Source organism: Miscanthus floridulus, chromosome 19 (assembly GCF_019320115.1).
Source record: "Miscanthus floridulus cultivar M001 chromosome 19, ASM1932011v1, whole genome shotgun sequence".
Taxonomy (NCBI): Eukaryota; Viridiplantae; Streptophyta; class Magnoliopsida; order Poales; family Poaceae; genus Miscanthus; species Miscanthus floridulus.
The window spans coordinates 86521105-86593193 of NC_089598.1; the positions used below are offsets into that span (position 1 = coordinate 86521105).

Below are 72089 nucleotides of genomic sequence, written 5' to 3' on the forward strand. Positions count from 1 at the left end.
AGAAAGAGATGCAAAATAAACAAAACGTAATTACAAAATAAAATAGTATTACATGTATTAGAAATAATCTTTATGATCGGGATTAGTTGCATCATAAGTCTCATCATCACTATCAATCATGTAGAAATAATCAACATTGTTCGAATGAGCAATGTTGCCATTGTCATTATCTAAATGTAATCGCTCAAGCATTTGTAAGTCCTTCACATTTTGCACCTCATCTCCAGCGTCCTCTTCAATAACCATTTCATTGTCTACTTCCATTCTTATCGCTTCAGTTAAGTCTATCTCAAACCTCCCTTCTAGTCCCTCTTCTTGAAAGAACTCTCCGTCATATGTGTTTGGGTCTAAGTTGTAATCTTCATCTTTTGGGACAGACACTTTACCGTGTGGTGATACCCTATGCACAATATCCCAACCCTTAAGATGCCTTTTGGTTTGACACACATATGGGAGATAATAAACTTGTGTGGCCTATTGGGCCACAATATAGATATCGTCTCCTGGTAAGACGAAATCCTGTCGAATTTTGACTAGACCAAGATTACAATATGTCCGTCTCGTTACTTCAGGATCAAACCAATGGCATTTGAATATGACGGGATTAAAGGGTTTGGAACCATGAAACTTGAGTTCGTATATTTCTTCAATTCTTCCATAATACTCAACCTCATCAACGTCGAGCGTAAAAACTCTGGAACTTATGGTTCTTCGATTGGGCCGACTCTGCTCGTAGCTTGTTGTGCGAAAGTGATATCCATTCACGTCATAACCGAAAAATGACCTAACCCTATAGGCAAAGCCATCAGCAACATGTCTCGACTCAGCATGCATAGACGCATCCCTCTGGTCCTACAAGCTCAAGCAGGATACATCGTTATATTATTCGCACGTACGAGTAACTTAGAATGTCAAACTAAGTACGAGCTAAATTGTACGGTACCTTCCATTTGAACCAAGAAATGAAATTGGGCATTCCATTTCCCGCACCCTGTCTAAGAAGGGTATCTAGCTGCTGCACAGTAGGATCCCTTGATTGACGCCAGAATTCATGAAGAAATTCCCTGTACCAACGAGAAACAAGGGGTTGGATGCAGAATAGTGACGGTGTATTTAACAAGTTCGTTGAGAACTTACTGCATGTACGGCGCCACTTCATCAAGGTTGGTCAACACGTATACCATGATATGGCGCCACTCTTCATGATTCAAGGTCTTAGGGGTCGATGCACTTGCGCTTCTGAGTTGCCCTCGAAAAAGGCTGAGGTTCGATTCATTTTTACCAACATTGTAACGAGGGGGTGGATTATGCACGCTAGGGAGGTTGTTACCATAGTATGTTGTTGTGAAATTTGCCACCTCCTCTAGAATGTATGCCTCTGCAATGGAAGCCTTGATTTTGCATTTATTTCTATATTTCTTTCGAAGAACCTTTAGACATCTCTCGATTGGATAGCACCAACAGGCCTGCACAGGCCCCCCCATTCGTGCCTCATACGGGAGGTGCAAAATCAAGTGCTGCATCGGATTGAAGAAGCCAGGTGGAAAGATCTTTTCCAACTTACAGAGCAACACATGTGCCATTCTTTCCAAGTCAGCAATCATGGTCTGAGATAACTCCTTGGCACAAAGCTGGCGAAAGAAATAGCTCAACTCTGCTAGCACTAGCCAGACATGCTCAGGGACATAGCCTCGAACCATCGCTGGAAGAAGCCGCTCAATCCATATGTGGTAGTCATGACTCTTCATCCCTAAGACTCGCATAGTACCTATGGCTGCTTCAACTCTAACAAGTCCAAAAGGTACTCCTGGATCAAAAAGGATCTCTAACAATTGCAAGAAGATTTTGACTTCTTCTGCGAGTGATCTGACTAGATCAACTTTGGGAACTAGGGTTGTAGTTGGCGTTCCAATGTCAGCCACTTCACCTATATCAGATAAAAAAATGGAATGCTCCTTGGCCAGCACAACAGAAATGGTACATACTGTTACTGCACATTCAAAGAATAGCATGCAAAGCAACTCAGAGTGGGGAAGAAAAACCATGGAGATCCCTACATCGTTGCAGGACAAAGCTGGGGCTGTCAACAATTCTCAGCTGCCCTTAGACGTGGTTGAGTCACAAACCACCATGCCTCTCATGGGTTCATCATGCCAGAAAGCTTCGTTATCTGCAACAACAACCTTAGACCGCAAAGCTGCTAGTACACATACACCATTGAGCAAATGCCAAGGTACATATCTTGAGTCATCTTCCGGATCAATTTTTCTGGGAGGTAAACGCCGCAGTGTACGATCTAATATCGTATCTTCGGATGGTGTTGTAGCAGCTGATGAGGACACATTAACAAAGGCGATGAAAAGAGCAGCATCAAGGAACATGGATGGCACAAAAAAGGACAAGCCAATGGGAGAGACTACTACTCTATCACCACTTTCGGCTATGTCTTTAGCCGACATGAACCTAGGTACGCCCAAGTCACGACCATCTTCTATTTCTGTTGTGTCTATACCTAAAAAAAGATGCATTTCAAATCTGAGCAATGTAGGCCTGGTTCTAGGTAGCAATAGTAATACAATTAGTTTGTCCATCAATGCTCTTAAGAGGGTCGAGGTCGATAGGACATCTGTAATGCCAAATCAAAAAGTGGCTAAAAGGTTAGGAGTAGGTGAAAATCCTTTTGCATTAAGCGATGATGAGGATACTGATAATGATGGTACCCTTCTCGATCACTTAGTGAAGGAAATAACTGATGTAGGCTTGGATGATCTGAACCTGGACACAAAAATTTGTGACCTTATGGTTACTGGTCAAAAATCTAAGGCATCATCAAAAAAGTGTAAAAACCACCAAAAAGTTTCTCATCAAAAAGTTTCCCCATGAAAGGCTTCTATTGGAATAGCAGAGGTCTATCAGACTTGGCTAAATACCGCTACATAGCTGAAGCAGTCCGAGATCATAACCTTGATTTCATGGCTGTCATGGAAACTGGGAAGTAGGACATGTCAAAAACAAATCTCTTCCAACTATCTGGAGGGGCAGATTTCACTTGGCACTGTCTACCACCTCGGGGGAGGTCTGGAGGAATCCTCCTTGGCATTAATGCTTCATTTCTTGATCTATCATTAATTGTAGAAGGGGAATTTTACATCAAATTTCATCTCTGCAATAAATCAGATAATTTTAAGTGGATACCCATGGCAGTCTATGGTCCAGCTCAAGAGGAGTTTAAAACGCCTTTCTTGACTGAACTCGTACGCGCTTGCCAACAAAACCCGCTTCCTACTCTAATCGGTGGGGATTTTAATATTATGAGAAATAGCAGTGAGAAGAATAACAATAGATTTAGTGGTCGTTGGCCTTTCCTGTTCAATGCTGTCATTGACAGCTTTGATCTTAGGGAAATTGATTTGATAGGTAGACAATTTACTTGGGCTAATTCTCTACCTCACCCCACTTATGAAAAGCTTGATAGGGTCTTAATGACGACTGAATGGGAGTTTAAATATCCTATGGTGATTGTACATGCTCTTGATAGAGGTGTTTCAGACCATACACCTTTACTACTTGACACCGGCACACCAGCCTTCACGGGAATAGCAAAACCATTTAAAATGGAACTCAGTTGGTTCTATCGTGAGGATTTCTATGATCGAGTTGTAGAAATATGGAATAAGCCGGTGAGGGGCCAAAATTCTGTCCAGAGATGGATTAAAAAAATAGGAGCGCTACGCAAATATCTCCGAGGTTGGGCCTCACATACAAATGGTGTATATAAATAACAGAAAACAACCCTTCAGTCTACCATCCATAACCTTGATATTGCCGCTGAAAATCGGGACTTAACTAAGGATGAGAGAAGCCAGCTTGATCAAGCTAGAAGCAATCTAGCCAAACTCTTGAGAGAGGAAGAATTAAAATTCTATCAGCGAGCAAAGGCCACTGATGTTCTACTTGGGGATAATAACACCCGTTACTTCCAAATGGTTGCCAATGGTAAACATAGGAAGAAAAGAATTTTCTCTCTGGACCATGAAGATGGAAAAATAGAAGGTCAGACTAACCTTAAGAACTATATCACACGTTTCTACAAGGACTTATTTGGACCATCACAAGATAATACCATGACCTTAGATGAGGCACAGACATTTGATATTCCGCAAGTCACCCAAGCTGAAAATGAATTCCTAACGGCTTCTTTTACGGAAAAGGAGATTCGGGATGCAATTTTTGCGATGGAACACAATAAAGCACCAGGGCCAGATGGCTTCCCAGCCGAGTTTTATCAAAAGTTTTGGGATGTCATCAAAGGTGACCTGATGCAAATGTTCCATGATCTCCACTCGGGAACTTTGCCGCTCTTTAGCCTCAACTTTGGTGTTATAACTCTAATTCCAAAAGTCCAAGATGCTAATAGAATTCAATAGTATCGACCAATTTGCTTACTAAATGTCAGCTTCAAAATTTTCACTAAAGTGGCAACCATTAGAATTAACTCAATAGCAGATCATATAGTTGGTCCAACTCAAACAACCTTTATGCAAGGACGTAACATCCTTGAGGGAGTCATCATTCTGCATGAGACAATTCATGAGTTGCATCGTAAAAAGCAAAGTGGAGTTATTTTTAAAATAGACTTCGAAAAGGCTTACGACAAAGTGAGGTGGCCTTTCTTGCTGCAAACAATGCGGATGAAAGGATTCTCTCCTAGATGGATCTCTTGGGTGCAAGATTTTATATCAAGTGGGAGTGTGGCAATCAATATTAATGATGAGGTCGGACCTTACTTTCAAACGAAAAAAGGCCTTCGACAGGGGGGCCCACTATCACCCATTTTGTTTAACATTATAGCTGATATGCTAGCTATAATAACTAAAAGAGCCAAAGCAGATAATCAGATTAGTGGAATAGTGCCACATCTAGTTGATGAAAGTTTATCTATCCTACAATATGCTGATGACACGATACTCTTTATGGATCATGACCTCGAAAAAGCTCGCAACATGAAGTTATTACTTTGTGCATTCGAGCAACTTTCAGGGCTTAAAATAAACTTCCACAAGAGCGAAATATTCTGCTTTGGAGCAGCATAAGAATATTTGCCCCACTATACAGAGCTTTTTGGTTGTAATCAAGAAGCTTTTCCAATGAGGTATTTAGGCATACCTATACACTATAGGAGGCTCTCAAATGTAGATTGGAAAAGAGTAGAAGAACGTTTTGAAAAAAGACTAAGCAGTTGGAAAGGGAAACATTTATCAACTGGTGGGTGCTTGACACCGATTAACTCAGTACTTAACAGCTTACCAATGTACATGATGTCCTTTTTTGTGATCCCAAAAGGAGTTCTCAAGAAATTAGATTACTTCAAATCAAGATTTTTTTGGCAAAGTGATGAACATAAACGTAAATACCGATTAGCCAAATGGGACATATTATGCCAACCCAAAAACCAAGGTGGACTTGGAATACACAATTTGGACATCAAGAACACAGCCCTTCTGAGTAAGTGGCTTTTCAAATTGCTCACAACTGAGGGTACATGGCAACAAATGCTACACAAAAAATATTTAGGATCTAAGCCCCTTTCGCAAGTTCAGTGGAAAAATGGGGACTCACATTTCTGGGCTAGCTTGATGAAGGTTAAATGGGATTTTCTCTGTTTTGGGACCTTCATAATTTAGGATGGATCACAAGTAAGATTCTAGGAAGATAGGTGGCTAGGACAGTCAACTCTGCGGGAACAATATCCTTGTCTTTACAACATAGCACGGCATAAATAGGTTTCTATAGCTGAAGTGCTAAGCATGTCTCCACCTACTATATCCTAGAGAAGAGATCTAATTGGACACAAATTAGTGGCTTGGAACAAATTACTTCCACGCATCACGCATATTGTGTTAAGCCAGCATGAAGACGAATTTCGTTGGAACTTGCATCCTAATGGATAGTTCTCAGTCAAATCTCATTACCTGGCAATGATCTATAATGATGTCCCCAATATTAATAAAGGCTTATGGAAATTAAAAGCTCCTTTGAAGATCAAGGTTTTTCTGTGGTACCTACGTAGAGGCGTAGTGTTAACCAAAGATAACTTAGCTAAATGTAATTGGCATGGCAGTAAACAGTGTTGCTTTTGTCACAAAGATGAAACAATTAAGCGCCTGTTTTTTAGTGTCGTTTCGCTCATGCTGTTTGGTCTGTTATTCATGCGGCTTTAGGCTTGTCTCAACCACATAGTGTTTCAAACATGTTTGGGTCTTGGCTCTGTGGTCTTAGTAAAGATCTGAAGTCGTTAGCTTTGTTAGGAGCAGCAGCTACGTGTTGGTTGCTTTGGTTATGTAGAAATGACCTAGTTTTTGAGAAGAAATGCACTTCTTTTCCTTTACAGGTTATATACTCGATTATTCACTGGCTTCGTACATGGACTGTCCTACAGAAGCCAACTTCACAAGGTTTGGTTGTAGCGTCATCTCAACATTTGGCGCAGGTGGCCAAGGAATTTTTTACCCGGGCACATGGGTGGTAGTCTAGTCTTCGGATTGAGCGTTATTAGTGTGCCTTTTTGTTTTAAGATCTTTTGTAAGGCTGTGTGTATCCTTGTTATACAGAGGCCAAAAGTGTTTCAAGGTCTTTGTATCATCTTGATGTAACGATCTTGAAATTAATAAAGCTTTCCTTATCAAAAAAAAAGATAAGTTCACTCCCCTCCTCAGATTAGCTGCATACCCATCAAGGAACATTAACGTCTGGATCCATTCTAGTACTTCCCTCCTTTGGGGCTTGCTCAAGACAAAATCGGCCTTAGGCCTTCTCCATGTCTTGCCGTGACTAGGAGGCTTCATATGTTGGTTTGGTCTATCGCATAACGTTGCTAGATCCACTCTAGCCTTAACGTTGTCCTTTGACTTGTTAGGAATGTCCATGATTGTTGCCCAAAGTGCCTTGGCGACATTCTTTTCAGTGTGCATTACATCAATGTTGTGTGGAAGGAGAAGGTCATCAAAATAGGGGAGCCGAGTCAAGCCCGACTTATGAGTTCACATATGTTGCTCTTCATATCCCACAAAACCACCTTTTGGATTGACCATGAGACCATCTATCTGTTCACGAACCATGGCACCAGTCATTATCGGTGGTGCAGGGTCTGTCACTATGACACCTTTCATAAAGTTCTTGATGTCTCGTCTGAATGCATGGTCAAGAGGGAGGAATTGCCGATGTTTGTCGAACGATGAATACTTGCCACCCTTCTGCAACCAAATGAACCTCAGACCTTCCTTGCATACTGGGCATGGGAACTTTCCGTGAACACACCAGGCGCAGAATATCCCATATGCCAGGAAGTCATGCAGGGAGTAGTGGTACCAAACATGCATTTTGAAGTTTTTCTTTGTAGCTCGGTCATATGTCCATACCTCTTCCTCCCAAGCACGGACCAATTCATCAATCATAGGCTCCATGAACACACCCATATTATTCCCTGGGTGTCTAGGAATTATCAACGACAAAAATACGTTCTGTCGTTGAAAGCATACGCCGGGGGGGATATTGAGGGGGATAACGAACACGGGCCAACATATGTATGGGGCAGCCATCATTCCATAAGGATTGAACCCATCTGTTGCCAGCGCAACACGTACATTACGAGCCTCTTTAGCTTTCTCATGATAAATGCCATCAAAGTGGGTCCATGCTTCACCATCGGATACATGTACCATCCTATCAGGATTGTATCATTTGCCATTTTTGTGCCATGTCATCTGTTTCATGGATTCCTCGGTCATGTATAGCCGTTGGATCCTCGGTATGAACGGAAGGTGTCGTAGGATTATCACGGGAATATCAAGCTGCCTCTTCTGGCCATCACCAGAATCTACTTACAGGAACCTAGAGGATTTACACTTTGGACAGTACTTTGCTTCCACGTATTCTTTCCTAAATAGGACGCACCCCTTCGGGCAAGCATGTATCTGCTCATACGGCATCTTAAGTGCACGAAAGAGTTTTTGTGACTCGTGCATGCTCTTTGGTAGAAGGTGACCCTCCGGAAGCAGGCTGCCAATAACTGTCAACATACCATCGAAGGCGTCTCGACTCAGGCTATACTGGGACTTTAACGCCATTATGCGTTCAATGGCATCCAGTTGAGAAACCTTTGTCTGGCCATGAATAGGTTTCTATGCCGTGGCAAACATGTCGTAGAACACCTTTGCAGTTGCCTCTGGCTCCTCCGTACGTCCTTCAGCGAACTATGCCTCGTGATAGTCATTTAACATGTCTGCTACCCTGACATCAGCATCATAATCCTTGACGTGTGGTCTCACCACCTCCTCTCTCATACGATCGGCTTCACCATGGTAGACCCACCGGGTATAGTCTGCCATAAATCCATTCTTCCAAAGATGTTCCCCCATGACCTTCTTCGTTTGTCTTTTCCTGTTTGCACATTTGCTGCAGGGACAACAAATTTTACTCGCTCCTTTAGCAGCCACGCCAAATGCCCGTTCCAAGAAAGTATCAGTCTTGTCGATCCATTCATTGGTGACTTGACCCTGACTTGCGCGGCCCGTGTACATCCACTCATGGTCCTCCATCCTCTAACATATATAGCGACGAGTAATATAAACATCAATTGCATCTACACGATGTTTCTACTATCTAATAGGTGAGGATAGGTCCTAATCCCATGCAAGGATCCTTAGATGAGGTTAGTTTCCATGCTCTACTCCTATCCAAGACAGCTTTTCGGCAGCACCTCCCCGCTATTCTCCAAATACATGTCCTGCTAGGGAGAGTGTGTATCCGGAGAACAAAAGGGAGATGATGCCGAAACTCTGTCTCAGATCGGAGCAGACCATGGAAACTAACCCCACCTACGCATCCGTGGGCTGTCCAAAAAACGTGGACAATTCGAAACAGATACGGTTTTAGATATAGAAATATCTGCATATTTCCAACCGTATCTCTTTCGAATGAGAGACGCCTAACTAGGTTACGTGATCTACGACCATGATATGGAAAGAGGGGTTATACCTAGGGTGGCGGTGGAGTCAGGCTAGCGGGGCTGTGGCGGGTCGGTGCAGTGGCGAGGCGACGCGGTGTAGGCAGACCCACAGCGGCGAGGAAGGCGATCGGGGTCGTCGAGGTACTCCGGCTCCGCTCCGACGGGCTCTTCTCTGCAAAAAAAAAGAACATAAAACTATCAATATAAAATTTTGGCAGCACCTCCCCTGCACGGTGAGGTTTCCAAAACCTGTAAGAAAACCAATGGCACGATGGCCGACATGCACATATATATGAACGACACGATGGCCGACATGAACAAGATTATGTAAGGAACACCTAGCAAACATAATCAGGATAAGCAAGGATCAGGGATTACAAATTCAGGATCTGTATCCCATTACTAATATATTCCATAAGCTATATTAATTTATGACAAACATCAATCCATGCATCCACAATCCATCCATGCTAAACCTCAGATTTGCAACTATGCACCATAACCAGCGTCCACGAAAGCACCCTAACCAGGACATCTTAATCTATTCATGCATCCACATCCATCAGGCGGAGACGGCATAGGGGCTCACCACTGCACAATGGCAACCGAGATGGCCGAATGCGGGTCGCCGCTGCTACGGGGCCGCGCCACACCCCGGCGGTGTTGCTGCGGCACCGCTGCAGGAGCACACGAGGGCGAAGGCGCCGTTGCTTCGGCGGCCTCCTTCTCTTCCTTCTTCTTCCTCCTCCTCTCTTTCTCCTCATCCTCCGGCGGCGCGGGCGTGCGGGCGAGCAGGCAGCGGCGGCGCGGGCGTGTGTGCGGGCTGGCCCAGCCGACAAGGTTAAATCCCCCTTTGTCGAGTGCCCCCGACCTGACACTCGGCAAAGGTTTTTTTAATTTTTTTTTACTTCTTTGCCGAGTGCCACCTGGCCTGGCACTCGGCAAAAAGTTTTTTTTAAATCTTTACCGAGTGGCCCCGGTCTGGCACTCGGCAAAGTATTTTTTAATTCTTTAAAAAATTTTGCCGAGTACCAACCGGGCTGGCACTCTGCAAAGAGGGGTTTTTTTTTAAAAAAAAATTAAAAATCTTTGCCTAGTGCCGGTCGTCCTGACACTCGGCAAAGAGTCTCCTTTGCCGAGTGTCATTTTTTGACACTCGGCAAACCATATTTTTTTTTACTTTTGACCTTCAAACTTTTTCTACAGTAGTCCTCATACAATACCTGGTACTCTATGTTCCAATGTGACACATTTTCTCGGACTTTTTCTATATTTCTTTAATTTATTTCATTTAATTGAATTTTCTTGGATAATTCAAATTATAACTGCTAGTCATTCGAATAATGAAAAAAATGAAAGGAAAAATTATATTCATGTTATTTAGTATAATGTGAGGCCGTATTCAGGAACAGACCACCAATTTCGAACATCTTGTTCACGAAACATGACCACGAACTTGCGGTCGAGTTGTTTTTAAATTCTATAAAAAGTGAACGAAGTCCGAAAATCATGAAACTTGTCAAGATGTCAAGATATCATATGTGGAGGCTGTGATAAAAAATTGAGGAGGTTTTGCGCAAGTTTGCCACGTACGATGCTTACCACCTCGTCGGCCTCCTCACGAAATCATAAAACTTCTTGGGAGATTCTTCGGTTTGCAAGTATCGTACGTCACAACTTGCGCGAAACCTTCTTAATTTTTTATCACAGCCTCCACATATGATATCATGACATCTTGACAAGTTTCATGATTTTCGAACTTCGTTTGCTTTTTATAGAATTTAAAAACAACTCGACCGCAAGTTCGTGGTCATGTTTCATGAACAAGATGTTCGAAATTGGTGGTCTGTTCCTGGATATGGCCTCACATTATACTAAATAACATTAATATCATTTTTCCATTCATTTTTTTTATTATTCGAATGACTAGCAGTTATAATTTGAATTATCTAAGAAAATTCAATTAAATGAAATAAATTAAAGAAATATAGAAAAAGTCCGAGAAATGTACCACATTGGAACATGGAGTACCAGGTATTGTATGAGGACTGCAAAAAAAGTTTGAAGGTCAAAAGTGAAGAAAAAAAATATGGTTTGCCGAGTGTCGAAAAATGACACTCGGTAAAGTAGTCTCTTTGCCGAGTGTCAGGATAAGACACTCGGCAAAGGATTAACGGCGCCTGCCGGCCGTTAACGGAGGCGGTCCTTTGCCGAGTGCCGAGCCATCCTGACAATTGGCAAGTGTTATTGTTTGCCGAGTGCTCGGCACTCAGCAAACCATCTCTTTACGCAGTGCCAGTTGTTTGCCAAGTGTTTTCTCTCTGGCACTCGACAAACACCCTCTTTACCGAGTACCCGATAAAAAATACTCGGCAAAGTTTGGAACACTCAACAAAAAAAACCGTCTCCGGTAGTGCTCGTAGAATCTAGAGTTGCTTGTGTTTTCTCCCATACATGCTGCGAGCGAATGGATATCATTTTTTTTTTCCGTGCCGTAAAGTTTAGCTGCGTTCAGAAGCGATGGGGTTCCGTGGACGTCCAGTAGGTAACAAATTCATTGCTAGGTTTTACAGTAGCATCGATGAATTCCAAAAAAACCACACTGCAGCAATATATTGCTGTCCTCCTCTGCACATAGCTAGCGTTGCTAGTTTATTCCTCCTAGACTCCGCCGGGAAAAACAAAGAACCAAGGCTCCTCCTGTCACTATATACAGCTCGTCCTGCCTGCCGTGGCCCGACGGACCAAAAGAAGCGGCCGATATGGAGTCGTCGGCGGAAACAGAAATGGCACACGCTGCGGCGGCGGCACCACACAGCGCCACCATCACTAGGCCCCGTGCTGGCTGCTGCGGCGGTGACGAGGACGAGGAGGAGGTGCGGCTCTGGGCGGCGCTGGAGCGGCTGCCCACGGCCCAACGCGCCCGCAGCGCGATCGTCGACGATGGCGCCTGCGGGAAGGCGGTGGTGGACGTCGGGGACCTCGGCCTGGCGCAGCGCCGCGCGCTGCTGGACCGCCTCGTGGGCTCCGTCGACCGGGACAACGAGGGGTTCCTGCTCAGGCTCAGGGAACGCATCGACCGGTACGTATACACGCGTGCGTGCTCATTGTTCTCGCTTGATCGTGTGCTCGAGCTGGCGCTCACATTTCTTAGTGGAGAGAGATCTAGAGAGAGTTCCTGTTCATCCACTTGTATTCGACTGATGACACTTCCGTCATGGATGTCGTTGGAGCTGTGTTCTTGATTCCCATTCTACATCGCACTCGCGCGCTCGGACGATTACAGTGCCATTATTGGCAGGGCCACGAATAGAGGTGGGACTTAGGCCGGCACGGTTCTCTCGTCCTTCGTTCCATTCCAGATCGTGACCTCTAGGCTCTAGGCACACGAGGCATGTTGAGCCATACCAATATGGCATGACAGTCTTTGCTTTGGCTTAAGCACAACCCATGGCACGTCGCATCTTTGTATAGGGTTTAGGGTTTGGTTTTTGGAATGAGAATCGAGAGAGAGAGAGAGAGAGAGAGAGGAGGTGAAGCGTCGAGCTATAAGGAATTGAAGAAAATTGGTCTACTAGGCCTGAGATGACGAGTCTGAAAGAGAGTACGAAGAGGCTATTGTTTTGGCTCAATTATTCATGAATACCCTATTGATTATTTTAGCTCTATTTTCGTTTTTCCTATTACACATGTATGTATACACTGTACACTATATGTATTTACCAGAAAACTATAGGTATTTAGCTGAATACTCTTGAATAAAGTTAGGTCTACCCCATTGCTCGCGTACGTAACTGTCAAAAAATGTTTTGCGATTGCGAACGATTTGTTTTAATGAAAAAAAAATTACCCAAAGATGTTGGCACGAGGCTGGGAGGGACGTCTAGTAGTTGGACCGACCTCGGTGGGCAAGGATCTTGTTCCAACCGTACCTGGATGAGGTTTGTTGGATCCATCGGAATTTTGTCATGACGAGGAGAAATCTAAGATACATATAGGCCATGTTTGGATTTCATTATGTGCTAATAATTAGCTGGCTAATAGCTCATATCTAATACTAGCTAGCTAACTATTAGCTACCTATTAACTAGAGGGTGTTTGGAGGCACAGCTAATAAAAAATGTTACTACGATAACTATTAGCTACTATTATCTGATTTGATCCATCTAGTGAGCTAGTCTGTCTAGAGATCCAGCTAATCATTAGTTATTTTATTAACTGCACTTGTTTAGATCTAAAAGAGATAACTATTAGCAGACAGTAGCTATTATCTATAGTAGGACTGTCACATCATTTATTACATCTTGTTAGAAGTTGACATTGGTCCTTAGGATCCATGATCGTGCCGGAAGTCCGAGCTAGAAGGCATCACTTTGTCCTGATCGGGATCGGAATGTCTTTATAAAGACATCAGCTATGACGAGATAGACATAGTGAAGAATAAAAAAATAAATACATAATATAACTGAGAGGCGGGGGCAGCAGCATGGATGGGAATGGGATTGAGCTGTGAGGGATGGAAAAGCAAGGGACGACAACGAGAGTGGTGGCATTGGCAAGGCCCTTTGGATTTATTTTTTGGTTTGACTGCTATGGAGGCCAATCTTTCTTTCTTTATTTTCCATGTCTCCACTTTGTGCTCTCCGCTAAGGTTTCATAGTGTGTGCGCAAGGATTACTTTTGTAAGCATCCAACTATGTTGGATTTTTTTTTACGAGACTTTGTGCAAATGCGCAAGGATTACCATGAATGTACGTAAGCACATCTTACCTCTATGATGAGCACCTCCGAATGACTGAGCTGGATCGGCAAATGTCGAGATTGACAATAGTAGAAAGTTTTGTTTCATAAAAAATAGACAATTGTACAGAAATTAGTGGTACGAGTTAATCCGTATATATTAAAGCATAAATCCTTAATGGCCCCGTTTGGATCTTTGAAATTGAATTCATTTCAATAAATTATAATTTAGGCACATATTAATTAAGCTAATATGATTATTTTTTTACCATAACCTAATATGATTGTATATGGAATATATTTGTATACTATTGTTAGCCATGCAAGGGAGATGTTTATATGTTGGATTTCTACTATAGAGAAGCTAGTTAAAGAGCGTGTTATAAATTGAAGAGTAGAAATATAGCATGGTGATCTATATAATTCATTTTCATCTTCCACCCTATGAATTTGGGATGGGCTTATATTGAACTTTGGAAAGTTGTGCAATCTCAAATTCCAAGCCAAATAGCATATCCATTAAGTAGATTCTATTTCCTCCAAAATAAAAGGATCCAAACGACCCCTATTTGATTTATTTGAAGATAAATTGAATTTGTTAAGAAAAGCTAACTAGAGGGCTCTCAATTTACTAAAGCAAGAGACCTCCTGATTTGGAAAACTATCTCATTTTGGAAGCAATTTATTTGAAGGAAGCAAGGGGAGTAAGTAAAAATTGTGGTGAACTGACGCCCTTAAGGTTCATGATTGAGTTTACGTATGGACTATGGTACCAATGCAAGACGAAGTTCTAGCGAGGCTGCACTGCTAACAACTGTGGTAGGAGATTGCTGGAAGGTGCTAGAGGAGGTAGGGTGTGTTGGTGCCAAGTAGTTCGTGTCGACGGTCATGAAGTAGGGCAGAAGAAGAGGCACAAAAGGAGACATAGTTGGCCCATGTATGTGTAAGTATATCTTATCTTATTGATCTGAAGGTGTAGTTGAAATATTGTTTTAAAAATGGCTATTGATGATAAGTTTTTCATTTTAGTGTAAACAGACAGCTCTCAAAAAAAACATTTACACGAGCGTGTCTAGAGCACTGTTCGTCTAAACGGTCGTTTAGCCCGTTTAAACACCGTGTAAACTCTACACGGTGGTGCGCTGTTTCCATTTAATCACCCGTTTACCCCGTTTAATTGGCCGTTTAGCCCGTTTAATGGGACGTTTTGCCCGAATAATGGCTAAACGGTAGGTGACCGACTGTTTACCATTTAGCGTTTAGGAAAACACTGGTCTAGAGTCTAGACAACCCTTTGATGCATGTAAGGCAAGCCAAAAGACGAAGCAACCCTTTGATGCATGTGCTCTGGTTGGGATGAACCAACTTGTCCATGACCAGAGCGAACTGTGTTGCAAGTCTTTAGAGAAAAGCTTCCCAAAAGTTGTTGATTAGTCTTATCGGTCGGTAGGCCTTGATTTCCTATGCCTAACTTGTTCTCCTTTAAAACGATGAGAAGGGCATAGTTAATCAAGCGGAAGCTCCTCCCATCAAGCGACCAGCGAGCATGGAAGGCGTTCATGACATCAGCCTTGGAACTAACCAAGTTGTCTTATAAAAGAGGCCAGTGAAACCATCTGACCCTGGTGTTTTTTTCTTATTGTATGTCCTAATGACCCACTAGATCTCTTCTCCGGAGAAACAAACACCCAAGGAAGAGAGATTGACATCATGGCAAGGAAACATGAGGGCAGCAAACACAACTTCTATACATGGGGGTACCAAGCAGCTCGTTGAAGTGATAAAGCCTCATCTACCTTCTCTTCTTCTTGCACCAACGAAAGCCCATCGACTCCGAAAGATTTAATGCAGTTCTGCCGGTTATGGTGGAAGTCTTTTAATTAGTGGAAGAATTTGGTGTACACATCTCCATTGGCAAAAAAGAAAAAACACGGCCTTTGATGAGCTATCGTGTTACAGTGATGCTAGACCCAAATAGTGACCATTCAACTCCTTACAGAGTTGGAACTCGTCAGCGCTCAGTGACCTAGACTCTTGAGCAATGCCCAACTTGAATACCACCTCCTTTGTGATCGTGAGTTGCAGCCTTATACTACCCATGAATTTTTTTTTACTCCAACATTGGAGGGCTTTGGAATTGTTTCATAGTCATTGATCCAAAGTACAACAGGGTTGGAATCGTCCACCTCCACACTTCATCCCTCCTAGACCGCTTCAAGGTATCCCTTGAACTTTGGACATATGGACTCAACACCAAAATGTTCCTTCGCAGGTGAAACAATGTTGTTTTTCAAGGGGGCACATGATCATAGCGGTTAGACGATGCCACCCATAGCATATGGTTTGGGAATTTGTCAACCCAATTTGATGTGGTGAAGACTCGATCAATGCATTCCAATGTTGGGTGATGGTACTCATTACTCTATGTAAACAAATGTCCATGGAGGTGTACCTGAAGGAGTTCAAGATCCACTAGGAAACATCAGAATTAACCTATTGCCCGGTGGTAAGAAGCTCACTGTTTTTGTTCACCTATATTCGGCCCTGTTCGTCTTACCCCATATTCGGCTTGTTCGACTTCTTTTTTCAGTCGGAACAGTGTTTTTCTCTCACAACAATTCAGCCGGAACAATGTTTTCCAGCCAGTTTTAGCCAAGTTTCACACCAGCGAACGGGGCCCTCGCCAGTTTTAGCCAGAACAATGTTGCAATCCCCCAAAGAAGCCAAGGTCGCTAAAGCCGGTCTTGGAGCTCTTGAAGAAAAGTGACCTTATCCAAATCTATCTATGGCCTATATATACTGTTGTCAACCACTATGTCATCTCACTAACTGGTGACTGAGACTTTGGATCCAACCGAGTACCACCGACCAAGCATAGTGTTGGACATTGTCTACAAATAAAAATGCCATGCTAACATGACACAACCATAAGACGGCGCAACTGGCAATAGCAAATGCCAAACTGGCTTCCAAGCATGTCACGAACCATGAACTGTCTAGAAGGTCTAGTTTAGTTTCCTACAAACACAAAAAGAGAGATGGGTATTCTTTGAACTAAAGTTATGCTCTTATCTCCTACAACTAAAAAGAATAAAGTGTGGACATTTTTTTGTGCGACATTTGTTTTGGTTTGTCCATCTACCCACGCCTGCGATCCCACGACATCTCCCGCATGCTACGTCCTTTGGTGCGAAGAAAACACGGAAAGTCTTGACCCTGATTTGCATGCGCTACAAATACGGAAAGTCTTGACCTTGATTTGCATGCGCTACAAACACGGAAAGTCTTGACCCTAATTGCTTCAAACAAGGAAAGCGATCACCCACGTCTCACGCTCGATCATACCGTCCCCGTGCCACAAATATAAAATTCTTGACCCTAATTTGCATGCGCTACAAACACGGAAGACCATCGTCGCTCGTCGTTGCACGATTGAACGCGTCTTCTTGGTAGGACTCAAGCGCGTCACTGGTCGCTGCACGGAGACGATCGTCACGCGCCCCATTCCTCACGCCCCTGCACGATCGAGCCACCCCTACTTCTTCCTCGTCGTGTAGTGGAGAAGCAATAGCAATGGATCATCCACCTTCTGCCTACCAGTGGATGCACCTGTGGCTACACCATCGATCGCCGCAAGGTCACCGCAAGATCACCTCCCCGTGCGATCTCCCCTCCACGACCTGCTCCATTGTCTGGTCTGTGCACCCGCGCCGTCATCCTCCCCGTGCACCACGTACACTGCCGCCTCCACGACGTCGCGCCGTCGTCCTCGCCGTTCGCCCGCATTGTGCACCTAGAAACACCGCCGCATCCACGATGTCCGCGCCATAGTCCTCGCCGTTCGCCCGCGCCATGCACCCAAGCTGTCGTCCTCGGCTACCACGCCGCTACCTCGACGCCACCTGAGTCGTGCACCCGAGCTGTCGTCTTCGCATATGTAGACCGATTGACGTCGCTCGTCCTCCATCGCTCGCCGTTCATGATGTTACACAACCATAGTTCATGATGCTGCAGACATTCTTGTTATATAGTTAATCATCTATTTTTTTTAATATTGTGTGTCTGCACATTGGATGCCATTGTTTTTTAGCATAGTTAGCCCTTTGTCTGTACCAATCTCGTTTCAAGTAGCTCAAACCTTATTTATTTACTGATAGTCTCAATTCATGAGCTTGGTGTATCAATGTTAGATACTTTACTAGTAAAATATATTAGATACTTTTCTCTTTTCAACTTTTTTATGGCCACTGAATTTTTGGCTTGCTAATTTTTTTATTACACTAGATGGTATTCAGATATTTGGCATCAGGCCTTTGCACCTCTAGACCTCGCTCGCTGAATTCGTGTTCCCATAACCGCAACACCAAGCCAGGTCACAAAGTTATCTCTGCACTGCAAAATGTCTATGGATTGATCTTTGTTTATTTTTGAACAATCTGATGTAGGCAGGCAAAAAAAAGAATGATGATTTTTCACTGAAGTTAAACCTTGAAAAAGAGGGATTTCTCACTGAACTTGCCCTGAATTGTTGCAATTTATTGCCATGGCTTACATTTGTAAACTCTAGAGGATGAGTCAATGGTTGGCATTGATACACTGATGCTTGATGCGATATTTTTTGGTGCGACATTTGTTTTGGTTCGTCCGTCTGTCCACGCCTGCGATCCCATGACATCTTAATTACTGATTGATCGTGCCATTCTCCTTGATTGAATATTGCCTGTCATGTGATAGAGGAATCACGGCAAAATAGGAAGTAGAAAATTATTGTGCTATCCATATACACATTGCATATTTTCATGCACCAGCATACATGTCAACGAGCAAAAGGAAAGAGAATTAACACAGAAGGAAAGAGAATTAAGACAAAAGGAACTTCTTTGCATTTCTGAGAACCTTGCCAAATCTGCATACATTTAATTACTTCCCCTCTTTGCATTTGCAAAAGGGATAGCTTTTTCCTCCTTTCATTTGGTTTCACGCTCACGTGTTCCATCGCCCTCGCTTGTTGTTTCTTGCGTGAACCATAGTTGATGTCATCTATCTTCCATGGCTCAGCCTCCCAATCCCAAGAGAAGGTCCCTACCTCTCCCTAACTAGAGATCCAGCCTGCCAGAGGATCTCCTCGAGTTCATCAGGCAGCGTCTCGCGTTAGGCCACGACGCGGCGTCCTTCCGATCCGCTTGCTCTCCATGGCGCACCGCCGTCCCGTTCGCGACTTTCAGGCCGCTCTTGCTGCTCCCGTTCGACCCTGACTCAGACCACGTCGGCTTCTACTGTGTCCCGAAGAAGAAGGTCTTATCCAAGACACTGCCCGAGGTGCGCGGCAAGGTGGTGTGCGGCTCCTCGTGTGGGTGGCTGGTGCTCATGGATGAGGCGGCGTCCGTGACGCTGCTGAATCCATTCGCCGGTGCCCGTACCCCCGGAAGGGGACCATGACGCCTAAGAGGGCGGATGAATTAGGCAACTTAAAAATCTAACTCTGAAACTATGGCCTCTTTTTTCTAACCCTAGCAAAACCTATGCAAAAGATAAACTATCTAAATGTGCAACTACGGTTTTGCTAGTGTGTTGCTATCTCTACCGCAAAAGGAGTAATACAATCAATGTAAATGCGGAAGCTAAACAGTAAGGTAGAGATATGCAAACTCCCATCGATGACTCCGGTATTTTTACCAAGGTATCGAGAAGCGCACAAGCTTCCCCTTAGTCCTCATTGGAGCCCCTCGCAAGGGCCAAGCAATTGGTCGGGTAACTCTATGGATAGCCTCGGACCTTCCCCAAGCGCAAGTGGGTCTCCAACGTGCCTTCCGGCAAGCCTCTCCTGGATGCTCCCCGTTGTCTTCACTATCAAGCTTCCCGCCGAAACGCCACGGGCCTTGTTCCCTCCGGTACACGGTCGTGGCCACACCACAAACTCGGTTGGTGTGATCTCGCAAGACTACAAGCCCCTCCGATGTACAATAATGGTGCGCGCAAGCACCGAGTGGTAAGAGGTATGCAAACCTCACTAAACACTAGGCCTAAACCTAGAGCAAGCGCATAAGCGGTGGTCTAATCAACCTAAGCACTTCGCAAAGCACATACGCTAATCACCTAATAAAACACTAAGCACTATGCAAGTGGAGATCACTAAAATGGTGTATCAACACCCTTGATATGTTTCCTCAGCTCCACCCATACCATTTGGCCGGTTGGGGGTTGTATTTATAAGCACCACTGAGAAAGTAGCCGTTGGGGACGAAGTCCTGCTTTTCTACTAGTGACCGGAAGCTGGAGTCATCCTAATCGGACGCGTCCGGTCGTCCCGACCGTTGGAGCCACGAATAACTGATCGGACGCTGCCAGCGTCCGATCACATGCCACCAAACGCGTCCGGTCACAAGTTCGCCGCTCTGGAACCTCTCTGTACTCGATCGAATGCTGTTGTTCTGTGTCCGGTCGGTTTGCCGCCAGCGTCCGGTCCATCGTCTGGTCGTTGTTGCTGTTGCCGAGCCTCTGATCGGAGCATCCAGTCGCTTTCCATCAGTGTTCGGTCCAGCACCCGGTCCAGCGTCCAGTCATCTCTGTGAGGTCGTTTCTTCGCGATCTTGCGTGCGGCTTGGTTCCTATCTTCATGCTTGGACTTTTGATTGATATCTTGGGTCTTCTCTTGTGCTCCTAAGGTCTTGCTTAAGGTGTTGATCATCAGATCATCACATCGCCTTTGTCCAAGTCACGTCTTGCATCCTATTGAACTACAAAACAATCACTTGCAAATTCATTAGTCCAATTTGGTTGTGTTGGTCATCAAACACCAAAATCTAAAGTAAATGGGCCAAGGGTCTATTTTCCTTATAATCTCCCCCTTTTTGGTGATTGATGATAGCTCGACCAAAGCAAGCAAATAATAAAAATTTGAAATTTAAAAACTACCTACTTGCTAGGATGCAATGCAAGGGGCAATGTTATATGATGCTAAAAGATACTACTTGTAAGACTACATAAAAACTTATCTTGCCCTTGTAAATGTCCCCATGTGGTATTATGGATTTAAGCCTTGCTTCCTATAAATTCTTCCTATTACATAGGCTAATCCATAATCCACTATCCTCCTTTTCTCGGACCATTACTATAAATTAATGCTTACTTTTGGTCCTCTAAATTCTCCCCCTTTTGAATCAAACACCAAAAAGAAAGACATTAGTAGCACAAGGGAGGGTCAAACTTTGTGATCCTTTGTGTGTAGAGTGAAATAGATCACAAAATTTGACTCTCACATTATATAGACCAAGCTCCTCCTAAATATATGCATACATATGATAGAAGTCAAAGCATATGCATAATTGGCAAAGTATTGTACAAGGGAATTTAATCTATATAATGCACGGAGAAAGCATATAAATATCAAAATGAAATCAACATGATGATATTGGTTTAGAAATACCACATGTAGAAATCAATTTGATTTCTACCACTTGCAATCGGTGGTGGATATTTAAAGTATGATGCTTAACTCCAGGGACTCCATTTTCCTTGCAATGAGACTACTACACACATGATAAGCTTGAAAAGGTGTTAGTCTCAAAGCATCCAACTTATAGAGTAACCTCCCCCTAAATTTGTGCACACAAGTATGGAATACTTGCAGGAAATATGCACATTGATTTTAAAATAAAAAATACCACTTGAAAGATGACATCATATGAATGTGAGAGTCATTTTTTAAGGCAATATTCGGGAGAAATTATCTATAATTTGGACTTTGGCACATATTAGATGAACAATTGAAGGACAAGCTATGTGTCGTGCTCCTAAACAATTTTAAACCATGTAGGATTGCTCCAAGGAATAAGAATGAAACCGAGCAAGCCTACCATATGAAATACCTAGTGTATGCATGACAAAATATATAAAAATGCAAATGCAAACCTAGGCATGAAGAGTAACTAGATGCTAAAAGATACCAATTGTAGGAAAATTTAAATCTAATATCAATTGAAGTAAATTGAATCTAGTTACCTAACATGGGAAGGGGAATTTGAGTCTATAGTATTCACTAACCCACTTGGCAATGATTTTGTCCATCATGATGCACCCCATGAAATGCATCCATACTTTGCCAAGTCTCCAAATTCCTGATGTCCATTGGACTTCTCACTTCCCTTTCGGGATCCAAACCTTTTTGGTGCTCTTCATGTTGGAAATGATTTCATTTGGCACCCAAAAACATTTGGCCCCATTGTTGACTTGCTTGTTCACCTTGATGGCCACCACCTTGTCATTTTTCTTCTTCTTCAAGAGATAAGGTGTGGAGGCCTTCTTGTCCACCTTGTTGGTGTAGGTGTTGGAGAGCTTGCTTGTTTGCTTTTTCTCCTTCTTCTTTGCTCCTCCCCCATTCTTCACCTTGCACTCATAGGACTTGTGGCATACGTAGCAAAGCACGGTTTGTCCTTCATCAAGCTTCTTCACTCCCTTGACGGTGTTATCTTGATGAAGTTGGACTTGCTTCGTCTTGCCTTTCACTTGAGTCAAGTCCTTGGTGAGGCGGGCTACTTCTTGCTTGAGTTGCTCATTCTCCTTTGCAACCTCTTGTGTGCATGTATCTACAACAACTTTCTCAACACAAACTTGGTTGCACAAAGGTGAGTCTAAACATAAATCATTATAAGAAGTAGAGGCATCCTTTTTAGACATATTAATGATAGAACTTTTCTTTTTAGATGCCTTGGTGGGGGTTGTGCTAACGGCTTCAAACTTTATTAGTTAGCTCATCACAATGTTTGCACATGGTTTCCATTTTAGCAAGCAAACTTTTATAAGCATTTTGTGAGCTAGCTAACTTTTCTTTTAATTTTTCATTTTTCTTTACAAGTTGCTCATCATTGATTGTGCATGCATTTGTTGTTGCACTAGCCTTAAGTCGCTCAATTTTGGTAGATAGTTCAACATTAAGATTAGCAAAGTTCTCATATTGTTCAAGCAAAGTTTTGTATGCTTCTTGTGAACTATCTAGCTTTTCTTTAATCTTTCCGAGCTTCTTTTGTTGACTAGTACAAACTTTAGCATAATTAAGATTTTGTTGCACAATTTCTTTATAAGAAGGCATTTCATCATCACTATCACTCTCACTAGAGGATGAGCTTTCGTTACCTCGTGCCATAAGGCACACACGACAAGAGCTTAATGATGAGTGCTTGCGCCCTCGCCTCTTGTGATGGTGTTCTTCACTTGAAGAATCATCCCATGTCCTTATTGATGTGAGGGCTTGTTTCTTGCATGCCTTCTTTTTTGTCTTAGGTGTGGGCTTATTTAGACAAGCTTCCACAAAGTGCCCCAACTCACCGCATCCATAGCATCCTCTCTTTCTTTGCTCATTTCTTTGATTTGTGAAAATAAGATCTTGAATTTGGATGGGCACACCCTTGACAATGAGCTTTTGGATCATCTTCTCCACCTTGTTGATTAGTTTGATTGATTCTTCATCAAGGTCAGAGGTGGAGGAGGAAGATTGATCATCATCACTTGAGTCTTCATCATTATCATCATCCTCATCTTCTTCTTCATCTTCACTTGAGGAGCTTGAGCTTGAGCTTGTCTCAACTTGCTTGCCCTTCATCTCCTTTTTCTCGCCACATGCAAGAGCTTTGCCTTTGCTTGATGAAGAGGCTTCTTCTTGACCCATCTTGCGTGACATTTCAAATGCCACTATCTTACCAATGACTATGGCCGGGGTCATGGTGCTCAAGTCCTCCATGTTGTGAAGGATGGTGATGATGTTTGCATATTTCTTTTGTGGTAGCACGGAGATGATCTTCCTCACGATGTCTGCATCATCTAGCTTTATTAATCCTATAGAATGGAGCTCATTGATAATTAGATTCAAACGAGAATACATATCACGAACAAGCTCATCATCTTTCATTTCGAAGGAATCATAATTTTGTTTAGCTAGACAATGTTTTTGCTCACGGACATTACTTGTGCCATCATGGAGCTCTTGAAGTTTTAACCAAATTTCATGTGCCGTACTTAAAGTGAACACTTGGTTAAACACATCCATGCTAAAAGATTCAAACAAGCAATTTTTTGTTCTAGCATTGAAATGAATTTCCTTTTCATCACTCTTCGTGGGTTTATCGAGATTTTTAATGGGTTTCATCCCGTCACGAGTGACTCTCTAAACTCCCAAATCAACCGCCTCAAGGTAGCAAGCCATTCTAGCTCTATAGTATGGGAAGTTAGTGCCGTCAAAGTGCAGAGGCCTAGAGGTATCCATCCCAACCTATCTAAATAGCGTCGGCTCAACGGCAGTTAAGCCAAAGGTCCAAATTGAACCAACCGGCTCTGATACTAATTGAAGGGGACCGTGGCGCCTAAGAGAGGGTGAATTAGGCAACTGAAAAATCTAACTCTAAAACTATGGCCTCTTTTTCTAACCCTAGCAAAACATATGCAAAAGATAAACTATCTAAATGTGCAACTACGGTTTTGCTAGTGTGTTGCTATCTCTACCGTAAAAGAGGTAATACAATCAATGTAAATGCGGAAGCTAAAGAGCAAGGTAGAGATATACAAACTCCCATCGATGACTCCGATATTTTTACCGAGGTATCGAGAAGCGCGCAAGCTTCCCCCTAGTCCTCATTGGAGCCCCTCGCAAGGAATCCCTCGCAAGAGCCAAGCTCCCGAATCAGGTAACTCCATGGATAGCCTCGGGTCTTCCCCATGCACAAGTGGGTCTCTGACGTGCCTTCCGGTAAGCCTCTCCCGGATGCTCCCCGCCGTCTTCACTATCAAGCTTCCAGCCGAAACATCGCGGGCCTTGTTCCCTCCGGTACACGGTGGCGGTCACACCATAAACTCGGTTGGTGTGATCTCGCAAGACTACAAGCCCCTCCGATGTATAACAATGGTACGCGCAAGCATTGAGTGGTAAGAGGTATGCAAACCTCACTAAACACTTGGCCTAAACCTAGAGCAAGTACATAAGCGGTGGTCTAATCAACCTAAGCACTTCGCAAAGCACCTATGCTAATCACCTAATAAAACACTAAGCACTATGTAAGTGGAGATCACTAAAATGGTGTATCAACACCCTTGATATGTTTCCTCAGCTTCACCCATACAGTTTGGTTGGTTGGGGGTTGTATTTATAAGCCCCACTGAGAAAGTAGCCATTGGGGACGAAGTCCCGCTTTTCTGCTACTGACCGGATGCTAGAGTCGTCCTGATCGGACGCGTCTGGTATTCTCGACCGTTGGAGCCACGAACAACTGATCGGACGTTACCAGCGTCCGGTCACATGCCACCGGACGCGTTCGGTCGCAAGTTCGCCGCTCTGGAACCTCTCTGTACTCGATCGGACGCTGTTGTCCTGCGTCCGGTTGGTTTGCCGCCAGCGTCTGGTCCAGCATCCGGTCGCTGCTGCTGTTGCCGAGCCTCTGGTCGGAGCGTCCGGTCGCTTTCCATCAGCGTCCGGTCCAGCGTCCGATCACCTCTGTGGGCTTATTTCTTCTCGATCTTGCGTGCGGCTTGGTTCCTATCTTCGTGCTTGGACTTTGCTTGATATCTTGGGTCTTCACTTGTGCTCCTAAGGTCTTGCTTAAGGTGTTGATCATCGGATCATCACGTCGCCTTTGTACAAGTCACGTCTTGCATCCTATTGAACTTCAAAACAATCACTTGCAAATTCATTAGTCCAATTTAGTTGTGTTGGTCATCAAACACCAAAATCTAAAGTAAATGGGCCAAGGGTCCATTTTCCTTACACCCCCCGCGTTGAGCTCCCGCTAGCAGGCGAACACGTCGCGGCGGCATCCTCATCGGAACGCGTGTCTAGGGTCCATGGCCGGTGGGTCCTCCATCCCACCAACGGCTACGGGGATGCGGATGCCACAGGCAGAGCCATCAAGCTAGAAGACATGAGGGACATGTTCTTCCGTGAGATCGTGCTCTCGGCGTCGCCTGACGTCGCCGGCCGCGAGTGCGTGGCCATGGCCATGCTTGGGTGCTCCATGGAGGTCGCGTTCTACCGGGTTGGAGTCGACAGCGCATGGACGCTGCTCGACGCCAAACTAGAGTTCTCCATGGGGTCCATCGTCTACTGCCAAGATAAGTTCTTGGCGATCGACTGCACTGGAGAAATCTTCGTTTGCAGCAGCAACGCCGCCGGCGCTACTCCAACCACGACGCTGTTGCCATCGCTGTCGCCACCTGCGGGGCTCTACCACCACAGCTACCTGGAATCAAACGGTGAGCTGCACATTGTGGGTGCTATGGTGAGCATGTTCCATGAGACACAGAGCTTCACCTACAGCAGCGTGATCTACAAGTGCAACCTCCACGACCGTACGCCGGAGTGGTCTAGGGTGAGGGACATCGGTGATCAGACATTGTTCGTGTCTAAACATTTCAATGAAAGCTTCAATGGAACAAGTGTATCTAAGTATAAGAAGAACAAAATCTACATGTCTGAGCCATTATATGGGGATCCATACGACTTGGTCCATCAACGGGAGATCGTTGATATTGCTACCGGCGCATCCGAAGTGAAGCCCGTCCAGGAAAAGATGCAGGGTTCTGAGACTCTAGGTTGGATTCGATCCAATCTCTGGAAGCTATAGAGTTTGTGAGCCTGCGATGCCGCGCACTTCGTGGCTATGTTAAATTCATAAACTTTGCTTTTTGGATTAAATATCAGTTTAACGTTGATATTTAATTTAACAGTATTATTATCTTATCGTGCGATCCATGTATTTTTAATATAAATTGTTAGTTATCCCGTAGGAACGCACGGACACGCTACCTAGTACAAAGGATAAAAGTTCAAGAATTCATTTTTTTATAAGGGCAAAAAATGAATCACTTGTTTTTTCGGCTTTTTGACCCCATATATTGTAGGGTGGATCTCAAAAGATACAGGAAAGATCTCCCTCCAAGCGGTACATACAACTTTCATCAAATACGGCTTTCCACATAATTCTATAGTGATCTATGAGATCGAGTATGAAATTCTGTTTACTCACTTTAAATTGAGTACGTGTTTCCCGTCTTTTCCTGTTAGGACCGAAATCCTGTATTCTCCATCTCCATTCGATCAAGTCCTTGGGTTTCTAAAATAGTAGTGTAGTGAAAAAAGAAGTGCTTCGAATCATTACTATTTGATGACCTATTCTAAAAAAGTCAAGATGTTTCGAATTGTTTGTTGACCCAGACAGAGTAAGAAAAAATCTCTGAAAAGAAATTCTATATATTCTATATTGACCTTGCACAAATAAAAGTTCCGACAGAAAAAAATTTGGGAGGGGCTGAACAAAAGAATAGAGGCTTTTTTATCTTCTCTTAACCTTAGCCCTTCCTACCTAATGCATATATGCATAAAATTTGAAGGGATGACTTAGAGGGGCTCCACATGCCTAGGGTCGGTAGGGGGGGGCTAGAGACCTCCAGCCCCACCATCGCTGCTTGTGTGGTTACAAGGACTAATTGAAAATGACAGAAAGGATATATTGAAGGGATGACAAAGGGACGTTTTTATTACGTTGCCATTAGACTGAATATATAAGATGCAATTAATGCTTGTGTTCCATATTTTGATTGTAGAGTTGGGATTGTTCTTCCGACAATTGAGGTGCGTTTCGAGCATCTGAAGGTCGATGCTGAAGTTCACATTGGAACCAGGGGCCTGCCAACTATTCTAAACTCAATCACTAACATTTTCGAGGTATATCTATTTGCCCCCCGTACAGTGTATGCAGCACTAGAATTTCAACAATATTAATCCCTGAGCTTCATATTGCTTAAATTTCATATGGTGTGAGGCTTTTTGAATTCTCGTTCAGGGAGCTGCAAATACCCTACATATATTGCCCAGCAGGAAGCAGATGATGCCAATCCTCAATGGCATCAGCGGCATCATCAAGCCTCAGAGGTATATGTTGTTCTTCTTGAATGGACGGGTTCTTCATGAGTTCACTGTATTCACCTTGCTCTAGCTGTTCTGCAGAATGACTCTGCTTCTAGGCCCACCAGGATCAGGGAAGACCACATTGCTTCTTGCATTATCTGGGAGGTTAGGCAAGAGTCTTAAGGTATACAAATTGTGCATTTACTTATACAGCCAAATGCTTTGCCTTGGAGAAATTATGCTTTTATGTATGAAGAAAAGAGCTTTTAGGCCAGGTCTTAGGTTTTGTTAATTACTGAATATATAACTGCTGAAAGTATATTTGGCTGTGCTTTCAATCTACTAAGAACCATTCATTATCCTTAGGCATTATTTAGGTTAGGCATTGACGCTATAATCACATGCCAAATTCCTCTTCTGGCAGGTTTCAGGAAAAGTCACTTGCAATGGGCATGAAATGGATGATTTTGTGCCCCAAAGGACAGCTGCATACGTAAACCAGCATGATCTTCACATAGGGGAGATGACTGTGCGGGAAACGCTTGCCTTCTCTGCAAGGTGCCAAGGAGTTGGATATTTCTACGGTATGATGTAACAATTAAGCTCTCACAATAGAAAACACCACTGGTACTTACAAATTCCTTGATTGGTACTGTATTTCTGTTACTCAGACTTATTGTGTGAATTGTTAAGGCGAGAGAAAGAGGCAAACATTAAGCCTGATGCTGACCTTGATGCTTTCATGAAGGTATGACATATGAAAATCATGCATACATAAATAGTTTTTCATGCTTCCTAATCATTTGCATGAATACCAATCAGAACAGGAGCACTAAAATTGTTATGCTCATTTCAGGCAGCTGCACTGGGAGGGCATAAAGCTAATGTGGTAGTGGAGTACATGTTGAAGGTGAAAATTGGAGATTACTTGTAGTTTGCAATATTGAATGGCCTGAAGTTTACATGCTCTAGGTTTACCAATCATTGTTGTAGATATTAGGACTAGAGGTATGCGCAGACACAACGGTAGGGGATGAGATGTTCAGGGGTATATCTGGAGGACAACGGAAACGTCTTACTGCAGGTACAGACATAACAACCAACAATTATGTCCTGGATTCAGAACTCTGAAATTTTCATTTGTCCTCTAGAAACAATAATAATCACTGCCTGGTGGTATTTGACTTTGGTACAACCTGTAGGTGAGATATTAGTTGGTTCAGCGAAAGCATTGTTCATGGACGAGATCTCCAATGGGCTTGACAGCTCCACAACATTCCAGATTATCAACTCTCTCAGACAGGCCATTCACATCCTCAGTGGAACAGCAGTCATCTCTTTGCTACAGCCTGCACCCGAGACATACAACTTGTTCGATGACATCCTACTCCTCTCAGATGGCCAGATTGTGTACCATGGGCCCCGTGAGGATGTTCTTGATTTCTTTGAGTCCATGGGGTTCAGATGCCCTGACAGAAAGGGTGCCGCTGATTTCTTGCAAGAAGTATGACCAACTGAACCATGATATTGCTACTTACATTTATGTATAACTCTTAGTAAATATATTTGTTCATCTGCTAACTCTGAGTAGGTGACGTCAAAAAAGGATCAGAAGCAGTACTGGTCTCAGTACGACCAGACCTACTGCTACATCTCAGTGAAGGAATTTGCAGATTCATTTCGCTCGTTCCGTGTTGGACAGGCCATGGCAAATGAGATTTCCGTGTCATTCGACAAGAGCATGAACCACCCTTCAGCTTTGGTAACCTCAAAGTACGGTGTAAGTGCAAAAGAGCTGCTGAAAGCCAACATCGATCGGGAGATTCTGCTAATGAAAAGGAACTCATTTTTCTACATGTTTCGAGTTGTACAGGTAATTGGCCCCTGAACTTCAGAATTGGCTCAAATGAAAATACTATTTATGCAGCACTGACATGAGCAGTTTGTCTCTCTTCTTACCAAATAATATATCGTTCAGTGTTGTATGTTGCTAAAAGCCAATAGCTATATTTGGCTAAAATCTAAATAACCTGCAAGGAGGGTGATTTCCTAAGATAAAGCATAATTAGCATAAACATATTTCCTTTGTTGAATGTCTCACCAACTAGCAAGTTGGGATGCTCCTATTAGTTGGAATGTCCAGTTTTCAGTGTCTTTGGAATGTAGGAATTTAAAAGAAAGCACAATTCCTATGAAAATGTGGAAAATTGCCACGTTGATAATGGAGCCTTACGGTTTCAAATGCCATGAATATAATGAAAACTTGAAGTGTTGATAACATGGCCAATGATGACTAACACTAGCTATGCTTTGTTACATTCATTACTTAACCAAATACACAACTGTGTCTACTTGTTCGTTTGGCAACACAGCTGATCCTGTTATCAGTCATTGAGATGACACTCTTCTTCCGTTCAAAAATGCACCGTGATTCTGTGGCAAATGGAGGCATATACATGGGTGCACTCTTCTTCACAACACTCATGATCATATTCAATGGCTTCTCGGAGCTTACCCTCACCATTTTTAAGCTACCCATTTTTTTCAAGCAAAGAGATCTCCTCTTCTATCCTGCTTGGACTTACACTCTACCATCATGGATTCTCAAGATCCCCATCACATTTCTTGAAGTTGGTGGGTTTGTTTTCATAACTTATTATGCCATTGGATTTGATCCAGATGTAGTCAGGTGGGTTTTATTAATCATGTCCTATGTTTACCCTATGTATTTAATCACTTGCATATGCTATTCTCTCTTTTTTATGACAGACTGACAGAGTCTCATTATCCTTAGGCTTTTCAAGCAGTATCTGCTTTTCTTAGCAGCTAATCAGATGGCAGCTTCCCTCTTCCGGTTCATTGCAGGAGCAGCAAGAAACATGATTGTTGCATATGTCTTTGGATCATTTGCAGTTTTAGTTGTTATGCTTTTAGGTGGATTTGTTCTATCTAGAGGTAAAAATCCGTCATCCTGTTCCATGATTTTGAACTCATTTTGCAGCTTTTGCTGCTAAGTTGCCCCTTCCTTTCATGACTTCCAGAAGACATGAACAAATGGTGGATTTGGGGATACTGGACCTCTCCGATGATGTATGCGCAAAATGCTGTCTCAGTGAACGAGTTCTTGGGACAAAGTTGGCAGAAGGTCCTTCCAGGCTCGACTGAACCCCTTGGTGTGCTTATCCTCAAGTCCCATGGAATATTTCCAGAAGCCAAGTGGTACTGGATTGGCTTTGGTGCATTGCTTGGATTCACGCTTCTCTTCAACTCTCTCTTCACGCTCTGCCTTGCATACCTCAAGTGTGAGTGCACACCTTCATTTACTAACTAGTACCTTTCTGGCAGGGCTGTTAAGTGATCAAAACTTGGTACATTACCATGATCTACACTATTTGCAGTTACAGTATGAACTGAAACAAGGAACTGCAATGCCTTACAGAATGCCTTGAATCTACCAAATAGCTTGATAACTTTGCTAAGAGGTATGTATGTCCTGTTTGGTTTTACAGCATATGGGCACTCGTATCCGTCAGTATCAGAAGAGACACTAAAGGAGAAACATGCAAATTTGACTGGTATGACTGTAGATGTGTCATTACATGAAGAGAAGGAATTTGGATGTAATTGCCAGTCATATGAAAGTGCTTGTCAGGACATAGGCAGCTACAATGAAACGAGTTTGGCTAGTACTGATACCAATTATATGTCTGCACAAAGGGGGGTGATTCTCCCCTTTGTTCCACTCTCACTAACTTTTGATGGTATCAGATACTCTGTCGATGTCCCACAGGTGAGTTTTATATAGGACTGAGCAAATAATTGTAAGTTTTTAACTATCAAGTTTCTCTTTTTTCCTGAACTATAAGTGTATAAGAAAAATTGTCAATGGAAAACTTCAGGAAATGAAAACACAAGTTCTAGAAGATAAATTGGAGATCCTAAAGGGCGTTAGTGGGTCTTTCAGGCCAGGAGTACTGACTGCCCTGATGGGCATCAGTGGCGCTGGCAAGACAACTCTGATGGATGTTCTGGCAGGAAGAAAGACCAATGGATACATCAAGGGGAGTATCAGCATTTCTGGATATCCAAAGAAACAAGAAACATTTGCACGCGTATCAGGATACTGTGAACAAGATGATATCCACTCCCCACATGTTACAGTGCACGAGTCGCTGCTGTTTTCGGCATGCCTTCGACTTCCAGGGGATGTGAGTTCGAAGACAAGAAAGGTCAGCTGAATCTGATAAGCACTCACTTTTAGTTTATTATTTTCTGAACATCCATGATTTGGGGATGCAGATGTTTATTGAGGAGGTGATGGAGCTTGTGGAGCTCACACCGGTAAGAGATGCTCTTGTTGGATTACCTAGAGTTAATGGCCTGTCGATCGAACAGAGGAAGAGGTTGACGATTGCTGTAGAGCTTGTTGCAAACCCTTCAATCATTTTCATGGACGAACCAACATCAGGACTCGATGCTCGTGCAGCAGCAATTGTGATGAGGACAGTGAGGAACACTGTTGATACCGGTCGAACAGTCGTCTGCACAATTCATCAACCAAGCATTGACATATTTGAAGCCTTTGATGAGGTAAATGAGCTATTGCCTTAAAGCATTAGGAAATTTTATTTTTCAATGGGCCTCATTCCCTCTATAAGTCTATATTCTTCTTAGTTACTACTCATGGGAACAGGTGAGCCTTGGTCAAATGACATGTTCTATATTTTAGGAATTGAGTTTTAGGTGTCTTTCTTTAATTGTAAAGATGCCTAGTTCCTGTGACGTATTATAATTAATTTTATTTTTGAATGAATAATAGTCCCTAGCAATACCAACCAAGCAAACCATACAAATTTACAGGAGGAAATGGTGAGGGACTGATGGGGAACATTGAATATAGCGGTCACTACAACAGCATGTCAACTAGTTGGGTGGGAGGTGTGGTTATGCACCCAACCACCCAGGTTCCTCTCTGTGCTTAAATTTGGGTGTCTATTCTCTTCTTAATGAAAAACCGCCTAGTTTCTCCTGTGTTGTATCTCTTTTTTCTGCTTGAAGAGATCAAACTATGGCAATTAGCAATAGTATTTGTGACTTTTGATTGTCTGAATAATGATGCAAAGAATCCTGAATTCATGATTCCATTCACGCAGCTTTTACTGTTGAAGCAAGGTGGAGAACAGATCTATTTTGGTCCACTAGGCCGTCATTCCTCAGAAATGATCAAGTATTTTGAGGTAAATACGACTTAAAAGGATTCAAATGTTTCTACACTGCAGTTTCGAAATCAAATAATCTTTCATTTTGTTCAGGAAATTGAAGGAATCAGCAAAATCGAAGATGGTTATAATCCGGCAACCTGGATGCTGGAAGTGACAACAGTTACACAAGAATTTGTGCTAGGAGTTGATTTTAGTGACATATACAAGAATTCTGAACTCTGCCAGTCAGTAACCTACTGCCCTACTAGTATATATGTGTATAAATGCTACTTGTAGAGTTGTAGTTTTTGTTTTTTAATATGTGAACTGTTTGTATTTTGTTTTTCTAGTTGGTTGCTATTATGACTGGCAACTAAAGGAATTTCTTGTTGCAAGTTGTAGCAGCACCAGTAATGTCTAATTTTTTATTTTATACAGGAGGAACAAGGTCTTGATACATGAACTGAGTACTCCACCAGCAGGTTCGAGCGATCTCCACTTCTCCACCACGCACTCACGGTCTTTCTTCACACAATGTCTGGCTTGCCTCTGGAAGCAGAACCTGTCCTACTGGAGGAACCCGCAGTACAATGCTGTCCGGTTTTTCTTCACCACCGTTATAGCTCTACTCTTCGGCACCATCTTCTGGGGTATTGGCACCAAAAGGTAGAGCATCAGTACATAGCAAAAATGATGTGATCTTGGTGTCACCTATGAAAGTGGCCACTTATTACCCTTTGCCTCTTAATCCAGGGAGAAACCACAAGATCTGTTCAACGCCATGGGGTCCATGTATGCTGCTGTTCTAACCATGGGTGTGCTGAACGCGGCAACAGTTCAGCCAGTGGTGTCTGTCGAGCGAATGGCCTTCTACCGTGAAAGAGCTGCCGGCATGTACTCAGCTTTCCCGTATGCATTTGGGCAGGTAAAAATTCTACACACTTTGTTGCCTTTGATGGGTTGAGAGAACATGTAGTGCCTGAAAGGGGAATCTCGCGTCACACCAGCCAGTGTCTCTCCTGCAGGTTTTAATTGAGCTCCCCTACACATTGGTTCAGACTTGCATATATAGTGTCATAGTGTATGCCATGATGGGGTTCAAGTGGACAGTAGCTAAATTCTTCTGGAACCTCTTCTTCATGTACTTCACACTGCTGTATTTCACATTCTGTGGTATGATGGCGATCGGGTTGACACAGAACCACAACGTAGCATCCATTGTATCCGCAGCGTTCCACGCCACATGGAACCTCTTCTCTGGTTTTCTGATCCCTCAAACTGTAAGTTAGCTGTACCTTCGTATTGCATTTTTGAATGACTTTACTACTAAATATTCTACCTCATCTGTGATGTTTCAATCAGAAAATTCCTATCTGGTGGAGATGGTATTATTGGCTCTGCCCTGTCGCATGGAGCTTGTACGGGATGGTAGTGTCGCAGTATGGTGATGATGTCGATACTCCGCTCTTTGACGGCGTTACCAACACCACCGTGGCGAATTTTGTCAGGGACTACCTCGGCTTCGACCACAGCCTCCTCGGGGTGGTCGCCGCGGGGGTTGTGGCATTTGGGCTCCTCTTTGCGCTGTTGTTCGGTGTTGCCATAACGAAGCTGAATTTCCAAAGGAAATGATGAATGGTACATAGGTACCGATGATTTGAAATTTGATTGGATTGTTAGTAGATTCTGGTCTTCTTTTTTCAAATTACTTGGTCCCAGATGCAAATGCTTCAACTTGAACGCTAGAAGACCTTTTTTCATGTTAGAAGACATTGGTTTTACATGAACATATATCTTGCATTGGTTCCAGGGAAATAATATAAGATTTTAGTTGTACCAGTTGGTTGTTCAACCTGGTTTTATTTTCTCGATCTGGTTGTTTCCCACCCTTGTTCGAATATTCAGCGGGGTTACTGGAATCGATAGACAACAGGTTGTGGCAGCCATACTGTGAAACCAGTACTGTAAAAGACTCCAGTTCACCTCTACAAAAACATTGCTAACTGTAACGGCAGCTTTGATACTCGATTTACACTTGCACATGACTGCATGAGTAACAAGGGCACATGGCCCTTATTCAACAGACTGGTGGTGAAAGGAAAATGGAACAGCGACGTAATGCTGCCCAGTTATTATGAACCATCAGTACAGCTCTAATTGTAACACCCCAAATGTTAAATTCGCCACACAGCAGCAGTACGAATCATGACCTGGCTGCACGCTGTGAAGGTTAAGATTTGCAGTATCAGCATCAAAACTGTGGACCTATTTATTATTAGTAACAAAGGCTATAAATATTTGATCAAAAGAATAACAACAAAATGTTACAAGCCTATTTCGTTACAAATGCCTTATGCTATCCGCAGCCCAGTAACTTATCTGTGATTCTACTGTCATCCTATCTTCAATGCCCTCAACGACCTAGTTACAACAATTGGATGCAAGAATCACCTGCTTTACTGTACATGTGAAGCTACATGACCTCAAATAATAAATCATTAACGCTTCTCAGGAAAAAATGCAACAACCAAGCTTTTGGTTGTGGCTCATAGGAAATAATAGTCTCCCTGATCCAGATACAATGCTTCAATGATCTTTAAACAGTTTTGCTGGGAAACGGCAGTCAACATGCCGTCTCCTAGGGCCATGTGACTACTGTCTTCAGGAGCAAGGTTAATCACCACATCCATTTCCGAGTAGAAGGTTTCAGCACATCTTTTCCATGGTGCAGTAACACAGAAGCATTTAATATGTCTCACCTTGGAAGGCTTGTCCATCCCAATGCTGATCATGTGGTTGGTCTGGTCATTGTTGAAAACCCCCGGCCTCCCATGGGAGCCATGCCATGAAGATCCATATCAGGCTCCTCATCTGCAGTTCCAACAAAAAGTGGATAAAATTAACTTCGATAAAAGTAATAACATAATACCGACTAAAAAACAAGCCCAAAAAACCCCACTCCAGGTTAGTCCTCAATTGGTAGGCCTACATGCTTCTACAATTTCATGGGAAAAAGGTCCTACCCCTCATGTTAGCAACTAATGATATAAAATGGCATGCATATAATGGAGTGCTCTACTGGTTTTGCTCAAGTGATATACACATGGGAAAGAATCCTTACAACACACACCCACAAATAATACCGTTCTCATGTGATAAATATATATAGTTTGATATAATAGTAACCATTTATTTGAAGTTTAAGCCCAGTCCGGGAAATAATATTTAAAGATTAGCTTAGCATGAGTAGCTTATTACCATTTGTATCTTCACCAGCTTCAGCGCCAGCAATCCCAATGCAAGCAAACAAAGAAGAATCGTCAACTTTCAGATGCTCATATGCAAGATACAGATCCTCAATCGTGGCACTTTCATATAACGTCGTCAATTCCTTGATGCATGATACATCCTGCATTTGTTTGGAGCACATGAATGATATTGAGACAATAAATTTTAAAAAGAAAAATTCAGGTATTAAAGCTAATAATTAAGGATAATAAAGGTCCCGGGTTCGAGTCGCGGTCTCCTCGCATTGCACAGGCGAGGGTAAGGCTTGCCACTAACACCCTTCCCCAGACCCCGCACAGAGCGGGAGCTCTCTGCACTGGGTACGCCCTTTATGCAGAAGATCTCCATCCACTATATAATATAAAGTTAGAAACCACAAGAGCAACCACCTGATTTAAACAATCTGAATGGGAAGCTGACAGGTACCAAAAATTCCAACAAAAAAGGTTACCAACTACCTAACATCATCCACATGATAGGCTTGCAACTGCGCCAGGTCAGTTGGTCTACAATATTGTTTCTGTTTTCATTCTGCTAGTTGCAGGGAAAACATTAGCATGAATCTAAAATATGCAGTCCAAGGGGATCCCAAAAAGGCCCTAGAATTTTTATCTGCATGCATCCAAATTAAGCAGTCTGTAATTTTGTTTTTGGGCCAGTAGATAGCTTTAGATTCATTTTCTTTCTCAGTGAGAGTTACTATTAGTTTCCCAGTTGAAAAAACTTCTATTCGTGTATTACCTGTGGCTGTAAACTCCTTTATATCTCAAACATGAGCTCTCCTGCACATTTTTGATAAATAATTTTGTGATTTCTTTTATAGAGAGGATTATGTTTTGTCATAGCATGCCCCAGAGATGGTATCAGGTCCGCAGGATTCCAAAGTTACATGCAGAAACTATTCAAAATTACCAGCAATTTAGCAAAATTAGCTAGAACATGAGTTCACAGATCACAAATTTTCTATCATGATTCATGAGTTCACAACATGGTTAAAAAAAGTGCCAGCACAAGAAAAGCTTAGTCCTTAGTTCTTGAAAATATGAGATGATAAACAATAAATGAATTTCACCTTTCTTGGTACAGACGAAGACTGTAGATGGGCTAGCAAACCAAGCCAGTAGGCATTTGTCTTCGTCTCAGCCTCATGTTTCATCAACAGCGTCCTCTTTGCCTGAAAATTATGAATTTCAGATGGTATAGATGCATTCTAAGTTCAGTACACTATACAGCTAAAATGGTGTATCTTAATCTATGAGATGCATGATTTAATTTTTAAAATGTGTATTCAACCAAAAAGGTATTAAATGAAATTACACAAAAAATTAATGTGCCCAAATGTAATATTATTATACTGACAACATAGATCCATAAGCACACCAATCCTACATGTACTGGTTCTGTGATATGAACTACAGAATGAAAAGGGCAAGCAAAGTTCGACTAACCCGGTCGAGCTCCCTTTCCACAATTCGGCTACTATGTAATCCTCTCAGAACACCTTTGCAAGCATCAACAGCTTTATGGACCTGGAATTAAAGATGGTTAGATTTATTGCTCAAAAAAAAAAAGAAAGGCAGATGTAGGAAGCACACTGAATACTTGAATTCAGTAGGGACCAAAAACACAAAATACCTTGCTCGGAGTTGAAGTCACCGCGATCACATACCAACCAAGATCCAATTTGTCAAAAAGGTTTAATTCCAAAGAAACATCATATGTTAATCCCATGGAATCTCGAACTGTAGTAAATAACCTGGCAATAAAACAGTGCAGCACATTATGTTAGGACTGCCAGCTAAATACCCAACAAAACTATCCATCACCATGCACACTATCTATAATGTGATTTTCTAGTCAAGAATGGTGTGACTGGCATATTAACTGGTATGTACGCATTCAATTTATATGAGCAAATTAAGGTTTAGTAAGTACCAAACCACAGCTTGATATACTAATATGCTCATCTATCCAAGGTACATAGATTATGGCCTTTGTCATGTTTGAAGAAGCTCTGTATTAATCTACAGAAGAATCGTATAGAAATATTTTTACCTAGAATTGATAATTTCAGCAAGCAGACTCAAAGTGATGCCAAAGAAAAGAGGGTGGCTGCGAACATCGATGCGTCTCTTCCCTGTCAGATCCAAGTTTACTTGCTCAGATATTTCTGCTGAAATAGCATGAAAAATATCAACCAACATACAAAGAAACATTAGTGCAAGTTGCTAACATAAGTAGGAAGTTCCTCAAAGAGTACTGTAAGATATTTGGAATCAACTACGTGACAAATTACAAGCCTAGCACATATCAAACTGGAATTACCATCAGCATCAGATCTCTGAATAACATTAAATAGGTCATTTCCTTCAGTAGCGAATCCCCAACGGTTAGGAGCAGGGCCTGCAATATACGCACAGGCTCTCTCATCTGTGTCCTTTATGTATACCTGGTGAAGAAGCAGCACAATCAACAAACATGTCTTCAAAGCACGAGCATCATAAATGGAAGACAGCAAAATGATTCAAGAGTTATGGTTCAAAAAAAAAAACTTGAAGAAAATCAAAATCCTTAAGCATGTATTTTTTTTCCCATGCCTCATCAACACTTCGATTAATGAGTACTGTAACAATGATTTAGTCACATTAATGCCTCAACTAACATCAGTATTGTAATGACAATGTAATGATCTCTTATATTATTGTAGCAAAAGAAAACAGTGGAACTAGAAATACTTATGCTAAATTGAAAAATTGATAATGGATGCCACACGGGACTTCATACTTGCTGGAAATGAACATCTGATGGAAACGGTCGGAAGGAAATCTTTTCAATACGCTCCTCTGTGTTTGGAGAACTTGCAGCCCTCACAGTCCCAAGATAATCAAGAACACAAGATTCTACTTCTTCCTCAGTGAAATCACCAACAATGCTGACCTGAAAACAAAATGATACAAAATCAAATAAACATGGAAAAATAATTAATTAAACATATGTTGGAGCAAGTAAAGGTCAACGAGAACACTTGAAGAGAAAAGAGAAGAAATGCAAGAAGGGAAAAGCCATTCACAAACCTCCATATTGCCACCCACAAACTGGTTCATGACAGCATCTTTAACTGACTGAAGAGTCAATTTCTGCAACGAATGTGGTGAAGGCTCTACAAACCTTTCATCATGGTTTAGCATGGCTAACATAAGCTTATGAGCTGTAGAACGTTCCAAACTTTTGGGGATAGAGCGATAGTAAGACAGATATAACTGAGTTGCTCTGTCGAATGCATCTTCTAGCCACACATTATGCTGTAATACAAAAGGGGAAATCTTATAAATGTTAGACCTCCTTTATTTCGAGAAAACTAGTTCTCCACCATGTGGCAGGTGAGTATTATGTATAGTAAAATAAAAAGCATACCTCGAGGACCATATGAAGGAGTTGGAAAGCAGCACGCATGCCGTTGTCTCTTAAAGCAAATCTAAATTCCATAAATATGAATTCCTCGTTTGATTCCAGTGAGCAGTTGATAAGATTATTCACACAGAAAAGTTCAACCTGAAATCAATATCCATGAACTTCTATGAAGTATGAAAACAGCCAACCAATAATAAGTACTATTGAACAAATATTAGCATTCAAATTCAGAAGATGAAAGGTAACCAAAATGTCTCTTTCTTTGTGTCTGGAGGGGGTTCTTGTGTTTGTATAGAGATATAACAAATGTAAGGATGAAGTACAGACTACAGTATCATGATAGAAGTTAGATCCCATAAGTAGAGTATACCTGTTCCCTAGAAAAGTTACCAACACAGCCACCTTCACTCAGGGTACGAACACCAACAATGACAGATCCCTTTGATTCAGAATCTTCTGTTGCTCTCCCTCCGCCTACTATGAGCCGCATCACACCAACCCTTGCTTCATTTTGTGTTATCTGTGATATCATAGACCAACTTTTTAGAAAGGCTGTAAGGGACATGATAACAGGCTGAACTACATGCAAATAGGAACATGAATGTGAAAAGGATTCTTCTATCCACTGAATAACAGGAGGCAAACGATTGAGGAATTACCTTGTAGTTGACGGAAATTCCATTAGAAAGACGGCGTTGTGCTATACCAGTTTCACTGTCAAACACTTTCACCACATTCTCCTCTTTGGTTAAAGGAACAAATGACGGTTTGTGTTGCAATTTCAGTTCATCGAGCTCTGATTGGGTGATCAATTCCTTTGGCACCTCAAGCTGCAATAGGGAAAAAGTAGTCAATCAGCAGCCCAGAACCCCAGAAAACCATATGTTGCTTGGAAGTATCCTGTTTTTAGTTCACAGAGGTTCCAAAAGAAACTCCAAACCAAGAGAAATGGAAACTAACCAACATACCTCAGGCTCTGGGTAAATAGGTTCCTCAAGACCTGACTTGATGGCCTCTGTGATTTCTTCTGGATATATCTCAAATTCAGTTTCACCTACGCCATCAACATGCACCATTCTGGGGACACATGCCACAATAGCAGCAGGAAGGGGTGCATTGGGTTTTCCAAAATCCGAAATGAATTCCAGTACTTCCGCGCCAACAGTGTTGACCTATGTATGGCAAACACATATTATAGTATCATAAATAGTTCCTTTGCAGAGGTAATTGGAGTGATGCCATCATACCTACAGCAGTTTGTACATACAAATAAAGAATGAGAGTACCTCTTCAAGGGTGACAGTTTCAGCAACTCCAAGCAAACTTTCATGTCCCTGCAATTGATCCATGACAGTGTGGCCAAGTGCATCACTCTCCATGATGAAGTCCAAGTTGTCGACTGAGGGAACACTGTCAATCATCATAGCCAACTGCTCACTATCTTTTATTAAGGCGTCCATGTAACGGGTCATTTCTCCCATTGTAACACCAAATTCTTTCAGTCTTCGCACCTGAAATAGCACAAAGAAATGTTGCTAAAAAGGACAAAACACTTATTTTTATTGCATATAAAATTGAATGTAAAACCAATTCAACTTTAGTGCCATAATGATAGAACTAGATGGTGGTCATTACCCCATTACCAAGTAATATCCATACATCAATTGAAGTTCCTTGCATACAGAACATTACTTGAGGAAAGCAAAGCATGGTTTAGGAGTAGATTTGACCTGGTTCAAACATGGTTTAGCTGTTCTTGGGTCCAACTCAGGTTTTGGCTAGGTTTGGCACCAGTTGCTCGTGTGCCAAGTTCTTAAGGGAGGTTTGGGATGGGTTGAACCCCAGAATGGGATTGTATCATGCTGCAGTATTAGGCTAATTCACGATTGGGCTTGCATTATATCCAGCATTAGGCTGAAATAGTGAGCTTCAAGCTGGACATAGGTTCAAGGACTGGCTGGAGTCGGGTATGGCTCATGCTGGCATAATCTTGGTTAAAATCGTCCATTTTCATTCTTTGTTATCTGTTCGCTTTCAAAAGTCGTAGTTCCTAAATCGATTTACTTGTGCAGAAAGAAACAGGAACTATACGTGCACTAATCAGACAAAATGGTAAAAGTTTCCAAGACTGTCATCATATGATCAGAATAAATAGGTTTATTCTAGTACCAAACTAGATTAAAGCTTATATAACTAAAGCATTTTTGCAATCAAAGACTATATACATTTCATTCAAGACCTTAAATACAATGAGCTATAACAAGATTTGGAAAACAAACCTCGTGAACAGCAACTTTGATTGCACTTCTCCAATTTTGGGGTTCAGCAGTTACTGTAAGAGTAGTGACCGTGCACCCTTCCCTTCCAGAGTCACTGTGGTCCAGCTCAACTGACGTAAAAGGAGGGTTTGAGCTCTGTATAGAGTCCAAACAGGAAACAATTCATTCAGTTGTAACAAAACAAAAAAAAAACAAAAAAAAAACTCAGATGCAACTGGCAACAATCAAGACTTATGAATAATCACAAACCTTGTATCTTGTATTGATTCGAAAATGTAGGGCAGACAAAAATATCCTTTTCATGAGTACACTACGAAGGTCCTTGTAGGTCTGAACTTTGCTGACAGGTATCTGTCCAAATGAAAAACAACATTAGGAATATGCAATCATTGCATTCCTAAGAAAGTGTCCTATTCGAATATTATAAACATGAACATTTTCAGCAAGCGCCGTTGTTTACATGAGGGATGATACAGCTAATGAAGGTGCAAAAGGCATCAAAACTTGCAGGCATTAGTCCAAAGGCTGATTGGTTTGTTAATCCAAAAAAGTAACAGGAACTACTAATGAAACATATGGTGTTACAATTTAACCACAAAAGCATCACTTAAGACTAGAAGAAACAAAACTTGAGCATACCTTACAGAACATGTTGATAGAGAAACTCTGAATCAACTCGTGCTGAAAAATTGCTGGGGGTTTGGCATCCTGAGAAACACCAGGAAGGGACCACTTATGCTCTACAGGTGGTCTAACTGCTTGTCTTTCCCTTTTTACAGGCTTTATTTTATCTGTGGCAGGTGATTTTTCACCAGATAGGTTTGCAGCAAAGCCACCTGGGAGCTTTGGTGCAAAAAGGCTTGCCATAGCACCAAATGGACTAGAGCTCAGTACAAGGTTTCCTTCATTTTCTGAAAGAGTGTGTTCAAATACAGCCTGCATTGTAACAAGTCAAACCATCAACCTGCTATGTGATCCTAGAGGCTGCCAAAATTATCAAAAACACTTCAGCGTATTTTCTCATTACCTCTATTTCCCGCACAGCTCTAGGAATATCATCAATTTCCCCCACCAGATATAAAGTGGTATTAGCAGGATAGTACCAACGCTCGTGAAATCTGCGGATCTTATCAGGGTCCCATTTATGTATTTGCTCTTCAAGTCCAATAGGAAATCTGTTGCTCAGTTTGTTTTCTGAGTGCAGATGTTGCAACAACTGCAGCAAACAAATTATAATTAGCATACCAATATGGTGCGCTCAGCCGCTCATACATTAATCGATTTAGCACGAGTTTTCAGGAGCAATAAGGATATAGCCCTTCTCAAATGAAGTCCCATATGGGTATAGGTCGGTGTGAACAGTTCACTTGCCTGGCAATCAACGCGATACTCTATTGTGTTCATCATCTGAAGCTCAGAAAGAATTGCTCTTCTCTCCTTCTCAACACGAGATGAAGAAAACTTTGGATGGAAAGCTATCTGGAAAAATAGATTGGCAGACTTGTCATATTCTGTGTAACCGTGTTACAATAGAAAGAATTTGTTATAAAGATTTCCAAACACTCTGGCAACATTGACCTAAAAATTCAGGTATTCATTGGACATGCAGAATTTCAAATATTCATAAAATGACCAAAATTGACATTTTCCAGATGATCGCTCCAAAAAGGAATGCTATTTAGTAACACTTTACCTCATTCAATGCATCCAACACAGAAGGGAGTAAGTCTTCACCATATTCCTGCAAATAGAGGACAAGCTAAAATGTAAACATTAAATAAATACCACAAGGAAACACATCTAACTAGGATCATAACTTCTAAAAATTATAACTTCACAGTCAACAAATACATTATTCAGTCCATTTACGCATGATTTTTGTCCAAGGACACTAACAAGAAAACAAAATTGGGCTCCAACAAATACAAATTATCATAAGATTATTTCCAATTTAAAAATGGACAGTGATAAGTTCCACAAAGAACTGAATAAAAGATAGAAAAATAAAGACCTTTGTTTTAGTTGGAGAGTGGATATGAAACACAGTATGGTGGAAGTCTGTATATGCATTAGACCTCGCACCGGTCCCCAAAAGCTTTTCACGTTTTTTACTGCCAAGAAACGCGACATGTTCAATCATATGTGCAATTCCCTGCTCGTCCTCCTCCTCGTCAATTGATCCAACGTGAACTTCCATGTGCGCCTCAAACCTGCAAAATAGCTAGTTGAAACCATAATACACATATTCTCCACATATATCAAAGCAATGTTTGGTTGTTTCACAGTTAGTATGAAATGGGCATCAGGATAATATTTGTTGCTTGATTTATTTACTATTACACAATTCTGATGTTCAACAAATCAAATAAACACTTCACATTAGTTCAGAATTTCAGATGTTCAAGACTCCACCCATAGTTGTCAACTTTCAAGTATCTCCAAAATTCAAATTAAAAAATACAGAAAACCGTCAAAGTTCCAACCATTATATGAAAATTAAGGGTGGAATTGTACAAAGTAAGTCCTTTGCCATAAAAATTAATAGATACAAGCAAGAAAAAAAGTTTCCTAACCTGTTTGCTGGAACTTTATTTGGCAAAATAAGATACCGAAGGCCATTCTTCAATTGCCCACGAATTAGTTTTGGATGCTCAGGAAGCGGCGTGTTGAGAACATCTTCAAGCTCCTCCTTACTAATAGCATGATCCATGTCAGGTGTATCAAGGGAAGTGTCAGACCATGTTGGACTTGCAACATGTGGTTCATCAGGTCCAGCGGCGCACAATATATGGCTAGGCCTGACCTGAAAATTATCAAGGAAATGATTCAGCAAAAGGCTGCCCACATCCTACGGGACCTTTAAGAGGACACAAAGTTGGCATGGACAAGAGATCAGATTATACTCTGCGACGCAATGTAAACTTGCTGTTTCCTTCTTTTTTACAAAAAGACTCATCTTTCTAATAAATGATATAGGAGTAAGTGCATCAGAACAAACATATGACAGCCCCAGAAACAAAATAATGCTACCAATGCAACAAACATGATTGAGCTGCACCATCAAGATAGATGAGATATGGAAAACTATCCAGGCAAAATGGAGCTTGTTACACTGATACTCAGTACTACTGCACAGGACCTCTCACTAGGTTCAAATTTTGACGTTAATTCAACAATTAGCCTACCAGATATTAACAACTGTGATTGCTCCTTTGATAAAATCCAGAGATGTGGAACCTTAATTTTTTGAAGACAAGAAAAAGCACGGTGGTACTACTTAGTACTGACAAGGACAGAAAAAAAAGGTTGAATTTCCAATCCGTGCATTTATTGTTCTGAACTGATGATACGCCCGTTGCATCCCTCACACACACAGTTAGCAAGCAAGCGAAGAAAAGCTAGCCAGCCATGGAAGTAAGGTACTAAGCACTTTCTTATCGCACTCAATCCATGCTGATTCCTAATCTGATAATTCACTCGAGCCGTCGATCCTCCAAAGCAATAGATGAGAACGAACCTTGAACCCGCTCAACCGGCTGCGAAACGATACTCCCGAGGCGTGCGGGAGCGCGCACGGCGCGAACCTCGCGAGCCCCGACCTGCCCCGCCTGCTCTTAGGGAAGCACGAGAGGCAACCGCCCTTCTCCTCGCCGGCGCCCCAGGCCGACGCAGCCAACGCGGACGCCGCGCCGAGCCCCTGCGCGCGTCTCCTCGACCTGCGAGGCACGCAATACGGCGACGAGGGTCAGCGGAGGGGCGACGCGAGCCCGCCAACAGGACGGATGAATGAACGCCAAAAAAATTGGAGCCGGCACGGTCGGAAGCACCCACCTGGGCGAGACGGCGCGGCGGTGCGTGCAGCGGAGGGTGTTAGCCGCGACGGCGGAGGAGCGGGGCGGGAGGAGAACGGGCCGGCGCGGCGCGGCGGGGCGGAACGAGAGCGAGGAGCGGCGCGAGGCGGCGGCGGCGGCGAAGGGGTGGCGCGGGGCCAGGCGCGGCGGCGCGGAGGCCGCCGACGCCGCGACGGGCGGGAAGGGGGCCGAGGCCATGGGGGTGGGTGGGATGGCCTGGCCGCGGGGGAGGGAGGATAGGGGGACGTCTCCTCTTTGTTTTTTTATATAAATAAATAAATTTATATATAATTTTCTCTGCTTTTCTTGATGGTTTTGTACTTTTGTGAAAGGGGCAAGGCAAGGCACGGCGGCCGCGTTGCTTCGCGGAGACGAGGCGCAGCGCAAATATCGTGGGTCTCGGGCTGGCGGTGCTGCTGACTTGGACTGTGGTTGTGGCCAGGGTTTGGCTTGGGGTTTTGTGCGCGATTGGATTTGAGTTTGAGGACTCAGCCTGACCACCAAGATATTTGAGACCTGTGATGACTGATGAGTCGTGACCGGCCATTCTTGAATTTTGCCGTATGGCGTTTCAAAAAATTTTCTTAAAAAGTGTTACAGTAGCAATCACATCGAATCTTACAATATATGCATGGAGTATTAAATATAGACGAAAAAAAAACTAATTGCACAGTTTGGTTGGAAATCGCGAGACGAACGTTTTAAGCCTAATTAGTCCATGATTGAATACTAATTGTCAAATAAAAACGAAAGTGCTACAGTAGCCAAGTTCCCAAATTTCACCAAACTAAACACAGCCTATAAAGTTAAGGCTTGCTGGCGCCCGTCCGGACAGACGGCCATTTCCCAGGTCCACGTGGGGCTCACGCCACCTCCAACGTTACCAGCATTAGGGAAAAAAGGAAAGGGGCAATGGATGCCGAGCCGACATCCAAAGGAGACACTGAGAAAGGTAGCAGAAAAGCGGAGAAGAAGATATAACACTCGATCTACTTTTAAAACATTCAAATGCAACAACTGCAACATTCGTCTGAAGACAGATGAAACACTTAAAACATTCATTTGAAATACTTGCAAAAACACATGAAAAGGCACTTGGAAACCATTGTAAAATATACGCAACATCCAGATAAAACACTTGCAGCATATACGTGAAACATATGCAACATCCAAATAAACACACTTGTAACATATGTCTAGAAAAAACACGGATGAAACATTGGGAACAGAAGCTTGCAACATACGTATACAACTATTGCAACATGGGCAACATCTCGGCTTTTGCAATATCCACATGAAACACTTGCAACATACCTCTGAAACATATGCTTGCAATATGCGCTTTTGTCGGGATTATAACCTCGGAGTATCTCAAGGCATCGATTATATGGCGAGCCGCATAGCTCACAACACAACAACTGACAAAGGCCCAAACGACCGAGGCCCAGCAAAAGCTAAACAGGTCAGGCCAAGCGCTGAGGTCAGAGTTATCCACGCGCCCTTCCACTTGCCTTGGTCTCACCACGCTCGCAAGGCGTATGATCTCTCTCCGTTACGGCCTCCGAAAGAGATAGAAAGAGGTCATGCCTTGCCAAGCGAGTCTACCCTGACAGGGGCAAGCACGCCGCACTAACTCCGTAAGGACCAAGGTGACGGTAGTCACCTCAGCTCGGTCAGATGCCAACCCTGCGTCACGCTACACGGACAAGACAACACCGCCTCGAGGCGGTAACGACGGGTACGATGACCACTGACAGGGTATGGCCCAACCAGGCTGGTATACTGTCCTACCCACTACGGAATGGAAGCCACGACAAGGGTCTCAGTGCAGAGGCCGACTAGACCGGTTGAAAAGCCCCAGCCCCGACGATCGGGGTTGTGGTCCTTAGTCCCGAGAAACGACCAGACGAACGATGACCTAGGGCATCTACCTACTACGGGTACGACACCCCGGGAACCTAGAAGCGGCAATGAAGACCATGATGGACACCGTGTTGCACAGGACAACTGACGAACTACCGATGTGCCTACAATGCCCGCCACGGTCGACACAGTTGCACCACGTCTCGCTCCGCCGCAACATGGCCACAAGACCATGACGATGAACACGCCCGGGCGAGCACCAGAAGACGGCATAGCTTGCAAGCCAAGTTAGCTAGGACCTCCGAGCCTTTGGTCGGGGGAACCTCCTCTTTGTAACAAGTCCTAGCCCCGAACTCTATATAAGGGCAGCCAAGGCTCCCATCTCGGGGATCTTCACCTTTTTCATCCTCTACCATTCCTTCCATAGCAGTAGGGCTCCTGGAGCTTCTCTTTGGGTTGCCCCTCATCTAGCATAGGTTCTAGCACCTCCTTCACCATTCTTGCACCCTTATTGTAAGAACTTCAGAGCATTCAAGCGAGGAACACGCACTCGATCTTCTCTGAGACTAGACGTAAGGCTCCGGCCTAAACTAGTATAAATCCTCGTGTCTATTGGATGCTACCATCATCTTCCTAGAGCAGCACAACAATTATATAAATCATATAAGTGTAGTGCTTTTCATGAGCTTTCCAAATTGTTAAAGATCACTCCTTTTGGTGGTTTAAATCTCCTGTTATAAGCTTGTAAAGTTGCATAGCAGAATCTATCCAAGTCTGGACAGAGGTGCTCAATTGTGCTTGATTGACCTTTGTTAATGGTGGAATCACCTTGTGATGATAATAAACATGTTTTAGAGAATTTAATAAGCTTTCTAGAAAGTTAAGTTTCATGCTTGTTTGATGTCTGTAACTCCAGTTATATATTTTTGAAACTACTACTACTATTCTGTCCTAGTTCTATACAGATCTGAAGCATTGGCATGTTGACCTAGTTAGCTTTGTAATAAGCTTTTGGTGATAATAACAATGTTGTAGGCAATTTAATTATCTTTCCATAAAGTCTAGGATCACCTTCTTTGGAGGTCTGGATGTCTAGTTATGGTTAAAATAAGTGACTGTTGTGGTGCTGTCCAGATTTCTTTACATATGCTAGGTGATTGCTTTAGCTTGCTCTTGTTTTGGCTAAACATGTTGGCTAGTTCTTGATCGATGCATGTGTGCAATATCTGAACTTAAGTTCACTTTGTACCATGTCTAGTATGCTTGATATCCCTCTATAATAGGTTGTGGGATGTTTAGTTAAATAACTCTAGGTGCATATGTCTTGTATGATCTTAGGTTGCCTTAAATGCTATTATGTGGTACATCTCATATTATCATTCTTCATATTCATGCACTTGCATCTTACATCTCATCTAGGTACGCTAGATGAACCACGCGAAGGTCGGGATATTGGAGCCGAACCCGAAGACGGTGTATGGTGGACCTATCCCGAAGGTGGAAGGACTAGACAAGTGCTAGGATGGGAGATGCTCACCAAGTGAGTGTCATCTAACAAACACTAACCTAGTGTTGGATCTCAGGCAAGTCCTAGAGCATTCTAAGCCTCCTATATTTTTATAAATATCACTTGAGTTCTTTATGTTTGATGCATTAGATTATAAGAGTTGATTGGAACCACTTGATGCATAGAACTACCTTGTCCAGAGATATACCTTGAACTCTATGTAGGTCCAGGATCGAATGTATACTTAGCAATGCTTAGACCGGTAGAAGTCGGGCGATTTCCTGTCACCTACGAGATATAGGTGGATACCGAAGCACAGTTGGCTAATTTGCTATCGTGGAAAAGAACCATAGGGTAATGTAAATGGAGACCGGGTGAGATGTCGATAGAAAAGCAGCAAGACATAGAGGTCTTGGGTGTGGATCTATCCCCGTCTATGTTGATTAAGGACCATACCGTTGTTGGCCCTTCTGACAAGATTGAACGCATGCCTATCACTTAGCTGGCCGGATAACTCATTCCAACCATGAAGCCAAGTAGCTCAACTCAGGTCGGGCCCCACTCTGTAAGAGTGCGCACTCTGGATGGAAGTAAGGATGTGCAGGGAGCGGATCAATAGACCATGGGCAAGCATGACCTGAGTGACCTGGTTCGGGATCGTGGGCAGGCATGGCTTGAGCGACCTGGCTACCATCAGTCCCTGATTGTGCTGCGGTGGGCGAACCCGCAAAATGTGGACCTAAGTTGTACCAAAGGTGACCTAAGACTACCTTGGCGTAGGTATGTCTAAGTTTGTGTTAGAAATAAATTCTCAGCTAGCTGAAATCGATTCAAATCTCCATCTCTTCCGAATAGTGAGAAACTTGGCTAGCACCAACATCGTAGTAATTATACTATGGAATGTAATGGTTCGGATAAACATGGAATTACTACACTGGCTGTGGTTACTATTGTATGTTATCAAATGATATACCACATGTTTGGCACAAGATAGTTGCTAATCTAGAGATGAATAGCTATAATTAACTTGATGACCAAAGTATAATTGTATAACTGAGTTAATCGCTTTTATGCAAAAAGTTGTCAAGCTACCTCCACTTATAAAGCCTTGCATGATCCTTGGAGTTATTTTATTTCTAGTTTATGATGGGTAAGTCCAGCTGAGTATATTCGAGTACTCAGGGTTTATCCCACCATGTTGTAGGTGAAGTTCTCGGCCTGCTGAAGATAGTGGCTAACCACCGGTGGGCTCGGTGACTCTATTTATTTCTCATCTATATGATTTTGTCAGAGGATGTCACTTATGCTAGAAATGTATTTGGAACTTATATTAATGTAATCATTTGAAAGTTATGTTGTTTTCACTAATCGGTTTTGAAACCTAAACTTGTACTATTATTTGTGAACCCATTTGTAATATTATTTCCGCTGCAACTCTGTGTATGTGATGTGTATTTTCTTAACCATACGATCTTGGTTGTGATGTTGATTTACCGAGGTCCTTCGTGACACTCGACGGACTACCGGGTTTATATAAGTGAAAGTATGCACATGTCAACGTGTTAGCTGGGACAACCATACTTGATCTTATATAAATTGGGTGGTTCTGTCACATGGGACGCTCAACGCAGCCCAAGCCTGGATGCCTACGGACCGCAGGCATTCGCAAAAAGGATTCGGCAAACGCCATTATCAGCGTGCTTCCGCGTGCCGCCGAACATTGTCAAGTATTCCAAGGACACCAACCCTGCCGTGTGGCTAGAGGACTTCTGTCTCGCCTATCAAGCAGGTGAGGCAGACGACGACCTCTTCATCATATAGTACCTACCGCTCTACCTCGTAGAAAGTGCCTGAGCATGGCTCGAGCATCTCCCCGCGAACAACATCCATTCGTGGACAGACTTCAAGTGCATCTTCGTGGGAAACTTTTAGGGCACGTGCGTGTGCCCTAGGAATTCCTAGGATCTCAAGGCCTATAAGCAGAGGGTAGGAGAAAATCTATGCAAGTACATTCATCGCTTTTTCCAAGTAGTGCAATGAGCTTCCCGACATCATGGATGTGGACGTGATCAGAGCGTTCATCTCCGGCACGACCAACGAAGCACTCGTCCACAAGCCCGGGCGCTGCAAACCATGAACGACGTGGGAGTTGCTCAACCTCATGACAAGTCACACCTCTAGGGAGGAGGCCATCCATGCAATCATCTGCAAGCACAAGGGCAAGACGCAAGCCTAACCCACAGATGAGGCTAAAGACTGCAATCGGCAAATAAAAGGCAAGAAGGACAGTTGGAGGCATCGCGACAGTGAGTTCATAGCAGCTGTCGGCAGGGTCCATAAGCAGAAGGCTGGCAAGCTCAGCCATGTTAGCTTTAACAAGATAGTCAAGATGCCATGTTGTAATCATGGCTATCCAATCAAGCACACACTCGAAGAGTGCGACCTCATCAAGCGCTACTTCAGTGGTGACTACAAGACGACCGGCATGGGCGTGTCGTCCGGACCCGCTGACAACGAAGAGAAGGGGGATGCGTATCCTAACTCGAGAGGGTGCCTCATGATCTTTGGGGGACAAATGGCATATGAGTCTAGGTGCTGGTAGAAGCTCATAGCTAGGGAGGTCAATGCGGCTGCCCTAGGCAAAGCCGTCCTAGCTTCCTGAAATGGTTAGAAACTGCAATCACCTTCAATAGAAAGAATCACCACGACCATATTCCACAACCGGGATGCTTCCTCCTCCTCGTCGACCCGATTATCAGCAAGAACCGCCTGTCTTGAGTCCTCATGGATGGCGAAAGTGGCCTCAACCTTCTCTATGTCAAGACCTATAATGCCATGGGGCTCTCACGGTTAGCTATACAACCGTCCAGTGCTATGTTCCACGGAGTCAGACCTGAGCTCCAAGCTATCCCCCTCGGTCAGGTCGACTTACCCGTAATGTTTGGGAGTCGAGCCAACTTCCGCATGGAGATGCTCACTTTTGAGATAGCGGACTTTCATGGCACCTACCACACCATCCTAGGCTAAGTTCATGGCCGTCCCCAACTACACCTATCTGAAGCTCTAAATGTCTGGCCCTCATGGGGTCATCACCATAGGGGGTGACCTTCAGTAGGCCCACCTCTGCGAGTGGGAGAATTATGACATCATGACCGCCGCATGCTAGCCCCCGAGGGCTCAGCCCAAATATGACTTCCCTACATGGTAGGGAAGCACGTGAAGGCCACACTCTATGACCTCGACCATGGTGCGCGGTGAGGCAGGTGATGACACAGCTCAACGATGGCATGATTAGCAAGCATGAGAGGGATCGCAACATAGTGCGCTCCATGACTCGTCGAGCCCTGAGCCCTAGGCCCCACTGCGTTGGACACTATGAGAGACGAAGGCCATGGCATGTGGCATGGACACTTGGTACTTGCATCAAGGCTGCTCCCAGCCCACTAAAAAATTTGTACATGATCATCAGCAAGTCCTTTCTGTACCTAGAGATCACGACACACCCTAACAAGTATGTGACAAGGTGATGCTCTAACGATGCATGCGTCCCTATGGGACCTATGTTGATCGATGCATGCCTGATGACACATCTCACTCATGGGGGCTAAACCGCGGCATACTACGCATCAACGCTCACCAAAAAAATCATCACGACCTATAGAAAAGAGAACGACACCAGGCGCACTGTTGATGGACCTCTCCTATGATGCTAAGGACACAAAAATAGAGCCATACCTAGCCAGACTATGTGGGTTGATCCCCTAGCAAGGCCGTAGCCACGGTGTTCAAATGCACAAGATCAACAGCCGACGCACGAAAGAAAAAGAAGCATGGGACACAAGCTGAAGGGTTGTTTACAGTGGCCACAATGGTTGCAGCAGCATCAACAAAGCCGCCAACCTGCTCCGCTCACTCTGCCTGGCTGGCATGATCTAGAAACCTAAGCACCACCTGATGGAAGTTCTGGACGGTACGAAGCTGAAGGGCAGCAAGAGCGACGCCAACCCCCTATCGGATTCCGGCCACTACCACGTGTTCGTGGTCCTCCATCAAAAGAACCTCCCAGAGGCGGGCCTCCTCCGTCTCATGGTGGGAAGCCACCAGCCGCTCCTCCAACGCTAGCAATAAGAAGGCAGGAAGCTTAGGGACGACGAACAACAAATGGAACAACAAGACATAGAAGCATCCTTACCCATGATGCGGGCCTAGGTGTCGATGACCGCCGCCTGCGCAGTAGCGGTCTCCCTCTCTAAGGCCTCAAGGGACACCCAGACGGCCTCAAGACAGCGCTCCAGTTGGCTCACCTCATGGGTGGCATTGGAGAACCACTAGCGAGCCTCGTCTGCCCCATGGATGAGCTCACAGAACTCGTACCCATCATCCAAGGAAGACGATGACGAGCTCAACCCCCTAGTGGATGGGGTCACAGCATGAGCAGCATCGATAGCCCCCATGGGCACGGTGTAGGAGGTAGCCCTGTAGGCCACACAGGATCAACATAGGTCGGACCCTCGAACTCGAGAATCACCCAAATGCACTTACCCTTGATCACGCAGGCAAGGATGGATAGGTGGCGGTGCCCCGCAGGCACCAAAGGGCTCTCCTAGCGGCCGCTTTCCATGACTCATCCTCATCAGCAGGGAGAGAACTCTAGATGAGCAAGAGCGGGGATAGGGAAGTGGAGGAGCAGGTGACTCAAGATGAATGCACCCTCACAGTTCCGCTCCAAGTGTATTTAGAAGGTGAAGCGATCGGAAGGGAGGCAGAATGACGGTCGCCCAAGCGACGGCGCGAATCAAGTAAGCTACGCACACCCCCACTTTCCCTCTATCATTTCAATTTATGCGTCTGCATTTTGCGGTGCATGACCATTTGTGAGCGATCACCATCACGCCACGATGTGGCTGGGGAGGCCAACTGCCCCTCAGGGATTGTGCGCCGAGCAGCCCACCGCAATCATGACCCCGCATCATACTTAGGAAACTCACTCTTGGGCCGACCCTTAGAAGGGCTTGAGGCCATAAAAGGGATAGGGGTAGGGACGTGATGAGCCCCCATGGCTCTAATCGGTGGTTCAGAGCCACATGACCATCTCTTCCTATGTTCGAGTCATCCGCTTCGAAGTCTCCCATGTTGACCCCCTCTGAGGGGGATGCATCTTGCCCTCTAGCCGCTGCGGAGGTATTTGGTGACCAACGGGATTGACGACTGAAGATTTATGGGATGTCACACATGAGGTAGAGCCAAACTCCATGTCGATTGGGGAGGATATCGGGTTCCACTTAAATTACCCATAGACCTCGATGTGGCGCACCGCTCCACCATGTGGCTATGGTGGACATGCCTCTCCCCGCGTGGGTGAAAACAAACCCGCCTTCAATAAGGCAACATGACCTCTCAGGGTCGGCAAGGATGTTAGGGAAAGATAGTAGGGTCCTCACGACCCCAAAGGAAGCCAAGGACAAGCCATGGCTAACTCTTCCCTATGTCCTAGGTCTTAGACCTAAGGCCTGCTCTAGAAACCCATAAACCATCAGGGGTTCACGACCTCGAGAGAGAGATCATGGGAGCAAAAGGCCAAGGTGATGCACAATGTGGAACCCAAAACGTGATCACGACTCGGTCACATGGAAAAAACAAAAGGGTCCAAGACCTACAAGCCGATGCATGACCGCAAGAAACCTCATGACTGTGCAAAAAGAGGTCAGGGGAACGATCCCCTGAAACACCAAAAAATAGCCTCTCCAAATGAGCCGGTGTCAAAGGGATGACCCTGAACCCATGGCTCGGGGGCTCATGGCGTAGGCTACGAGAGGCATCAGAGGGAAGTTCCTCCAGCAGGAATAAAAGCAGTCACGCCGCTAAAACGTTAATGAAAGGTGTCACCACGATGGTGATGCCAATTAACAACCTAGGGACAAGCGCCACTAGGGATGGCATCCTACCTCTAAGGAGCAACACATAGGAGTGCCACCACAACTCCTTTATCTTTAGAGGAAGGGGCAGTCGGCAGCAGCAGGACTGCCATGTCGCCATCCTACCCCGTCTAACGGGGGTGGAGTGACAGGTAAGCGTAGATAGTCTAGACCGGCCAACGACCAGTGCATAGGCCTCCAAGGGGAGGCGGGAGTGACACCAGTCGTTGCCTATTTCGAGCACACGAGCCACCTAGGCTCGGAGCGAGAAATGGCAACGAGATGGCACACCGATGTTGCGTATAACCCAACACGATGGTGAAAGCTCTAGTTTGGTTTTTGTAAATTGATGAAACCCTAAGTGCTAACCTAGTTTATCAAAGTGATTATGAGATAGGTGGCACATTCCAAATGAAGCAAATGAGATAGGCGGCACATTCCTTAGACTTGGAAAAGAAGAAAGAGAAAAACAAAAAACTCAAGGCAAAGGTAAAATTTATAGGAGCTTTTCGGTTTAGTGATCGAGACACTTAGCGAGTGTCATCACATTGAGCTTCGATAGCCGTACTATTAAGAGGGGTGAAACTCGTATCGAAATGCGGTTATTAAAGTGCCACTAGATGCTCTAACTCATTGCATATGCATTTAGGATGTAGTGGAAAGCTAACACCCTTGTAAATGTTTGTGAAAAAATGCTAACACACGTGCACAAGGTGATACACTTGGTGGTTGGCATATTTGAGCAAGGGTGGAGAAGTTGGTGAATCGAAGGAGGTATTTTCACTGTCAAATAGTGACCGGATGTTGAGTTCGAAGTGATCGGACCCAGGGTTTCAGTGTCCGGTCAATTATAAAAGAAGGTGGTACACTCGGCCTAAGACCGGACGTAGGTGACCAGACTCTGACTAAACACTATTCAGCTTCCAGTCCTACTGATGTGGCAACGCACAGAGAAGAGGGTGAGTGACTGGACGTTGGGCAAGTCCGGTCGGGCGTGAACGGATATGTCCGGTCGTGAAAAACCATCTCTGGAAGCTTACTGGAAACGATCGGACTCCAGTGATGGAGCGTCCGATCACTTTGAGCAGCGCGTCCGGTCGCAACTTAACACATGGCGTGAAGCAGACTAGCCGTTGAGATTGGGCGCTCAACATTTGAAGCTAATGACACATGGCGATCATCAGTTGACCGGACATAGGGGTCCTGCATCTGGTCAACCCGAGTTAGGCTGCAGTGATAGCCTAACGGCTATATTTCATTGGGGCTCTATTTAAAGGCATGTAGCTGGCTCTAGCTCTCCCTCTTGGCCATTTGCATTGACATAGCAACCTTGTGAGCTTAGCCAAAGCCCTTTCACTCATCTCCATCATTGATTTATCATCTCTGTGAGATTGAGAGAGAATCCAAGTGCATTGCTTGAGTGATTGCATCTAGAGGCACTTGGTGTTCATGTTTCGCTGTGGGATTCACTTGTTACTCTTGGTGGTTGCCGCCACCTAGATGGCTTGGAGCAATGAGGATCATCCAGTGGAGGTTGGTGATTCTCTCTGGCTCCGATCGCGGTGATTGTGAGGGGTCTTGTGCCTTCCCCAGCGGAGCACCAAAAGGTAACTCTAGTGGATTGCTCGTGTCATTGAGTTACCTCACTTGTGCGTAGGTTCTTACGGTGTCCAATTGCCGGGTTCATAAACCCGGGGTCCCTAAAGGGCCTGCTTCCTAGCAAAAGCTCGGCCTAGCAAACGACATTATAAACAATGCGCAACTCCTAGGCTGGCCCCGATACCTAACGATAGCCCAGAAGGGTGATCCAGTCTCCGACCAAAAGGCCTGGCCAAGGAGGGGATGACGCTCGCTTTCGACTCTGGCCCACTTCTCTGACCAGAAGGCCTGGCTAAGGAGGGGACGACGCTCACTTCCGACTCTAACCCACTTCTCCGACCAGAAGGCCTAGCCAAAGAGGGAACAACGCTCGCTTCTGACTCCAACCCGCTTCTCCGACCAGAAGGCCTGGCTGTAACACCCTAAAATTTGTCTCTTTTTAAATAGAGCTAAAATGATTTATTTATGAATTTTTGTGCACATGAAATATAGGAAAATAATAATTTTCATTAATTTAAAATTCATCATAAGGTAGTAACATGTGTGAGTATACATGTTGTTGCATTTTATTGTGTTGAATGGTGTTGATCCAAACTCCAAAGTAATTTGGAATGTTTTTTGATAGGGTTTGAAAATGGCTTTGAAATAAAAGAAAAGAAAGAAAAGAAAATTAGAAAAAAAATAAAAGTATTTTTAAAGTTGTAAAGTTTATCTTGGGAAGCCTAACAAAATTGTTCATTTTTATTTGAATAGAGAAGTATATTTGAAACTATACTTGAATTTGATTTGAATTTGGCTTAGTTTTGAGAATTAGAAATAAAAAAGGATTTGTTTTTGAAAAAATCTCCCTTCCTTCCTTTTCAGCCCAACTCCAGGAACTGGCCCGGCCCTCTCCTTTCTTCCCTTCCTGACCGCCCTGCTGGCGGCCTAGTACTACGCACCTCCCTTCTTCTCCTTTCCCCCTCCCACGCTTGGCCCAGCCACACCTCCCTTCCTCCCTTTCCTCTTACCTCCCACGCATAGACCTGTTCAGCGTGCCTGCTTCGGCCTTCACCCCGCGCCCACAGCGTCGCACCCGCACGCCCGCTGACTCTCCTTTCCTCTTGTTGTGACACGAGGCCCGCACGTCAGTGCCCCGCGTTCCTTTCCTTTCTTCTTCGCGTGCCTTCCTTTCTCACCGCCCGGCAATGGCGCTGCCCCCACGGCAAGCCACCGGCCCACCATGCCTGCATGGAAAGCACCAAAGTCACCCAAGTGCCCCGCTCCCCTTCCTTCTACCACATCGCTGCCCACCTATAAAGCTTCGAGCCGCACCCCTCCTTCTCCCCTTCCCTCTGTCTACGTTCACGCTCACCAGCCACCACCGGCGATTCACCGTACCCATGACTTAATCACCGACGCCGACGTGACCCGGAGGTCCGCCGTGTTTCCCTTCTACCATAGGTTACTTCAATTTCATGTTTCGGCCATGATTTGCTCTGATTTCCCCTCACCCACGCCATGCTTCTCTCTCCAGCCATCGCCGCCATCGACCCATGCCGTCGAAGACCTCCTGGATGCCGCAGACCCTTCCAATCAACTCACGGTGAGATCCCCATTCTTCCTGTGCCATTTTTTCATCTTTTTACGCTCGGGGACGCCGTACCGGCGACCTCCCGACACCGCCGGCCATGGCACCACCATGGACAAGATGCACCAGCTATTCCCGCCCACGATTTGCTTCCCAATGAGTTCGCTAGGTTCCGTAGATCTTCCCCTTGCATTTTGTTTCGATCGGGGAGGTCCAGAAAGTCATCCCAACGTTCACCGTCGTGTCTGCCTCGCCGCTGGGAATGGAAGGCTCACCGGTGGTACGGTACAGACGGTGGAGGTCCTCATCTGCATCCAGTGCCGTTGGATCTGTTCTGGATGGCCTAGATTAGAACATACCGGTTCGGTACTGACCGGTCCATCGTGGACCCATGCACCTAGCCACAGTGCCGCGTCAGCAGGTCCACCGAGCCACGTCATGCATCGAGCGAATCCCAGCACGCCACGTGTCATCCAGTCAGCAGTCGGGTCAAACCCACAGTCAAAGTCGCGCTGTTTTTCTGTTTAGCCCCCGCGTTTTCAAGTAATTAACCCGCAGTCCGTAACAGTTCAAATTAAATACAATTTAGTCATCTTTTTATTCGTTTAGGTCCCTGTATTTTCTAGAAATAGTACGCATAGTCCAATAAACGTGTAAATTCATATTTTAATTCTTTTAATTCAAAAATAACTTTAGTTTATTTACCGAAATGCCATTGCGCCTTATTTCATGCGTAACTTTTGCGTTTTAAGTCCGATTTGATCCGTTCGAATTGCCTTAGGACCGTATTTACATTTTCTACGTGTTTATAGTACTGTTAGGCATGTTTTCATTATTTAAAATTCATGGGTAGATTTGATCTATTATTTAACTATAGAAAAACTTGTTTAAATCATAACTTGTTCATTTTAACTCCAAAATAGTCTGTTTAAGTTGCGTTTGTTTCGTAACGACGTGACCTACGCTTTAGTAGCAATAATTTTTGTGTCAAAATCTCTAGAATTTTATGGTTTTAAATCCCAACTTGAATAATAAATATGTCACTAGATTTATAAATAAAATGTAATAAATTCCACTTTGATTTTTAAAACCAAATATAAGTTGACTTAATTCAACTTAAGTATTTTCTCTAAAATATCTTATACATGTTTTATATAATTATTAAAATAAAAGAAGTCTGTGGTTTTGTCTTTAAAGTAAATCTTTTAGTAGTTGTATCTTTTCAACTGTAGCTTCGATTAGTGTGTTTCTCGCGACTGTGTGTTTGTAGCGATGCGTAGAATCGTATTTCAATCTCTTTTACTTATTTTTCTAAGATTGGTGTACTGTTCTGATATAGATGTAATTATATGCCATGCATGTATGTGTATGGATGTTTGTGTGGTGTTCTACGATTACGTCCAGTCGGTGAGATATACGTGGTGATCTAGAAGAAGAAGAAGGACGTTGAAGATTAAAGCTTACCAAAGGATCGATGTGTAAGGCAAGTATAGTATGGGACCATCCCTGTTACCTATTCACATTTAATCACTTAATTCATATTACATGTGTCTACCTTGTTGCCAATAAGGATATCCTAGATATTTGATATCTTGTACCTTGATACCTTTGGGTTATTGCATTGGGTAGTTTTTGCTAGTGCTTAACTAAACCATGATCTTATAACTTGACTAATGGTATATGCAATAAACATTAAAATAAGACTTTTTAGCAACATGAAAACAAGGGTCTGGAGTATTTAGCTACTTTCTAAATGCTGCAGATTACTCTCCCTAAGGACTTATCTATAAGCGATCATCCGGGACTTATAGTACAACTGTAAGGGCTATATGGCTTTAGCTTTAGCTCGGTATGAGGACCTTTTCTAGCTTGTTAGTGGTTACCTTTATGGCACAAGAGGGTATGTTTCCTTTCCTGCTAGGATGTGTGTACTGTGCTGTGTGCCCACGCATGCCACTCCTAGAGAAGGGCCACATACGCCTAGCGACCCTAACTTGTTAGATGAACCTTTGAAAGGCTTCATAGTGAACCTTGCCGACCTTCCTTGGAAGTGGGTCAAGAGATTAGCTACCTCGGGCGAAAGGGTAAATCACGACTCACAGTGAAAGTGTACAACCTCTGTAGAGTGTAAAACTATTATAACAGCCGTGCTCACGGACACGAGTGGCCTTGGACCCTTATGGAATAGAGATGATCACTAATAGATAATTGTACTAAAGATTAATTGTTTATGCTATTCATTATTCATGTTTACCTGATCATGTGTTTATGGGCTTATGAATAAACTTGTTGCCAACCAATTGCTAAAATTGTGCTAAACAAAGGCTAATCGCAGTTAAACCAGTGTCAGCCTTTTGAGCCTCATGAACCCCATGTTGTGTTACTGAGTACGATATGTACTTACGCTTGCTTTACTTTTCTATACTTTGGATAAAAATCCTGGATGGATACCAGATTGCTAGTTTGGAGGAGTTAGGCTTGTGGTCAACCAGTCAGTCGTCCCTATGGATTTGGAGTCTTCGCCTGAAGATCGGAGTTGACTTTTCGCTGTCTATACTTTAAGGTTATATTCCTTTTACTAATACGTTATGTAATAGGTATTGTCTCTTGATATTACCCTTATTTGTGGCTATATATGAGATTTGACTTCCTGGGCTCATATATAGTGTGTATCTGGTTTTGTCTTTAAAACTGGGTGCTACAAAGTGGTATCGGAGCAATGCTGACTGTAGGATGCAAGCCTAGATAGAATTGGATGTCTTAGCATGCTTTTATCTTGCTTAGTTCTTGCTTTCTCTCTAACCTTGTTATTTGCAAAAAGTTATGCTCACTTTAGCCTCTGTTCTTTTATGAAAACATTGTCCCTACTCTGAATCTTCTCTCTTGGTCTATTAGATGGAACGTAATAAGATAACTGCCAACATCAGAGAACAGGAAGACCAAGCTATGCCACCTTAATTGCATTTGATAAGGAAAAGCTATTCGCTATGCAAAAGCAAATACTAGAAGGAATGAATCAGCCCAGAAGTTCTTAACAGTGCTTGTCGCAAGGTCAAACCAACATACCAAAGGGACCAGTGAAGAGACAAGTGATAGAAGCTTGGAAGAAGATGAAGTTTAAGGAGGGTGTTCATAGCAAGACTCTTGGAAGTTAGGATCCATGTCAATGTTGTAAACATTATGGTTTTCCCTGTTTTCAAGACAAGTCTAATAAGAGGGAAGTTAAGGTGAACCCGAGTTGTGAAGCTAATATGGATAAGAAGAGAAAGGAGGTCTCAACAGAGCAAGTATTGGGAAGCAATCAACATTTGGATCTGTCACATCTAGCTCTGATCCCTAGTCAGATGAATCTAAACTATAAAGAGTTAAAAGCTTCTTAAGCTAAAACTACTCCATGTGAGGTATGCATAGATGGGTGGACTATCACCTATAAGGAGTTTTCAACCTCGAAAGACCAAGCAAGTTAGAAAACAGATCAGTCAAACCAAGATGAATCTTCAGAGTCAGAAAGCTAACAAAACACCATGCAACAATTCCGTTGAGTATGACATCACAAAAGATCCAGCTAGGAGAAGGTGTCATCATTGCCAATAGGAAGGACATTATGTTAAATCTTGCCCACAGAAGAATCAACAAGTACACCATGGAAGTAGCCAGAGTCAGATCACTACTGGACTATTACCAGAAAGTGTCAGTGATAACCAACCTGAAAGAAGCATTTGGTGAGAGTGGTGAATAAAGAAGTTATGCTAGACTATCCAAGATCCTTAGTTAAGGATAGGAGTTGTGCCCCTTATGTAATAAAAATGTTAGTATCGCGAGTTGAGTCAATGATTGAGTTGTGCATCTCTACTGCTTGTTGAATTGTCATTATGCTTATGATTGTTTTGAATCTTTGTAATGATTGCAATGATCTTGTTGGGTGTTCCCACAATTTTATTTAGTTTATAGGCCTAAGGTATAAGGATTAATGAAATAAATAGTTGGGTTATGGTTTTCTTCTGTTTTTTCTATCCTATCTTCGGAGCCGCCTGTCTTTATCGGTTCATATCTCTGATTTTGGACGATCAAAAATCCTGAGGAAATTCTGGACAACAGTAGACTTCAATCACAAGGCGATGCATCTGTGCTGTTTGGAACCAGGAATAGTTTCTCTTGTGCACTGTTTTTGAATAATAGTACTACAGAATTTGGAAAAGTGTTCTATAAGGAGGTTGTGGAGAATTTTATAAGCTTTCCAATGATATAAGCTACAACTTCATTAGATTAATAGAATGAGAGTTACAGCTATCTTACCACACTGCCGTTTTTCTGCTCGTAAGGAAATTCAGATTTCTTGTCCTTGCCTATGTACAAGAGTATCATTGGGATGACAGAACATCTTGATACTAGTAAACTCATCTAAAAAAGATGCAAGCTATACTTTGGTGTCCCCTAGTTTATCTTTTCTTAAGGGGGGTAGCCAAGTTGAAGAATTTGCAAGATGAAGTGTCCTACGTTCTAGTTTGCGCAGCGGAAGCGTGGTGGTACTCAAGGATGTAAGAGAGAACTCAGAGTATTAAATAATGAGGTTTGGTTAGAAGGAAGTTTATCCAAGATCAGCAAGATGTTGATAAAGCTACCGGAGAAGCTTTTAAGTTAGTTTGGATCAAGAGACCTCAGCCAAGTGTTTGAAGGAGTCCAAGAGGTCGAAGTAAAACCTAAGTATTAGCTGTGTCAGATTAGGACAAGAGCTTTGTATCTACAATAATGCATCTTGTGAAGGTGTGGGATGTGTCCTTATATGAGAAGAAAAGTAGTGGCTTGCTCATTAAGTCAGCTAAGGAAGGATGAGTTGAACTAACTAACATGTTATCTGGAGCTATCCATTGTGGAGCATGGAAGTACCATCTTCTTGAAAGTAAAAGTGAGATCTAGGAGGATCACAAGAATATATAGGACATCTTCACGAAGTTGGTCTTGAGCTTGTGATAACCTCGTTGGAATGAGACTGATTATGACTTGGAAAAGTGCTATCACTTCAAGAAGTGAAGTCATGACCGATGCCCTTAGCAACGGAGAATTGTGCTAAGAAGGTTCGGGTGACACTAAGGATTAAGAGTTGTATTTCCAGTCCGAGCAACTTAACTAGGATCATTAATGTTTTGAAGATTGGTGGTAGATTCTCTTTCGGACCAAGGACATAAGGAAGCTCCGTTGGATGGTGAACATATGAGAAAAGAGAATTATGGCCTAGTGATTAGGGTTACCTGAGAGTTGTTCAAGGTACCTGTCAAAATTTTGGAATTAGTTAGGCAAATTACTTGGAGTAAGAGCAACAGGTATGCAAAGTAAAGTGGATCTTTATTAATACGATGGAACTGCATGAGAAAGTAAAGAAGAATCCAAGGACAGAGTATTCCCATCTCTTAGTCGACGTCTTCCGAATCTCGAGGACGAGATTCGTCTTAAGGGGGGTAGAATTGTAACACCCTAAAATTTGTCTCTTTTGAAATAGAGCCAAAATGATTTATTTATGAATTTTTGTGCACATAAAATATAGGAAAATAATAATTTTCATTAATTTAAAATTCATCATAAGGTAGTAACATGTGTGAGCATACATGCTGTTGCATTTTATTGTGATGAATGGTGTTGATCCAAACTCTAAAGTAATTTGGAATGTTTTTTAAAAGGGTTTGAAAATGGCTTTGAAATAAAAGAAAAGAAAATTAGAAAAAAAATAAAAGTATTTTTAAAGTTGTAAAGTTTATCTTGGGAAGCCTAACAAAATTGTTCATTTTTATTTGAATAGGGAAGTATATTTGAAACTATACTTGAATTTTATTTGAATTTGGCTTAGTTTTGAGAATTAGAAATAGAAAAGGATGTGTTTTTGAAAAATCTCCCTTCCTTCCTTTTCAGCCCAACTCCAGGAACTGGCCCTACCCTCTCCTTTCTTCCCTTCTCGGCCGGCCTGCTGGCGGCCCAGTACTGTGCACCTCCCTTCTTCTCCTTTCCCCCTCCCATGCTCGGCCCAGCTCATCGCCTAGCCCAGCCACCCCTCCCTTCCTCCCCTTCCTCTTACCTCCAACGCATCGGCCCGTTCAGCACGCCTGCTTTGGCCTTCACCCCGCGCCCACAGCATCGCACCCGCACGCCCGACTCTCCTTTCCTCTTGCTGTGACGCGAGGCCCACACATCAGTGCCTCGCCTTCCTTTCATTTCTTCTTTGCGTGCTTTCGTTTCTCGCCTCCCAACAATGGCGCTGCCCCCATGGCAAGCCACCGACCCACCGTGACTGCATGGAAAGCACCGAAATCACCCAAATGCCCTACTCCCCTTCCTTCTACCGCATCACTACCCACCTATAAAGCTCCAAGCCACACCTCTCCTTCTCCCCTTCCCTCTATCTGTGCTCACGCTCACCAGCCGCCGCTGGCGATTCACCGTACCTGTGACTTAATCACCGACGCCGACGTGACTCGGAGGTCCACCGTGTTTCCCCTCTGTCGTAGGTAACTTCAATTTCATGTTTCGGCCATGATTTGCTCTGATTTCCCCTTACTCGCATCATGCTTCTCTCTGTAGCCGCCGCCACCGTCGACCCGTGCCGTCGGAGACCTCTCGGATGCCGTAGACCCTTCCAATCAACTAATGGTGAGATCCCCATTCTTCCCGTGCCATTTTTTCATCTTTTTGCGCTTAGGAACGCCATATCGGCAACCTCCCGACACTGCCGCCGTGGACATGACGCACCGACGTGTTACCGCCCATGATTTGCTTCCCAATGAGTTCGCTAGGTTCCGTAGATCTTCCTCGTGCATTTTGTTTCGATTAGGGAGGTCCAGAACGTCTTCTCGACGTTCACCACCATGTCTGCCTCACCGCGGGCCATGGAAGGCTCATCGGCGGTACAGTACAGACGGTGGAGGTCCTCATCTGCATCCAGTGCCGTCGGATCTGTTCTGGATGGCTTGGATTAGAACGTACCGATTCGGTACTGACTTGTCCACCGTGGACCCATGCACCCAGCCATAGTGCTGTGTCAGGAGGTCCACCGAGCCACGTCGTGCACCGAGCGAATCCCAGTGCGCCACGTGTCATCCAGTCAGCAGCCGGGTCAAACCCGCAGTCAAAGCCACACCGTTTTTCAGTTTAGCCCCGCATTTTCAAGTAATTAACTCGCAGTCCGTAGCAGTTCAAATTAAATACAATTTAGTCCTATTTTTATTCGTTTGAGTCCCTGTATTTTCCAAAAATAGTACGTGTAGTCCAATAAACGTGTAAATTCATATTTTAATTCTTTTAATTCAAAAATAAGTTTAGTTTATTTACCGAAATGCCATTGCACCTTATTTCATGCGTAACTTTTGCGTTTTAAGTCCGATTTGATCCGTTCGAATTGCGTTAGGACCGTATTTACGTTTTCTATGTGTTTATAGTACTGTTAGGCATGTTTTCAATATTTAAAATTCATGGGTAGATTTGATCTATTATTTAACTATAGGAAAACTTGTTTAAATCATAACTTATTCATTTTAACTCTAAAATAGTCTTTTTAAGTTGCGTTTGTTTCATAACGACGTGACCTACGCATTAGTAGCAATAATTTCTATGTCAAAATCTCCAGAATTTCATGGTTTAAATCCCAACTTCAATAATAAATATGTCACTAGATTTATAAATAAAATATAATAAATTCCACTTTGATTTTTAAAACCAAATATAAGTTGACTTAATTCAACTTAAGTATTTTCTCTAAAATATCTTATATATGTTTTATATAATTATTAAAATAAATGAAGTCTGTGGTTTTATTTTTAAAGTAAATCTTTTGGTAGTTGTATCTTTTCAACCGTAGCTCCGATTAGCGTGCTTCTCGCGACTGTGTGTTCATAGCGATGCGTAGAATCATATTTCAATCTCTTTTACTTATTTTTCTATGATTGGTGTACTGTTCTGATATAGATGCAATTGTATGGTATGTATGTATGTGTATAGATGTTTGTGCGGTGTTCTATGATTACGTCCAGTCGGTGAGATATACGTGGTGATCCAGAAGAAGGACGTTGAAGATTAAAGCTTACCGAAGGATCGGTGTGTAAGGCAAGTATAGCATGGGACCATCCTTATTACCTATTCAAATTTAATCACTTAATTCATATTGCATGTGTCTACCTTGTTGCCAATAAGGATATCCTAGATATTTGATATCTTGTACCTTGATACCTTTGGGTTATTGTATTGGGTAGTTTTTGCTAGTGCTTAACTAAACCATGATCTTGTAACTTGACTAATGGTATATGCAATAAACATTAAAAGAATACTTTTAGCAACATGGAAACAGGGGCTAGAGTATTTAGCTACTTTCTAAATGCTTCAGATTCCTCTCCCTAAGGACTTATCTGTACGCGATCATCCGGGACTTACAGTAAAGCTGTGAGGGCTATATGGCTCTAGCTTTAGCTTAGTATGAGGACCTTTTCTAGCTTGTTAGTGGTTACCTTTATGGCGCAAGAGGGTATGTTTCCTTTCCTGCTAGGATGTGTGTACCGTGTTGCATGCCCACGCGTGCCACTCCTAGAGAAGGGCCACATTTGCGTAGCGGTCCTAACTTGTTAGACGAACCTTTGAAAGGCTTCATAGTGAACCCTGTCGACCTTCCTTGGAAGTGGGTTAAGAGATTAGCTACCTCGGGCGAAAGGGTAAATCATGACTCATAGTGAAAGTGTACAACCTCTGCAGAGTGTAAAACTATTATAATAGCCGTGCTCACGGACATGAGCGGCCTTGGACCCTTATGGAATAGAGATGATCACTAATGGATAATTGTACTAATAATTAATTGTTTATGCTATTCATTATTCATGTTTACCTGATCATGTGTTTATAGGCTTATGGATAAACTTGTTGCCAACCAATTGCTAAAATTGTGCTAAACAAAGGCTAATCGCAGTTAAACCAGTGTCAGCCTTTTGAGCCTCATGAACCCCATGTTATGTTGCTAAGTATGATATGTACTTATGCTTGCTTTACTTTTCTGTACTTTGGATAAAAATCCTAGATGGGTACCAGATTGCTGGTTTGGAGGAGTTAGGCTTGTGGTCAGCCAGTCAGTCGTCCCTGTGGATTTGGAGTCTTCGCCTGAAGATCGAAGTCAACTTTCCGCTCTCTATACTCTGAGGTTATATTCCTTTTACTAATACGTTATGTAATAGGTATTGTCTCTTGATATTACCCTTATTTGTGGCTATATGTGAGATTTGACTTTCTAGGCTCACATATATTGTATATCTGGTTTTGTCTTTAAAACCAGGTGCTACACTGGTCAAGGAGGGGACGATGCTCGCTTCTGACTCTGACCCACTTCTCTGACCGAGAATACACCGAACCTCTGCTTATGGCTCTTCTCTGACCGGCGTGATTGGAGCCGACTAGGAACGACCGGCTAGGGACGCCAACTGGGAACGACCGCTCGGTGAGGACCTAAGAAATCAGGTAGAGCAAATAAGGTAAGGCGCTCAAGTCAACCACAATACCAAGGACCGTACCCCACATACCTACAGGACAGTACTGTCAGACCATGCCAGAAAGGTACTTTACAACCTTCCAGATCTGTTAGAACACAAACAGTGTTGTAGGCGCCAACATTTGTCCTACAATATGGTAGGCGCCGACATTTGCCATGCCAGAAGAACACGGTGGAGCCAGCCACATGCATCAGGGCATCAATAGTATTGTGGGCGCCGACAAACTGTCTTGTACCCAATGGCGTGGGCAACAAGACTAGAAAACACATAGTCTCTCTCTCTCTCTCATAACTTGTAAGGCCATCCCCTTCACCTATAAAAGGGGATGCGCGCTCTCCCAACAAAGGACAAATCATTCCGACTCTCTCTCTGTTTGCTTTGGACATTCTGAGCACTCGAACAGCTTCACGGCTCTAGAACTCTAAAGCTACATAGAGCATATGTTCCAATACTTGGCGCATGTAGGAGCTCCCATCACTCTTGGCCCTTCAGTTCAGAGTTTGATCGGACCTCTAACACCCTCATCTTGCTCCCACTCGTTTGTAACCCCACAACAAACTTCGAGCACCTAGGCTCAGGAATAAAGTCATCGACCCACTCAAATTGGACATAGGGCACATTGCCTAAACTAGTATAAACCCTGTGTCATTGAGTGCTAGGCCAGATCCAATCACAATGTACGGCAAAATGACAAATATTTACTTATTGGTCACTTTTCGCACCGACAGTTGGCGCCATCCATCTGGAGAACATGGTACGTTCACGCTTTTGGTCATCGGATGACCCACTTTTCCACCATCTTTGTCATGATGGGCTCAAGCGATATGACTTGCTTTGGCTCACTGGAGTTTCCCACACTCCCACCTGATGGGATGTGGGTTCCTCCCGTGTTTGAACCATCCTAGACCCTCTCTTCGGAAGCCTGAACTTCGTCACTGACTAGTTCGGCGTACTTCGCCTTCGCAAGGAGGCACTTGTCCCGGCACCCGTCGGAGGAGGAGCACCCTCTGTTGGCTCTGGGCCACTGGGTGGCCTCAATGACGAGACACCTGCACTTCGCTCTGAGCCCACGTCAGGCTCAAACCCCACTATAAGTAACATACATATTGTTCTTTACTCGCTATTTAATATCTTCCGCCAACTCTCCAGAGGGACCCCGTTGTCCCCACCGCAACCGCCATGCAACCGGTTCTCCTACGGCCTCGCATCCCCCGCAAACATGTATGCATGGGGGCTCCAAAAGATGCAGACGCCGCCCCCTCTCATATCTGAATTCATGGGGATGGTGGGCTATGCCCCCCTCTTTCCACAACCTCATGGATGGCGAGGTTAAAAGCGATGGCTCTAGCATCAGCGACGTCATGCCACCTAGCCACCCTCTATCCTAGCAGTGCGCTATGGTGGATGCTCTAGGATAGCCGCCGATGGTAGTAGAGTCTCTATAGACTCACACCCTTCTGGACCCTCATGCGGAGGCCCTCACACGTGTAGGAGCACGACGAGGAGTTACAACAAAGGCAGCAGAGCAAGCCGCCAGTTGCACCGGCACGCTCAGCGCAGCATGCTACGCCACATGTGCGTAACCAGACGAGCGTCACCCGGGGTCGTGCCCTCTAGGTCCAGCGCAACATCATTGACGGGGGGGACGATCCCCCATAATTCGCTCGTGCTGGCGAGAACATTGCCTCTATGGCGATGCTTCTACGCGGCCTTCCAGAGCTTGTTGACCTCCAAGAGCAGGTGATCCACCAGAACCTCCAGGCATTGGTGGAAACCACCGCCGTTCAATAGGCGGAGAGCTCCGCATCGCGACACCGACTTGTGGCCTCTCTCCCCACTAGGGGAATGGGGGCGCACCAGTTGAATCGCTCCATCCACTCACCACTACAATCACTAGGCACGGAACAGGAGGCTATAGCTGCACCATAGCTTGACTTGGCGCCTAGTCCACACTGACCACCGATGCACGAATGCCTCGGGCTAAACCAAGATGCTCGCAGCATCATCAACAATTGGTGTCAAGCCCGGGGTGATGATGACGTCCATCAAGGGGCGATGAGAGCAGGCAGCACGGGCCCCGATCGGACCATCGAGGGTAGCAGGGAAACACGCCCTAGGCATGGTCGTTGACCAGATGACCAGAGTCCTAGCCCAGACAGCCTACGACCATGGGCCTTTGGCCATCGCATCCAGAGAGCACCGTTCCCACAGCTCTTCTGACCGCCTACCAACATCACCAAATACACCGAGGAAACAAATCCTGGTATATGGCTCGAAGACTTTTGGCTTGCCTGTCGAGCCAAAGGAGTGGATGATGACCATTTCATCATTCAATACCTCCCCATCTACGTGGGGGAGCATGTTCAAGCATGGCTCGAATTCCTCCCACCTGACAATATCCACGACTAGGTAGATCTCAAGAGGATCTTCATCGAGAATTTCTAGGGGACGTATGTCCGTCTAGGGAATTCCTGGGACCTCAAGAGTTGCCAGCAGGAGCCCAATGGGTCCCTGTGGGATTACATCCATAGGTTCTCAAAATGATGCAACTCCCTTCCTAATGTCGTTGACACAGACATCATCAGCGTGTTTCTCTCAGGGACAACATGTGAGTCCTTGATCCACAAGCTTAGCTATCTGAAACCCCATACCACCTACGACCTGCTCGACGTCACCATGAACCACACCTCTTGTGAAGAGGCGGTTGGAGCGATCTTTAGTGGAGGCCAGGACAAGGGCAAGGCCAAGCGCGAGGATCAAGATGAGGGCCCCTCCACACAAAGGGGCAAAAAGAACAAGAAGGATTGGCGCTGACTGACCAACTCCGCTTTGGTCACCGTGGTCGATCACACGGGCAAGGAGCCCCAGCGGGTCCAGCCCAACCACTTCAACAAGCTCATGGAGAGTCCATGCACCAACCATGCCTACCCCGTCAAGCACCTCTACAAGGACTGCAAACTCCTCAAGCATTTTCTATGATAGGCCAATGGACCAAACAAAGGAAAGGGCAAGGACGCAGCGGCCAAGAAAGGAGACATGGTAGGCAAGTATGGGGACAGCTTTCCTTATCCTAAGGAATGCCTCATGATCTTTGGGGGATTTGTGTGACATCCGACCCAGTTTGGAATTTGGCCCATAGTGGCCCATATGCAAGTTAATGAGATATTGTGGAGAGTTTAGTCCCACCATGGTTGTTAAAGTTGGGATAGACCAACATATAAGGCTTCTAGAGTCCATCCCCGGGTTAATCCTTTTACGTGATGCGAGGACGAAAGCGTAAGTGGGATGGTGGTAGGTGTGGTTCGCTCAGCATATAGAGTGGATCTGAGCTGTTTGGACTCTGGGGCGTTACAATTTGATGCCATCTACTCTAAGCGCCAGCACAAAGTGCGCTATAGAGAGGCATGCGTCGCCGAAACGGTCATCCCCTCCTTCCTTAGTTGGTCAGAATCTCCGATCACTTTTGATCAGAGGGACCATCCTTCCCACGTCGCTAGACTGGGTCGTTACCCACTCATTATTGACCCCATTGTCCACAAGAAGTGCCTCACCAAGGTGCTGATGGATGGAGGCAGCGGCCTCAACATCCTCTACATCGACACCCTCGACGCCATGTGCATCCTTTGGTCGGAGATCCACCCAGTGAGCTCTCCCTTCCACGGTGTGATCTTGGGAACATAAGCATACTCGCTCGGGTAGATCAACCTACCCGTCACGTTTGGTGAATGAGCCAACTTTTGCTCGGAGGTACTCACCTTCGAGGTGGTGGACTTCCTAGGGTCCTGCCATGCCATCTTGGGGAGGCCATGCTACATCAAGTTCATGGCGATCCCCAACTACACCTACCTCAAGTTGAAGATGCCAGGACTGAACGGCGTCATCACTATGGGTAGCACCTTTCCGCACGCTTACATGTGTGACCGCGACCATTATGAGCTCACCACTGCCATTATCAACTAAGCTGAGCTCCCTCAGCTTGGAGAATCATCAACCCCAGCAGTCCTAGACTACAACAAGCCAACCTCCTCAACTACCTTCTGCCCACTCGAGGAAACTAAGGTGATGGGGATCGACCCCACCAACCCAACCAAGACGGTGCGGATCGAGACCCAGCTCCCAGCCAAATAGGAATGCGAGCTCACTGACTTTCTATGCGCCAATCGCAATGTCTTTGCATGGAAACCTTCTGACATGTCAGGCATACCATGGGAGGTCACTGAGCACGCATTAAGCCTCGTCCTAGGCTCAAAGCCCACCAAGCAACGCCTGTGTCGCTTTAACGACGAGAGGTGTAGGGCCATAGGTGAGGAGGTCGCCAAACTCCTAGCAACTGGATTCATCAAGGAGGTATACCACTCTGACTGGCTAGCCAATCTTGTTCTTGTTAAAAAGAAGACCGAGAAATGGAGAATGTGCGTTGATTATACTGGCCTCAACAAGGCGTGTCCAAAGGACCAT

At 44.0% G+C, this 72089-nt stretch overlaps 2 protein-coding genes across 8 annotated transcripts; one reads left to right on the top strand and one right to left on the bottom strand.

Annotated features, from left to right (window-relative positions):
• Positions 1-11769: 11769 nt before the first annotated feature.
• LOC136526862 (ABC transporter G family member 36-like) lies at positions 11770-34570 on the top strand. Its single transcript, XM_066519434.1, has 22 exons — positions 11770-12089; positions 27332-27452; positions 27571-27659; positions 27735-27819; positions 28060-28219; positions 28307-28383; positions 28492-28545; positions 28629-28719; positions 28838-29139; positions 29227-29508; positions 30008-30324; positions 30430-30590; positions 30677-30937; positions 31145-31425; positions 31535-31864; positions 31935-32225; positions 32789-32872; positions 32948-33081; positions 33275-33502; positions 33590-33761; positions 33862-34116; positions 34199-34570. Exons 1-22 carry the CDS (start codon positions 11770-11772, stop codon positions 34466-34468), a joined length of 4365 nt encoding a protein of 1454 aa, XP_066375531.1. The 3' UTR covers positions 34469-34570.
• A 509-nt stretch (positions 34571-35079) lies between these two features.
• Positions 35080-45878, bottom strand: LOC136529932 (stromal processing peptidase, chloroplastic). Of its 7 annotated transcripts, none has more exons than XR_010777480.1 (24): positions 45646-45878; positions 45332-45530; positions 44388-44617; positions 43826-44024; positions 43508-43555; positions 43186-43293; positions 42842-43030; positions 42454-42750; positions 42064-42165; positions 41815-41949; positions 40822-41046; positions 40504-40707; positions 40195-40365; positions 39906-40055; positions 39539-39676; positions 39199-39426; positions 38909-39061; positions 38450-38573; positions 38180-38297; positions 37760-37880; positions 37573-37653; positions 37213-37298; positions 36095-36245; positions 35080-35707 (listed from the first exon to the last, which is right to left on the bottom strand). XR_010777480.1 is itself a non-coding variant. In XM_066522978.1 (24 exons), exons 1-24 carry the CDS (start codon positions 45861-45863, stop codon positions 35625-35627), a joined length of 3738 nt encoding a protein of 1245 aa, XP_066379075.1. In that variant the 5' UTR covers positions 45864-45878; the 3' UTR covers positions 35080-35624. The 7 variants fall into 7 exon arrangements, 6 of the variants coding, with proteins under 6 accessions (XP_066379075.1, XP_066379074.1, XP_066379073.1 ...); XM_066522978.1 differs by having other exon boundaries at positions 37197-37298; positions 38180-38261; XM_066522977.1 differs by having other exon boundaries at positions 37197-37298; positions 38180-38294.
• Between the last annotated feature and the right edge of the window lie 26211 nt (positions 45879-72089).

Coding starts and splice junctions, on each gene's coding strand:
- LOC136529932 (XM_066522976.1), bottom strand. CDS start 45,863: ATGGCCTCGGCCCCCTTCCCGCCCGTCGCGGCGTCGGCGGCCTCCGCG. Junction 41,950..42,063: donor GAATCAATACAAGATACAAG/GTTTGTGATTAT, acceptor GACTCTATACAG/AGCTCAAACCCTCCTTTTAC. Junction 36,246..37,196: donor CTTCGTCTGTACCAAGAAAG/GTGAAATTCATT, acceptor AAACAAATGCAG/GATGTATCATGCATCAAGGA.
- LOC136526862 (XM_066519434.1), top strand. CDS start 11,770: ATGGAGTCGTCGGCGGAAACAGAAATGGCACACGCTGCGGCGGCGGCA. Junction 27,820..28,059: donor GGTTAGGCAAGAGTCTTAAG/GTATACAAATTG, acceptor CTCTTCTGGCAG/GTTTCAGGAAAAGTCACTTG. Junction 30,938..31,144: donor CTGCCTTGCATACCTCAAGT/GTGAGTGCACAC, acceptor TTGGTTTTACAG/CATATGGGCACTCGTATCCG.